Source organism: Tamandua tetradactyla, chromosome 2 (genome assembly GCF_023851605.1).
Source record: "Tamandua tetradactyla isolate mTamTet1 chromosome 2, mTamTet1.pri, whole genome shotgun sequence".
Classification (NCBI taxonomy): Eukaryota; Metazoa; Chordata; class Mammalia; order Pilosa; family Myrmecophagidae; genus Tamandua; species Tamandua tetradactyla.
Window position 1 is genome coordinate 19836248 of NC_135328.1, and position 72089 is coordinate 19908336.

Here is a 72089-nt window from a genome sequence, read left to right on the forward strand (position 1 = left end):
GAATACAAGGAACAAAAGTTGCTTAGGGTTCTGTGGGTATTTAGCAGCAGAGCTGGTTTTAAAGTGACTCTTGATACACAGCATTTTATTTTTTTTAATGATGGCAATCATTTTGTTAGATTAAATGAAAATACACAAAACTAAACAAAATAGACTGCTTTCTTGGCTGAGATAAAGAGGAGTAAGCCTATCCAGTGATACCTATAAAAAGCATTCATAGGTCAGTCATTATAAATTTAGCAATACTATCTGCATATTCATTCCCTAAATCACTATGCATAAACCCAAAGCAAAAAACAACATACTTTCTTATTCATAGGAAAGTATCTTTTCATGAGAGGAGCATCACTTAAGAAAATAGAAAACCAGAAACAAGCCAGATTTCTTAATACGAATTTGATAACTATTGTTGAAAAAGTACTTGGTGAACAAAATTGAGTTAATCTAAGCAGATTAAAAGGTATATGAAAAGGAAGTAAGTGATTACATTCACAGGAGATTGCATCCAAATGTACTTAATGTCTATACAACTTAAAAGAATATGAAAATCTGAAAATCATACAGAATCAGTGAGAATTTTAACCACCCAGTTTTCAGAGTTCTGCAATAAAGCAAGTAATAAAGTCCGAGTGTTAGGAAATGACTTCACAGCACTTATGAGGAATAAGGAATCTACTGGTATTAAGAAATGCAAGAAAGATTAAAGTTTTAACTTCAGCTGAAAAGTGGCTTCATATAAAAGATTCATGACCTTGATCTTGATTAATTCAATATGTTTTATTGCCTTTCACTTGGTTTAATTTAAGTTAAATTATCTGCTATAAAAAGTTTTACCCTAACAGCATCTTCCTTATCATCTAGAAGTCAATTTAGCACCAATAAAGACCCTTTATCTATAATTTCTCCTATTTAATCTTTGTTATTACAACTGCAATATTTGATGGTAACAAATACAACCAGTCACCACCCACATTTTCAGTGTTTGGTGCATATGCCACAATAAACTTTAAAAAAAATTATGGTGATCAATAATATTGAAAAATTTCCTTTTCTTTGATTCAATTCTCAATCATTTTATTGATTAGTCTTCCTAACAAACTGGTTTTATAAAAGCAGCTCCATAAATGATATTGGGGACATTACTAAAGCAAAAATTTTAAATAAGGACAACAGAACATGAAGAGAGCTGACTCTTCAATATGTCTCATATGAAAAAGGTTTTCATTGAGTCAAAGCTTAAAGTGCCACAATATCAAGAGACAATATTACAATCTGAGTAAAGTTTTGGAATGAAGTGGTTGTTAAAAATGGTGCTCTGGGAACTAACTGCATTAGTTCAAATCCTGGCTCTAATTCTTTTAAAATCTGTGACCCCAAGTACTTTACTTCAACTCAAGAAGTCCTCAAATTTCTCATCATGCCCACTAATCTTTTTTTTTTTTTTGCATGGGCAGTCTCCATGCCTCAAACCCATGTCTCTGACATCACAGGCAAGAATTCTTTCACTGAGCCACTCTTGTACTGCCCTGTCCACTACATTTTATAAGGTGTTTAGTAAAATGCCCCTTACAAACATAATCAGTAGGGAAAACTATTGTACAGCAATAGGAAAATATACTAATATAAATAGATTTAAAAGAAGTTTACATTTTGCAAAATAATCATGAATTTATGCAAGTTTTGGGAACATTTTGTTATTAAAATAGAATATTCTAAACTATTGAATTTAGAACAGAACTTGTTTATTAAGACATCAGGGGATACATACAACATAATTTCGGGGTATGGAGCTAAAGGCCCTATAATTATGAGATCACAAAATTGAATAGGTGAGGATGTTGCTGAAATCTGATCATATAGTGTGTGCTGGGTTAGAGCTCTGTTCCATCACTTAGGAGTTCCTTGGTGTGAATGGTTGAATTATGCCCTGCAAAAAGATATGGTCAGGTCCTAATCCTCTGTCTTGGAATGTGACCTTCTTTGGAAATAGGGTCTTTGAAGATGTGATTACTTAAGACGAGGCTAAACTGGATGAGTGTGGTCCTAGTCCAATGACTGGGTTCTTATAAAAGGGAAGTTTGCACAAAGAAAGATGGACACCAGGGAGGAGGCCATCTGAAGATGAATTAGGCACATGGTACTTGTATAAAACAAGGAATGCACAAGAGTTGCTAGCTGACATTAAAGCTAGATGAAGTAAGGAAGGATTGAATCTCGTCTATTTATTTCAGAATGACTGTGGCTCTGTCGATGACTTCATTTCAGACTCTTAGCCTCCAGAACAGTGAGACAATAAATTTCCATTGTTTTAAGCCCCTCACTTTTGGGAACTTTGTTACAGCAACTGCAGGAAAATGAGACACCTGGTATGGGACCTCTTCTTTGTGTAGTGGCATTTTCATGGGAGTATAAAAATTATGCAAGTTGTTTTGTAGAGAATAAGGAGAATTCCAATTTGTGCATTGTTTTAGTCACTACTGAAATGCTTTCTTGACTGATCTTCTTATCTTTCAAAACCTTCCTAATTCTCACCCAACCTTCCACATAGATTTCCCAAAATTCATGTCTCCACCTTCTGATACAGAAAAAATAATCATTATTTGCAAATAAAGTAATTAAAAATTTGGAAGAACAAGATCAATTATTGAGTTGCTTTTTTTTTGTTTTTGCTTTTTTCATGGACAGGTACGAGGAATCGAACCTGGGTCTCTGGCATGGCAGGCAAGAACTCTGCCTGCTGAGCCTCCATGGCCCACCTGATTATTGAGTTTTAATGTGTATTCATTCTCCCTATTTTTCTTTTTCCTTCACATTGCAAGTAAACAACTACTTTTTCCTTACCATTGCAGGGAAGAGGGCAGTTTGTAGCAGGGTTTAAAAGCATAATGGGATTTTGTAATGAGAGCTAGTTTTTTAACCTGCTCTGGCTCTCTGGTATGCTAAATTGAAACAAAATGACCATTTTCAGAGTTCAACATTATAATGGTTATTTTTGTTCCAATATTATAATGCACAACACTTTACGTGAACCCAACTCCTCTAAAAATTCACTGCACAACAACAAAAACAGTTCTAGACCCTTCTCCACTTCCTTCTAGGTTTTTTTTCCCCTGGGATTTAAAGGTTTTGCACACATATAAACCTATATTTCAAATCTGAACATGCCATGTACTATGAGATCTAATTATATAAAAATGATAGTTTGGTAGGACAAAAGTGGGGAAAAAGGTAATTTCATATGGCATAGTATAAAAAGATAGTGTTTTAGTCATGTTTCCTCTACTGTTAGAAGTAGGGTAAATAGATTTATTGCAAGTTATAAACAGAATAACGTATTTAAAACACTTATCTCACTTGGCAGAAAATCACTCAACTTAATATTAGCTGTTTGATTGTTATTATATTATATCCTATGCCTATATGAAGAAATATTTGAATTGAGAGAATATTATTAGAGGGAACTGTTATCTAATCTTTTCACAAATCAGTGCATAGGTAGAAATGGATGCTTGTCAGGTAAAGACCTTATGTTTCTTAATCACAAAATGTACAATGGCTTGGACATAAAAATATTGTTTTTTAAGAAGCTCTTATTTTGGAGTAAGCCCAGGGTATACCATGAATTTAAGCCTGATTATCTTTCAACTCCACTCCAGTTGGATGCTGATATTAGATTGTCTCTTCCTCTTAGTTTTATTAACTGTGGGCTCCCATATTTTTATATGACTCATTGATATTTTAATTTAAAAGTACAAAAGATTATATTTCAGACTACTAGCTGCAACATTTGAAATTCAAGATGACAATAATATCTTTAAAATCAACAGTTAAAATAAATGGAAGAATATCTACCAACATTTTAATCACTTCCTCACAATACATTTTATTCATGCATTGTTAATTTTTAAAATTCCATCAGAATGAAAACAATTGGTACAGGAATGTGTTGACTTTTAAATTGCACTCCTATTATATGGGGAAAGGAAATCATATTTATTGGCAAACTGTATGCCTGTACTAAGAACTTTTAATATGCTATTGCATTGTTTTCCTACCTATCAGGTGAAAGTAATCAACTAATTTACAATTGATGACACTTAATCTTAGAAGAGGTTGAGATGATGTGACCAAATATGCACAATTAATGTTTGAGAATTTAAACTTAGGTTTGTTGGACACTATGGTGTCAGCCAGTTGTTGTATGTCCCTTATAATCCATGATCATGGCATTTCTTTAATAAGACACGAGAGAAGAGCTTATAGCCTACATTGACTTAATCTGGTAATCATATCCAATTATCACAATGAAACAAATTCTGTTGTTTTTGTGCAAAGCACCCTGTGCATTGCAGTCAGCTGCTTGGAATCTTGGCTGAGATGGTTGTGAAGTCTTGGCTCTGGGTAAGGTGTCTCATCTTCCAGAAGATAATTGGGCTTATTCACATGGAGGCTGCAAAGTTCCAAGAGAACAGCCAGAATAGTACAGATGTTCTTGAGGTCTCTTTGAGGAGGGTCTTTGTAAAAGCTCATTGTGAGGGGGTGCATGGGTAGTTCAGTGGTAGAATGCTTGCCCTCCATGCAGGAGACCTAGGTTTGATTCCCGCCCTATGCATTTCCCAAAAACAGATGAACAAGCAGACAAAGTAATAAAAAACAAACAAAAATTCAACAAATGGTGCTGCAATAATGGGATACTCATATGGAAAAAGAATGAAATGTGACCCTAGGCATACAGAATAAAAAAATGTGAAGATTTTGGATAAAGAATGATATAAACAACAGTGTCCTTTTTTTGTTTGTTTGTTTTTGTAATTATGAAGCAGGTAATGAACCAGGTTCTAGTAAGGAAAGACAGTAGCAGCCTAATCTGAAATCTTTATCATATTAGTGGCTTTAGTAAACTGAAATTTAGTGTTATTATGGCCTAGAGGTGGTAACAGCAGCCATGGCCACAGAAAATTAGAGAGTTTATAGGGTCAAATTGATCTGCTGCATATAATGGATTAAAATATGTAATCAATGTGTTCTAAAATGTCTATAATTCCTTTTCTATTGGCTTGTAATTACTTGGGGGCTAGCACATATCACAATATAAAGCTTTTCTTGAAGATGTATTATTTGTCTTGAGTTCAGTACACACTAAGAAAGTTCCCTCATACAATGTTCAGTAAATTTTAATTGGTGTGGCTGATGTAAACTGAAAAAACACAAACGATATTTCACTGCTGATTTGAAACTAGGACAGTGTTGGAAAAAAAGGGTACTTGTCTCAAATTTATCTTTAAGAAACTAAAATACAACACATTCAAAATAGATAGCAAAATACAACAAAATACAACTACCTTGTGTTTTTGAGAAATGGGATTCATCATAGTCATTTGACTCATCCTTTGTGCAGCATACAATGCAAAAAAGAGATGAGGACATTCCTGCAGCCTTCTAACCCTACTAGAAAATCCAGGCATTGTTTAGGTCACCACAGTGACACACAAAATGGAGTTATTTCTGATGAAAATGGTCAGGTTTGATGAAAAGTTTGGGCAACAGCCCCTTTGAGATAAAGAAAATGAAACTTTGCTCCTTCAACCTAGAGGGAGAAAGAATGATTTGAGATTTACTAAGTAAAGGTTTGAGTATATGAAATGGCCCTGGACAACAGATGAGGAGAAGGTCTTTTCTCCTAGACACAGAGGAAAAGGTCTCTAATTAGATTATAAATCAAAGAGACAGTCTATCCTATAGCAATTGTGAGATCCTGGAAAGAATTATTTTAAGGGGAAGAATGGAATCTGCTTCTCTGAATGAAAAGAGTCAATATTAATGGTATTCCTAATGGCCCAGACTGAGGAATGACTCTGCTGCCCTCTCTGTGGACACTTTAACCCTGAAACTCTGTAACAGGAGACATCACTGCCGTATTTCAGGCACATTTAATATAGACCTCTACAATTCTGAATGGAAATGGAATTTTTTTTAGCAGACTCCAAATCAGTCTCTCCAAACCGTTGACTAAATTGTTTTTAAGGCAATGGAAATATATAAATAAATAATTAAATATACATATATATATTTCCATTGTCTGCCAAGTCATTAACAGATCCAATGCAAACATCTTAAAATAATTCAAATGCTAAATGTTACAGTAACTTTAAACACAAAGAACAGAAGGGCCCTGGGCTGTCAGCAGTTTCTTGCATTTTGGGAGACAATCTCAATGAGAATGTACTAGATTTAAGGACAGAGAAGAACCAACAGGAAGAGTAGTTTTTAGGGGACCTTGTTTAAAACATATCAGAAATGGGGAAGCAGAATGGATAATCACAATATAAATGTGTCTGTTAGAAGCAGGAAATAGAATTACTCAAATAATCTATATTCATATGCCTCAACCTACTCTACATTTCTATAATAGGATTCTGTCATTGTACAGGCAGAAAGAGAGTAGGCTCCCAGAGAACGCCAGCACTTTATAACAGAGAGCAATTCCGGACAGACCTTGTCCCATTCTGAGGATAAATAAAAACAAAAAACTAACCTGGGTCTGTGTGTGGCTTGGAGCACTGGCTGAACAGATGATGTGAAAGAGCAGCTGAAAAAAATCAAAGAAATTCCTTATGCCCGGATAGGACACTTCCACAGAATTGCTTGGAATCTCCATTACCCTACAAAAAGTTAGTATTTTTGGAAGATGGATTATAATGCCCTATGAAAAGTTGTTATTTTTGGAAGATGGATTATAATGCATAAGGAAGACAGGAAACTTAAATGCAAAAATAGGTGTGAATTAAAGATATTGATGAATTGAAGAAGTTGCATGCAAAAGAAAAAAAGTAAAATAATATATTTAAAACCCACACTATAAGCAATCTAACACATTTTGCAAATAGGAAAAATTTATTTAGGATAAAATCTATAGGAAAAGAAAACAAATACTGCCAAAATGTAGACAAAAAAGACAAAATAGTAAAGGCAATTGTCTAAAGAATAGAATAACAGTGAACAGAAAATCAATATCCAGTATGATCAGCTAGATCAGAAAAATATAATGGAAATAAAAGAAATTAAAATGGAAAGAAATATATATAGGACAAAGCTAAAAGAAATTAAAATGGTTCAGTCACAATCTTCAGGAAAAATCAAAGTAAAAAGAGCCCTAGGCTTCCTAGGGACAGAGCTTCTCTTTGAAGTAATGAAAAATTTGGGAAATGGGTGTTGATGGTAGCACAATATTGGAAATGTAATTAATAACACTGAATTGTACACCTGAAAGTGGTTAAAATGGGAAAGTTAGAGTTGTGTATATGTTACTAAAATAAAAAGTTTTTTAAAAGTGTGGCAGGGCACAACTAAATACATTCTGACTCTTAAACTATGTATTCACAGTTTTTCTTTTATTTTTTTCTGAACTGGAGGCAGAAAAGCAAATACATTTAGGGAGATAGTCTTTCAACCAAGGGACGCAAATTGTGCTACTTTCAGACTTCTGTCTGCAATAGTAAATACAGAGAGACTGTGATGGTTAAGAACAAAAATCATGTTCTTCGAAGTAATCCATTTCTGTGAGGGTAAACCTGTTATAAATAGGACATTTTGACTGGGTTGCTTCAGTTAAGGCATGGTCCAGGGTGGGTCTTAATCATTTCACCGGAATCCTCTATAAATGGAATTACACCCCAAAGAGCAGCACATTCAGCACCCAGATGCTAGTTTCTAAATACCAGAAATCAAAGGAGAAACTGGAATATCTTTTTCAACAGAATTTAAAGAATGGATTCTGAAACCACTGACAGATAGGAAGTTGAAGAACAGGTTTTTCACAGTCTCCTACACTCATCCTAAAAATTATTATTAATTGCGAAGAGAAAAAAGCTGCTTTACCATGAAGACATCTATTGGACACCACCTCAACACAGTGATCAAATTTATCACTAATAATATGGAGCTTGACACATCAGTTTGACTTCTTGTATTTTCTGGTGTGTTGCATGGAAAAGAGAAAAGCAACCCTATATAGTATCCTGGGGGCAGGGGTAGTTCAATGAATCTGCTAATGGGGAACAATTAAAAAACCCTAGTTGAGGGAAATTCTGAAATGCAACTGGCCTGAGCACATAAAATAATATAGTGGTATGAAAGACAAAGAAGGCTGGGAACTGTTTTAAATGAAGTAAGTCTAAAGAGCCATGAAAACTAAATGCCGTCCTTAGTCCTTAATTAGGTTCTGGATCAAGGCAAACAGAATAAAGAGTAATAAAGGGCATTATTGGAACAAGCAGAACCATTTTAACATGAACTATAATTTATTTATGGGTGTTATATTAATGTTGAATTATTTTAATTTTTTGGTGATTACATAAAAGAAATGAAGGCTCTTATTCTGAAGTCTTTAGAGGCGAAGTATCCCTTTGTAGCCAACTCATACACACACACACACACACACACACACACACACACACACACAGGTCTGTCTATCTATCTATCTATCTATCTATCTATCTATATCTATATCAGAGAGAGATAAAACATTAAGTAGATGTGTCAAAATGATAAGAGTTGGCACATGCGAGCACACTAAAATGTTCACTAAAAATGTTGTGGGGAGCACTAATTTAGGGGATTCACTTTCTGCCTCAAAAATTTAGATTAAGAAAAAATTTATATAACTGTGTAAGATATTGGAAAGCTTCTCCTTATGACTGATAAACAGGACATTTTTTGTGACCAAGTTTCCTAGAAAATGTAAAGGCCAAAACCGTTTTGGCATCGTATCTCTATCTCAGAAAATTTCTTTCCAATTGTTTAATTTTAAATTTTCCTGGTTTATTTGACAAATTATATTTTCCTTTAAATTGTCTATTGGGATTTCTCACAGAGTAATCGAGAGCTGAATATTCTATTCTCTTAAAATAATATTAATATACTGGTTTTTGCTAGTCTGTCCTACATTTTTTCATTCAAACTTTCTATTTGACTTTCTTGCATGGCTGACTATGAATTTAAGAATCAGAATGGATGTAAAAGGAGAAATATTAATGAAGGAAAGGGCCTGGCAAAATATTTCACTCCAGAAATTATCTGGAAATCTGAGGAGTGACTTAGTTAATACTCTGTTGCTAAATTCTCTGTGGCTCTTTATCTTATGAAGAAGTTGCATCATTTTCAGCTTCTTAATATATTCTTGACTGTAAATTTTATAAGTAGAGTATTTTTTGCCTAGAAGTCTGGTCATTGTTTATAGTCTCTGCTTTTAGTACTGTGACATTATCTGGATGCTGAGCTTTCATAGAAATGTTTAGTGAGAAGTTAAAACTATAATTTTAAAATAAACTTTAAATATTAGAATAGTTTTAGATTTATAGAAAAGTTGCAAAAATAATACATCTAGTTTCCCTTAATATTTACATCTTTCATAACCATGGTGTTTTCGTCACACCTAAAAACTAAACTCCAAATTTTATTCAGATATCATAGGGTTTTCCACTAATTTTTTTTCTGTTCCAGAATCCAACCCAGGATATCACTTTGTCTTTAGCCATCATGTTTCCTAAGTTTCCACTGATTTGTGACAAGTTTTCCATTTTTGTTCATGACCTTGTCAGTTTTGAAGAGTACTGGTTAACTATTTTGTAGGATGTCCCTCAACTTGGCTGTGTCTAATGAGTTTCTCATGTTTAGATTAAGCTTAGGGGTTTCATGGAAGAATACCCAGAAGTGAAGTGCTTTTTATTATCACATAATAGGGGCCACATGATATCCAAGTGACTTATCATTGATGATGTTAAACTTGATTTCTTGGTTAAGATAGTGTTTGCCAGGTTTCTACTCTGTGACTGTTTTTCCCTTCCCATGCTCTTATTCTTGGAAGTGAGTCTTAAGTGTCACCTCCTAAAAGGAACGGGCTATCTACATATATTATCGGAAATTCTCTAAGGAAGATTTGGATTTTCTCCTCCATTTACTTATTTATTCAATCATTTATTTGTATTGGGATGTACTCTTGTCTATTTATTTTATACTTTGGATTGAGCCTATGTTTCCTAGATCTTCCATAGCAAAGTACCATAAATCTGGTGGCTTAAAACAACAGGAAAATGTGGTCTCACAGTTCTGGAGGTTAGAAGTCTGAAATCAAGGGGTTGACAAGGCCAGGTTCCCTCTGAAATCTATAGGAAAAAATCTATCCCGTATCTGTCTCCTGACTTCTGAGGATGGCTTCTCGGTAATCCATGGCATTCTGTGCCTCAATGATCCCATGGTCCCTCTGTCTGTCTGTGTCCATGGCCCCTCTTCTTAGAAGGACACCAGTCATTTTGGATAACAGACCCACCTTACTCCAGTATGACTTCATTTTAACTTGCCTAATTCCATCTTTAAAAACCTATTTTCAAGTAAGTACATAGTTTGCGATACTGGGGATTAGGACTTAAATATCTATTTTTGGGGGGGTGGGGGAGGGGACACAATTTGCTCCGTAACACTTCATAATCCAATACTATGATATTTATTTTGTTGCTTAAGTTGTTTCAGCATTGGCCCTTGGGAATTCTTCCAGTTTGTCTCCTGTGCACTTTTGACATGCTCCCATCCTTTTGTTTTGTTTTGAATACTTAATATTCTGGCACTACAAAATACTTCGAGTTCATCTTGTATGTTTCCTGCCTCAATCCTAGAATCTGCTGTTTTTCCAAGGAGTCTTAGCTCCTGTTATTGGTAAAGGGCATAAATAATTTTATCATGGTTTAGAAACCAGGTGCTTTGCCTTCTTAAAACTGCACTAAATCTTTTATATTTTCTCAACTATAGGATTATAGAATTAGTGGGCCAGACTGGATGATCCCTGAACCCCCTTCCATCTTTAAGTAAGATTTTCAATTCATATTTTCTTATCCCTGTGTCTGAACTTTCAGAGTAGAACATTTTTGTTGTCATATTAACAAAGCACCATTGAGTCTTTAACTTTTCTAAAAGTCTTAGGTTGCACTGGACATTTGGATAACCTCTTATTCTCAAAATAAACGCAACTGCTTTTTCTTAGGGCAATGATTCCTTAAAGATGGAAGGCTGTATCTGTTAAATCTATAATCTGACCTTCTGCGAGGTAACATGAAATGTTTTGAAAGTTTTAATCCTACACTCTGATTATGAGCTTCAGACCTCTCTTTGTCTTCTATTTTTGGCACGTTCTAAACTCAGTATACATTCTTCTTTCTTCCTGGATGCATTATACCAAAAGTTTCAAACCAAAGTTCTAAGTTATGTGTTATTCTTTTCTTCTTAGTTCTCTTAAGGATATTCTCTTAGTAAAGTACCTCATGTCCTGCAGCTTCAGGACTGCAGTTGATAACTGCACAAATCAGCTCATCTCTGGGATAGACACAAAGTTTGTTAATAGACACAAAGTTTGCATAGTTTGCTCTGACTCTGAAGCAATGAGTTGATTTTCTTTCATGAGAGGAGCACTTATTTTGTAAGTAACAGTAAGATACAAGAAATAATGTCTAACTCCTAGCTATGTTTCAGAGCTAGTGCTTTTATCAAAGTTAGGCCTAGATAAATTAGACAGCTGGTACAAATGTAGATGATCAGAGTTCATCAACCATTCATTTATAAAATAATATTATCTTCTCACAACAATGTTCACAGGTACTACTATGGTTAGGATCATTATTAAAGAGAAGGTCTCTGAGAAGTTAAATAGCTCGTCCAAGGTCACACAGTTGGGATTTGACATAGGATCTTTTCTGTCTCAAAATTCTTCATGCTTTCCACTCTCCTTTATTATCTGTCTAATAGAAAAAAAAATAATGATCTCAGTTCTATAATGTTTTCCATGATTTCCTGCTACTTTGGATCTCCTCAAGATACCAGAAGTTAAATGCTTTTACTTTATTGAAGGGTCAACATAGTTTCTTTAAAGCAGATTACTGTAAAATTAACCAACATAACAGTTGTGAATTCTACTTACAAATGTTGCTTTATTAGAATTCAACTATGAGATCCCCCTTGACTATTTGCAATAAGAGGCTTCTTTGCAGACCTTAGAACCTAGTTGAGCCATGCAGACCTCTTTGTGATGTGAACTAAGTGCTACAATCCTTCTGTGTTTATTGGTGAACCCAGCAATGCTCTCCCTGATTTCTGTCTCACACTCCCATAGGTGAATTCTTCTTTCCCAGGCACCTCACTCCACCTCCCAGAATCGTGTCAAATATCAGCTATGGGTACTAACTGTTGTTTTTGTTATTTTACCAAAACTGCTTCCCTTCATCCATTTGCTATGCTGCTCTTTATTCTTGGCTTCCCTGACTACTCCAGCCCCTGGGCTTAGGATCTCAGCTCCTCATACATCTCCTTAGGCATCTTGCTTTGACAAACTTTTTTAGATGTTATTATTCATCATTCACCACAAGCCTTTTATAAGCATGAACACAATCTGGTATAAGTGCCATGTGCTCCAGTTTTTTCACTCAGCCCTGCTTAAACAGCACTGCCAGTGTGCTCCCTCTCCAACTAGACTGCAGAGGGAGGATGTTATAATCTCCTTTTCAATGTCCACATTTACCTATTTTCAGTAGTGTTCTCATGTAAATAAATACATTTTTTTAAAAAGTTAATAGGGTGAAAATTTCCTTAAGATGTTATTGTCACTCAAAGAGTATGAGCATTTTAAGCTCTTGCTCCTTATTGTTTCCCAGAGGCTTCTGACATATTTTTTTTTTCTTTTTTTGTGTGCATGGTCCAGGAATCAAACCTGGGCTCCTGCATGAAAAGCAAGCTTTCTACCACTGAACCACCTGTGCATCCTACCAACAATTTTCACAGTAGTATATGAGTGAATTCATTTTAATGCCCCCAGACAGGCATTGTAAATTAATTTTTAAACGTTTCATCATGTCAATTATGTTTCCCTTGTGAGTCAAAAATACTTGCACACCTTGATCCATCTAAGACTAGATCACAAATAAATAAAGTAACTTTCTGTGGACTCTCAGTCTTGACTGTTTAATATTTTCAAAGCTGTAAATGATTTTGTAAAATCCTTTCTGCAAAAGTATTATAATAAACAGAGTGGTGCAAAGGTGGCTCAATTGCAAAATTCTTGCCTGCCATGGCAGAGACCTGGGTTTCATTCCCAGAGCCTGCCCATGCCAAATATATATATTTGAAAAAATATATATATATATTATATATATTATTATATATATTATATATTATATATATATGAAATGAAAAATGGGCAGAAAACACATACATATCTCAACAGATACAGAAAAAATATATGAAAAAATCCAACAGTCTTTCTTTCATGATAAACTGACTCAACAAACTAGAAAATGAAGGGAACTTCCTCAATCTGAAAAAGCTCATCCTCAAAAACTCCACAGCTGGCAGATTTAGATCAAAATTAAAACCAAAACAAGATGAGGGTAAGAGCTCTCACTGCTCCTATTCAGCCATGCACTGGAGGTTCTAGACAGGGCAATAGAGTCAGGAAAAGATGTGAAAGGTATTCAGCTTGAGAGAAAAGGGGCTACATTCTCCTTCACTTCTCCCTCCTTCTGGATCCTAGGGCCACTGGTAGCGTGTCACACATCCCTATTGGCTCCTTACAGTTGAGCTATCCTGAGGACCCCACATTAAATTTCCCTCCTTCTTTTTTTGGTATCAAAACCTTTGAAATCTTCTTTGCTGACTGTTTCTCTATCTGGCTTTTTCAACCATACAACTTAGATATGAACAAAGATAATGACCCATCTGATGACTTTTGTGATTTATGGTTCATAGAGTTGAGTAGGGATCCAATAATTCCCCAAACCACTCTACCCTTTGGCAAGGTATATGGGGCACACCAGTGGTTAATGTAGAGGATGAACCTGAGGAGATTTAAATGTTTCCACCTAATATTGAAAGATCAAAAGGCAGCAAGTCAATCACACTGGGACAATAGTATAATGACAACAAGATCCTACTCATTGTCAACAAGTGGGGACAGAAGAAATCCAAGAAATCTCACCCCCCACACAACTCAGAAGGGTTATGCTATTGCTAGCACACATTTTCCTTGAGCTTATAGACAAAAACCATGTGAGCTCCACAGAGATGGCAACGAAGTGCTTCAGAGCATTGACCACAGGGGTCTTCACCATGAGTTGAGTCTTCTAGTGATGTGTGTGTGTGTGAGAGAGGGAGAGAATCAGTGCTTATTGGGGTGTCTGAATTCTTTCTCATCAGTTGGTCATTTTCCTCTCCCTCAATTTCTTTTCTTCATTCCACTCAAGGTACACTAAATCTTGTCTTAAATGCTTCATTTCTTTTAAGGTGTTCTATGCAATCACACAGGATATATTTTTACGAGTGATTGCTGATTGAACTTTCTGGCTATCATTAAGATCATCAATTCAGCCACTCTGAAGACATAGTTTGTGGCTTCAGCTTCTGACTGCAGTGACTTTTTCTCTATGTATCTGTGGGTCTTCTCTTAGTCTCTCTGGGGAAAACTCTGGATTTTATCTCTTCACTAAGCGTCTCCAAATATCTTCTCTTGGTTTCATCTCTCCGCCCTCTGTGATAGCTCTTAGTTCTCTGTTTTCAGCCTTTTATTCTTTTCATAGAAGTTTCCAGTAAAAGGATTAAGATGCATCTTGAATGGGTGGGGTTATATCTCCATGGAAACAAGATGTGGGGCCCCCCAAAAAAGCAACTGGGATGGCTCTCTTCCTCTCTCCCTTCTCCCTTCACATCCCCCTTCCTTCCTCCTTTGCTTTTCTCTCTTCTCTTGCTTCCTAAAGGGGAGTAGGATGCAAGCAGAGAGAGAGAGAGATAATGAGAAAGGGAAGGTTTTCCTTTCTTTAAGACTGTGCCTGAACTCTTTGGCCCTGAATATATGACCCCTGCCTCTCCTCTCTGTCCCAGACACCTTGCCTCTCAGTTGCATGAGTTTATTAGTATGCTCTGTCCAGGATAGCTCTACAGCTTCATGAACAGCTGTTTTTTATCTACCAAGAGGTTGCTTCCTCTTCTCTGCCTGGTGTACTTGGAGTTTTCAAATGTCACTTCCCATTGGAACCTTTCCCTGGCCCTGAATTGGTGTTCTTCCTTTGGCCCACATAAATGTGCAGCATTTATGATGTTCTAGGAGTAGGTTCTCCCACAGGCCTACTAGGTCATCGAAGGTGGGACTTTGCCTTGTTCATGTACTGACATGCTAGTAGCTTAGTAAATCGTCACTGAATGGAATGTGTTTAAAGAGCAAAATTGGGTGCTGGAGAAGATATTATGGGAGTGTGAATGGAACAACATCCTACCCAGGACTCTTGGAACAATCCATGTAAGCATTCCCCAGGCCAGCTTTCCCTTCCTCAAGTCCTAAGCTGGAGTCTGCAATCTTTAGCCCAGTCCCATGGATTCACACATGTAACAATGCCCCTCATGTGCAAAGGTCAATTATTGACCCTCAATGGAAGCCTCTATCATGCCAAGGAGGAAGCAGGGAAAATTCAGAGTCATTGTCAATTGAATTTCATCCCTTGATAAGAGTCTCCCTAGAACAGTAGTTTTCAAGATTGGGTCAAAATCAGAATCATCTGAGGGAACTTGGTAAAAGTACAGAGACCCAGGACCTACACTACTTCAGGGAATCTGGACCTCTGTGTTCTTCACCAGCTCCCCAGGTGGCTCTGACACACACTGAAGTTTGATACCTACTGGCTAAGAGGCAGTAAACAAAGTTCCCTCCCTGTCATTACAGCAGTCTTATTCCCTTACTGCAGTGGTAGCTAGTCAATCACACTGGGACAATAGTATAATGACCAGAAGATCCCCCATCATTGTCACCAAGTGGGGACAGAAGGAATGTGAGAAATCTCCCCCTTGCTTAGAAGAGTGATGCTATTGCTAGCACACATTTTCCTTGAGCTTAAAGACAAAAAGCATGTGAACACCATAGAGATGGCAACAAAGTGCTTCAAGCATCGGCTGCAAGGACAGGGATCTTCACCAGAAGGAGCTGAGTTCTTGAGTGGTGTGTGTGAGTGTGTGTGTGTGTGTGTATGAAAGAAGGAGAGAATCAGTGTTTATTGGGGTGTCTGAATTCCTTCTCTTCAGTTGGTCATTTTCCTGTTGCTCATTTTCTTTTCTTTCTTCCACTAAACTTTGTCTTAAATGCTTCATTTCTCTTAAGGTGTTCTGTGCAATCACACAGGAAATATTTTCATGAGTGATGGCTGACTGACTGGCAACCAGTAAGATCATCAACCCAGCCACCCTGAAGTCTCAGCATGGAGAAATGACTTCCTCAGGTGCCATTCAGTGGGAAGACTTTATAGTAGAGTTCACAGTCAAACTACAGACATGGTGGATACATATGCAGCATTTATCTTATTCCTAGACCCCAAAACACCCAACCCAGGATCCAAAAAGCCATATCCCCAAGGACACACCTATCTAATACTTACCCACCACTGTGTTCAGATGGCACTAGAACATGTTCCTGTTCCTGACTCCCACCCAGAGCTCTAATACTGTGTCCCTAGCTTGGAAGTAACGTGAATACTTGTGGATAGGGCAAGACATGTTTTTTTTTTTTTTTGTATGCTGTATGGTGGAGGTCACATTTCATTCTTTTTTTTCATGTGATTATCCCATTATTGCAGCACCATTTGTTGAAAAAAAATATTTTTTTTTAGAAGTACACATGTGGAAATCATCCCTGGGTCTCCCTCATGTCAGGCAAGAATTCCACCACTGAACTACTGTTGCAACCTTGAGACACCTCTTTTAAAGTTAAAATATCCTGTGCTCCTTCTCTTCCTGGTTTTGCTAATACTTGTTTTCCTGCTGTCCCTTCTCTTTAGACTCTTCTTGTTAGAAAGAGGAAGAGGAGTAAGGAATACTGCTTTACTCCATACTTCCCCACTCCACACACATCTCAAACCAAGTTTTATGGAGTAAAACAGCCAGTTAACCAAGGTAACTATATCTAGTCACAGGTATATACATAGTCATATACCTGTATCATTCACTCCAAGCTGTGTAGCCTCTCGTGGGATGGAAGAGAGAAAGCAGATCAGGAACATAACACAGACCACTGAGCAAGAGACATATTTCTGCTAAGCCAGGTAGGTAACGAGGAGCACCAGCAGCCTCCCTGCCTGTTCTGTGCCTACACACCACAGAGCTGAGAGTCTTTTGCTTCCTGTGATTCTCAGGTCTGTTAGATGGAGGAAGGAGCCTGCTGCAGGACTGTAGAATTCCACTGAGGCTGTGCTGTGAGGTAGGCAGCCATGCAAGTCTCCCTGTCTCCTGCAGGATGGGAAAGGGCTTTGGAGAAGCTAGTAACTATTCCTCCTTAGTGGAATCTGTTTTATCAATGACTTTGAATGAATGGTCCCATCACTCCCAAATTCCTTTTCAAAACTTTGTGAAATGTAAAGCTGCTTGAATCTTACCCATTCTAGAATCTGAGTGGGGTGTTTATCTCCTGTAATTCCAATACCACCCACACCTGCCTTTTCCCCCCTCCACAGATATATATAAAGTTAAAGAACAAGAGGGAGCAGGATAATGTCTGCTTCACATTGACCCTTTCTTACTGTGAGAAGCCTTTGAATGTCTTAAATTTTGTCATATGTCTTCTAAATATAAGTCATGAATGAAACGTCACTAGATCTGATCAGGTGTGTTGTAGAAACCCAGAAATGGCTGGGGGAGCCATCACCCTCCTTCCTTCTGCTTATTACCTTGAGAAGTCAAAGCAGGCAGGCAGGAAGAGCTAAGGATGTCTCCTTCCTTCCCCTATACCCCAAGTCCTGTGAGATCCTAAATATATAACTCCAAACAGGGCACAAGCAGAAGACAACATATTACTACTTGAATAAATAAATATATTAGGGAGTGGTAAAGATCTCTACTCGTGATTGAAAGTGATGATCTTCAGAGAATTTCTAATATCAAGGCTATTAGATAACATCTAAGTGTTTGATGAACATCTTGAGATTTTTCAAGATTTTCAATCTGCCTCAAAGCTCATTCACACTGCAGAATCCAGAGCATGGTTCTACAGCTCCCAGAGCTGGTCTGCATTCCTCCCTACCCAGACCCCTGTATCCTCATACCAGCAATGTCATGTGGAATCCTTACCCTTACAATCTGACATGCTCTTCTGCCATGAGTTGGAGCTTATTTTCTACTTTTTAATGGTTCTCTTATTAGATTCCCCCTGCCATAACCTTCCTTCTGGGTGGCACATGACCATTGGTTAATAACCTCAATTACATCTGCAAAATTTCCTTTTTCAAATTAATGATGTAATAATGTGTGTGATATCTCAATATTCACAGTCCTGGGGATAATGAGAGGACATCTTTTCACCTTCTCCTGCCAACATTTCCACAGAGTGCCACATCTTTTTGCACTGTTAATGTTTTACCCCTATTATTCAATGAAAGCAACAAATGTCATTGTTTTAACAATAAAGCATTGGTTTTGGCTATAGTAAACCGAAGAGTTAATTAGATAATGGTAAATGTACTGTGGATCTCTAAGGTGTGAAAGGGATTTCAATGAATTTGATTTCCATAAATATATTTGTGATTATCAACTGGTTTATTTTCATTTACTAAGGCCAAAATTATTAAAACCTGGGAGGAAGAGAGAAAGAGAGAAAGAAATACAGACCTTTACCAAATCAAGGATTTGAATGGAGGAAAATTTCTCAAGTCATTACCACTGTGCCAAGCAGTAGGAGAATTCAGGACACTTTCTGCATGTTTATAAAGCATTTGTTAATAAGTTAAGCAAGTAGCTGTGGTAAGGCTCATAATATCGAAGGGTCTACCAGGTTTAGAAAGGAATTTAGAGACAGTTTTGTTTATTTTTAATGTTTGATTGATTTTTCCACTAATCTAATCAATGTTTGCTTACAGTTAGGATAATATTGTTTTATGAAAGCCTAGTAACTTCAGAGTGAATGAAGAATGACTCTCTGGTAATGACTCAGAAAAAAATGTCCACCGGGCTGCACATTCTTAATCTAAGCAAAATAGTATAAGAACATTTGAAGACTCTCCTTGAAAAAAAAATGAACACAAAGACAAAGGGTTTATAGACATGGTATAAAAAAATTAGTAACCTGTCAATACTTTGAGAAATTGCTGCAAGTATGGAGCACATTGGACAAGAATTCAGTGAATGCCTGAGGCTTGACTTATCACTCACAAAGTAACATTTAAGAATTATAAATTGAAGGTAACTCTCAGGGGAACATGACAAAAATGTGAAGAATGAGTGTTGGTTTCTTGTGTTTTTTTCTTCTTTCATTGTTTGTTGAATTAGTTTGATAAATAACAAGTTATCACGAAAGACAGTAGCTTCAGAGAACATGTTTTATTAGTATTTTATTATACCCTATTGGAAAGAAGGAGCCTTTAGTCTGAATTGGCAGCCCAGCAGCACAGTTTTGAAAATTTGAAAAGCCTGCTGTGTGATGGCGAGGGTCTGGAATGCAGCTCACTGTAGAGGGCCACAGGCAAATAATCTATGTTTTGTACATTTTCTGAGAAATGCACTTGTTTCTGGGGTATTCTTTCAACTCTCTTAAAGCCCAGGTCTCTACTGGACCTGCTTCATGACTCAGAACAAAAGTCCCACATCCTGGTGACATGGACAAGGGAGCCCAGGGCACTGAGCTTGTTTGCATTTGCATGTGGGTGCATTCCAGGGCCTGGGGCCTCTTGTGGTGTTATCAGGGGCCTTCGTGCACCTTGCTGGGATTTTTGTGCCCACAGGGTCTCCTCTTCTCTTGAGTCCTTCTTTCAATTCCTGGGGGGATGGTGGAACAAAGGGTGTCAGGAAAATGTCTGGCTTGGGCAATGGTCCTCTTCCCTAGGTTGGGGAGTCCCTCAGTCCTTCTCCTGTGGACATGTTCTAGGGTGGAATTAGAAGTGCCCTCTACTCTCAGAAGTGTAGGCAATGTGGTCTTACTGTGGTGCTTCCTTACAAGGAGGAGCTTAGGGAGCTCCTGCTGCCAGAGACTGCTGCTTCTGGCCTCCCTAGGCTCCCTCTGGCTGAGCAGCTGCCAGGTCCCCATGGGTTCCCCCCTGTAGACATGGCAATGAGAGGGCCCAGAAACCACCTACCTGACTTCAGGTGTACTTTACCTGGGCAGGCCTGGAGCTGGGACTCTAGGTCCTCATGGATCCCTGGGAGACTCATCATAAGGTGGGTCACTATCAGCCCAGAGGGGTGGATGGTAGTCATCCTCCCAGTGGGGTGGAGTGCCACTGGCTGTGCAAGGGTGAGTGGAGGTGGAGGGCAATGGCCCTGTGCACCCCTGCAGGTGTCCTTTTCATCCCCACTGGGTGGGGTGGTTTTGGCTTGGCTAATGTTGGGGTCAGGCCAGGAGGTGGTTTTGAGAAGTTCAGGCCGGGGGAAGGGTACTGGGACAGGAGGGAACTCTGAGGGAAGGAAGGAAAGGACAAGTGGTTGGGGTGGAGGAATCCCTCTTGGGGGTTCTCAGGGCAGAGACGTGGGCAGAGGAGTGTCTAAAGGCAAGGAAAGGGAGGGAGTGGGCAGGGGCAGGGCCAATAAGTGCTCTGTTGGCAGAGGAAACTGGAAAGACAGGAAAATGGGAAAAGATGTGTGGGGCAAGTGGAAACCAGGAGGCAGAGATGAGGAGGTGCTCAGGGTTTGTAGAAAATATGGGGATGGAAAAGTGGGGCCCAATGTGAAGGGAGTTAGGGATAAGGTCAGGGATGAAGGTGAGAGGCGTGGTCAGGAGGGGTAAGAGGGGAAGAAGAGAAAGGGAGGGAATGAGGGAGGACAGGAGACAAGCCAGATGGTGCCGAATAGGGGACAATGGGCTTCCCCAGGTGCCGTCTGGATACAGATCATGGCATGCAGCCATGCTCCAGGAGCCCCCCCCCTCCCAGAGAGGCAGGTGGTTCAGCCCCAGGAGGAGATAGTGAGCCAGCAGAGACCCAGAGAGAGATCACAGTTCTTGTTGTTAACAGCTAGGGGTGTGGAGATGACCTGGAGGCCAGAAACCAAGCAGCAGGAATAGAGTCCCCCACAAGATACCCCTTCCACAGATGGTCATCCTGGATAGATGGAAAGACCCAGGGATGACAGGTGTCTCTGTGGTCTCCAGCTGGTCCAGAGTGCTTGAAAGTAGAAGCTTCAGAAGAAGAAGAAGGGGCACCATAAGCCCTGGCAAGCCTGGCCAGTGTCAGAAGTTCTGACCCACTGAGTCCCAACACATTCCTTGTAGAGAATCCCTGACTTTCTAGTAGACATTGTGCCTGCAACCATGGCTTTCTTATACACTCTTTCCCCATATTATCTCCCCTCTTATCCTCCCTAGACAGCTCTGGGACCCTTGGCTAGCACAGGTCAGAAGGGTGAGCATGAAAGAAGAGATAAATCACCTTTTCTGAGGAGGACTCAGTTCCAATGTCCTCATGGATCCTCCCTGGAAAGCTCTCCAAGCTGGGAAATCAGGACACTGGGTTACATGTACTGAAGGAGTCAGATCCCCTTTCCTGGGGCTGCATGTTACAGCCCTTTAGGAAAGACTGTTGGAGGAATGACTCTAAGAACTCCGAGCCTGAGGGCACAATGGCAAATGGTGAATGGAAACCATGGAATGTCTCACATGTTTAATGTTTTATCATTTATCACGGGCTTTTATAATAATTATATCATGTGAGCCCCACAAATATTTGAATTAACACTGAAAAAAAGTTATTTCACAGGAGGAATCTCAGGTTTAGTGCAGTTAAATGTTTTCCCACAGCAGGCACTATTTAAATTTGTAGTGTTAATTGGTAACATACCTGACCCTAAACAGCCTCTTTCAATGAAATTTATCCACAATACAGAGTAGCAATCCCAATTGATTGGTGGGTTCTAGCTGCTAGCACCCTACTGTTGTGGGGCGCGTGAAAAGAGAGACCACACAAGTCAAAGCAATTTGCAAGCCAATTAGGAGTCTTTATTAGCAGCGGGTGACTGCCTCAGAAACTCAAGAAGGAGGAATCAGAGAGCAGCCCTGAGGAATTCTCAAGGGGGGTTTATAAGGGTAAAAGCCACAAGAGTATCCACAGAAGCAGGAAAAAGGACATTATTTTCTTGAGCCACATCTTGGTTTGCAGCAGCTGTAAGCAAGCAATTTTATCTACAGAAGCAGAGAAATGCCATTTGCTCTTGCGCAATACATCCCATTCTTTTTGTTTCTTAACAATGATTATTGTTCAATTTTTAACTCTTGGGAACTTCCCACCCTGGATCTTGTGACTCCAGATACCTTCTTCTTGCTAGGGCCTGATTTATTGCTCCTGACCCCCCACACTACCAGGTAGTTTCAAGCAGAATCCAGTTTTCACATAAATTCTACATTTCCATAGCAACATTTTTAGGTGCTGAATAGGTATTTGTGAAATGACAAATAAATGAAATACAGAGATATTTTATTTAGGAAGCATTTGTGGGTTCCTATTTGGAGTAGGAGATGAGGTACTAAGAGAAACAGAAGACATGGTCCCTGGCCATGGGGAACTTTCAAACGTGTTGAAATATCCGTGGAGAGCAGCAAGCTGGGAGCCACATAACTGATCCAGCTTTTGGCCTGCATGTCATCCTGAGCTTCAGTTCCTTTGGCTCTGTCATGGTTAGGGACAGGTGTCAACTTGGCCAAGTTGTGGTACCTGTTCATCTGATTGGGCAAGCGCTGGTCTGTCTGTTGCAATGAGGACATTTCATAGGATTAGGTCATGATCACGTCAACTACATCCACAGCTGATCCCATTTGTAATCAGCCAAAGGGGAGTGTCTTCTGCAATTAGTGATGCTAAATGCAATCATGGTGGCGGGCCGCGGTGGCTCAGCGGGCAAAGTGCTTGCCTGCTGTGCCGGAGGACCTCGGTTCGATTCCCGGCCCCAGCCCATGTAACAAAAAACGGAAAAACAAAATACAATAAAACAAGAAAATGTTTAAAGATGTTTCCCTTTCTTCCTTCCTTCCTTCCTTCTATCCTTCCTTCCTTCTCTCTGTCTTTCCTTTAAAAAAAAAAAAAAAAAAAAAAATAAATGCAATCATGGGAAGCCTTTTAAGGAGGACTCAGAGGAGACAGGTTCCATTCCTGCTTTGGCTGGTGAGCCTCTCCTGTGGAGTTCATCCAGGCTATCCATCGGAGTCATCGGCTTCGCAGCCTGCCCTGTGGATTTTGGACTCTGCGTTCCTACGGTCACGTGAGATACTTTCATAAATTTTATATTTGCAAGTGTTCCCTGTTGATTCTGTTTCTCTAGAGAACCCTAACTAATACAGGCTCTTAAATGGGAATCATAACCACCATAGAACCCATCTCTATGGCTCACTAAACAAACCTATGGACATGAACATAAGACACAGTCACAAGACAAAAATAACCTGAAATAAAAAAGCCAAGTTTACTCCTTTTCTCCTTAGCCTATATATATATATATATTTGCAACTCCTGCCCTGCACAGGTATTAATGTTTAGTCAGAGGTGGTTCATTTTTAAGAGGTTTAATTTTCTTTCTTCACATAGCCTCCAAGCTCTTGCAGAGATATGGTGAGTCATTGGTGGTTTAATTTTGAACCACTTGAGAAGGAGTGGGTTACAAAAGACCTCTCTCCTGACCTTGTGACTAGCTCTGCTGGTCTCTGGCCCTTCAGGGCCATTTCAGAGACTGGTGGACTCCTTGTCTCAGAGTGACATTGAAAAAACTATCCTCAACTTCCCAGTGTGCTTGCCATTAACAAAGCCTCAGTTCCATTTTAAGAGAAGAAGTTATTCTCTATCAGGGAAAAAAATGATTGCTAACACTTCAGATGGTTTGCATAAATCATATAGAAGCAGGCCACAATTTTCTCAGAAATATGCAGAAATAAATGCCAGGTAAAATTTTTTGGCTTGTAAAATAATAACACTAACCTCCGACGATAGTGCTACTTAGTTGCTTTTCTTTTTTGTATGCTGTACAGTGGCAGGGTCACATTTCTTTATTTTTCATGTGAGTATCCCATTATTGCAGCACTATTTTTTGAATTTTTGTTTGTTTTGTTTTTTTTTTTTGGGATGTGCATGGACCAGGAATTGAACCAGGTCTCCCACATGGCAAGCTAGAATTCTACCTCTGAACTACCCTTGTACCTTCAGAGTTCCTTAGTTTGGTGAGAACTTTCGTGTCAATTATCTTCAATTCTCACAATCACACTTGGAATGGGTTCTAAGTGGGATTCCTAGGAAGATCTCACAGCTAAAAAGACATTAGGATCACATTTTAAATGGACAAGAGAAACTTTTGAGGATGCTTGTTGAACCCAGTTCACTCACTTGCCAACATCTATGTTGTTTCAAGAATAAATCTCACCTGTTTTTGCAAGTGAGCCCTGCAGTTGTCCCTCCAAAGATTCCTGAGAACATCCCTTCCCCTAATCATCATGGCTCCCCCTACAGTGCTGAGGAAGAGTTGTATTATTATTGGGTTGTTAGTAATGCACATTTTGCTCTTGGTCAGCTGTGTGAGAACCTCAGCCAAGAACCCAGCTTTCATCACAAATCTTTCAACTCCTATACCATATGGAAGGATTTTTTCCTTGGTTGGATTCTGTCTCTGTTCACAATACATGCCTTTGATATGACCTCTGAGCTCGTGCCATTTTCTTCTAGAAGGCCAATTCCTTGGCAATTCAGATCCCCCCAATATTTGGTTCTAGTTCTTTCAGTTTATATTCTCATCATTTCCTTTTTGCTCATGACTGGGCTTCTCTTCCTGCAGAATTTGAGCTCCTTTTGAGTCATTTCCTAAAAAATCTAATGAGCTGTCCCAGCCTCTTCAACTCCATATTCAAAGTCTTAGTCCATTTTCATCTGTCCCTAGACAAGGTGAAGAGAGCAGCCATGAGGGTGTCCTGGCCTCCATTCTCACCATTGGTTCATATTTATCTTTCTAGAACATGCCTGTCCATGTTACCTATCCCTCATAGATGTTCTAGGGTGACTCCATGACAAATCCATCCATCTCAAAGGGGTCACCAAGACCTTCATCATTTGACCTCCCCCCATTGTCCTTTTAGCACTGTATTTGACACTCCCCATTACACTCCAAGCACACCAATTGACTCACTATTCCCCAGGTCTGCCACATTTTTCTATTCTTCCTTACCTTTTCTCATGCAATCCCCTCTCCTGAGAGTGCCTCCCCCACTCTCCTTTATTAGGCACACTTCCAATAAATTCTCAAGGCCTGATTTTTGAGGCTTTTCTGATAGCCTTAATCAGAATGAATTCTCTCTTCTTTGTATCATTCATTCATTCTTATATTCATTGTTTTATCAATCATTTATTAAGCATCAAGTAAATATTAAGCAGTGCTTATTCTAAGGAGGAGTGAGGGCTGTTAAAGAAATGGGTGATGTATGCAAGATACCATCTGCGTCGGTTTAAACTGTCATGTACTCCAAAAAGCCATGCTGTTTAATCCTCATTCAATATTGCTGGGGGAATTTTTTATTGTTTCCATGGTGATGTGACCCACCCAATTGTAGATGGTGATGTTTTATTAGATGGTTTCCATGGAGATATGTCCCCACCCATTCAAGGTGGGGTTGCTTACTGGAGTCCTTTAAGAGCAAACCATTTTGTAAAACTTCAGAACCAACAGAGTCCACACAGCAGAGGCCTTTGGCCTTCTGCATCCAGAAGGAAAATGCTCCCAGTATAACCTTATGGAATGGAGAGAGAAAGCTAGCAGACATCTCCATGTGCCCTCCCAGCTGAGAGAAAAACCCCAAACTTCATCAGTCCTTTCTTTGGAGTTAAGGTATCTTTCTATGGATGCCTTAATTTGGACATTTTCATGGCCTTAGAACTGCAAACTTGCAACTTAATAAATTCTTCTTTTAAAAGCCATTCCATTTCAGGTATGTTGCATTCTGGCAGCTTACAAACTCAAATACCATCCTTACTTTTAAGAAACATCTGATGGTTGGGATATGAAACACACAAATTAATTTAACTAGAGTGTACTACATGCTTTGATGAAGATGTGAATGAAGGGCTATGAGATTATGGAGAAGGTAGAAGGCTAATTTTGCTTAAAGTCTTCACATAAGGGCAGGTAATTAAGTGGGGGGGCTTTCATTTTTTCTTTCATATTTATTAAAGGCCTGCTTGTTGCCAGGGACATTCACCTGTGAGTTAGATGCAGCTGATGCAGGATGAGCAAGAGAATATTTGACAGCTGGAGGAAAAGTTTGCAGGAAAGGTAATTCAAGCAGATGATAGAATATAGGTGAATGCACAAAATTGTGAAAGATCATGTTGGGGATAGACTTTTGGGTGGCTAGAGATCAGTACTGAAGAAATGAGGAGAAATGATACTAGAAAAGTAAGTGTCCATCAGCGAATATTTGTGTATGTTTTGATTCTGTCACATTATAGTGGGTCCCACAGATAGTTATGTATTTTGTTTGTTTCTTCCATTATACCATGAGCCTATTGTGGGCAGATATCATAGCTCTAAATCTTCAGGACCTGACACATTGCTTGGAATATAGTAGGTGCTCAAGTTATCATTGTTGAATTAGTAACTATAAATCTGTACATCTTTCTATTTAGTAGGAGCTTGATGTTGTATGTTTTGAGATTTATTTATGTGCTGCTACCATTCCTCTTTGGCTGGTATTTTGAATGGCACCTGTCTATTCCTAATTAGCAGACAGCAGCTGCAGGGACTGAGTGACCCAGAATACAAGTCACCTAAGGCAGCCTGAGGCAACCAACAGAGCCTATAGCATGTTTGAGGGGAACTAAGCTTGTGTCTTTGGGAACAGAAGGCTGAGTATTAATACTAAGCATTACAGCTGACTCTCAAATGGGAAGGTACATAGCAGAAAATGGAGCTGATGTGGGGAGGGTTATGAGCAGTGTAGAGGTTTGGGACCAACCTGGTAACAAAGGAAAAAGTGCTGAGGCCCCTGGCCTATGGCACCTGAAGAGTAGCACAGAAACTTTTGAAAAGGCTCACTGCTCAATCACTTAGAATAGGACCTAGTGAAGAGTGAACACTTAATAATGAAGATTTTTTTTATTTTTTATTTTTTTATTTTTATTGATAAAACTAAACATGCAAACATGAACACTGTTAACATACGAGCATCCCATACTTGGTGTACAATCAGTGGCTCACAATATCATCACACATCTGTATGTTCATCACCATGATCATTTCTTAGAACATTTGCATCACTTCAGAAAAGCAAAAAGAAGACACTCATACATACTATACCCCTTGCTCTCCCTCTTATTGATCACTAGTATTTCCTTCTACTCAATTTATTTTAACATTTGTTCCCCTGTTATTTATTTATTTGTTTTTTGCATGAGCAGGCACTGGGAACCCCTATCATTTATTTATTTTCAATCCATATAATAATGACAACTCTTAAGTGGTACTTTGAACGTATCAGGCACTGTTCTAAGTACTTTATATATGTTAACATTTTATTCTTGTAACATATTCCTAATGAAAGAACTTTTTTTCTCTCCATTTTAGAGATAAGGAAGTGAGGCATGATGAGACTAAATAACTCACTGAAGGTTACACAGCTCAAACAAGTGTTTGACAGTATTACTATCCCTTCTGCTTTAGTTTCCCGGATGCTATGGCAAATAACACATACACAATGGATTTATTTAAACAATGGGAATTTATTTTCTTATGGTTTTGGGGGCTGGAAGGCTGGCTTCCTCCTTGGGTTGGTAACATTTTGGTGGGCTGGCAATTCTTGAGGTTTCTCAGCCTTCTTGTCACATGGCGATGTCCTCACCTTTCTCTTCCTGGTTCCTGCTGACTTCCAGCTTCCACTCTTCCTTGGAGCATTCTCCATAAGGTGTCTAGTAATAGAATTAACACCATCCTGACTCAGTTGGGCCACACCTGAACTAAACAAGATCTCTTCAAAAGGTCCTATTTACAATGGGTTCACACTCAAAGGAATGTGTGTTAAAATTAAGAACATGTTTCGTATTTTTTTTCCTGGAGTACGTAACTCAGTCTGCCATACCATCCCTTTTTCCATCAGAGTCAGTGCTCTTTCTCCTGTTTATCCCCAAGTTCCAGTAGTCATTGCATTTCACTATGGTACATTTGTATTTAATTATTGCTTGCACAGGACTGACCAGGGATTACTTTCTTCTCCTTTGTACTCCTAGAACCACCTAATGCTCTTTGAAACTGATATGTAGTGCTGTTATGAAAAGAGCATTAGGTGTACTGGTGTCTGGGACTTCATAGATGCTAATACTCAACAAATGTTTTGTGAAGAAATAATTTAATGAACAAACTTATTTTGAGACCATAAGCTGAATTCATTTGGTCTTTACAATTGATATGCACAATAAGTATATGGGAGTCAATCCAGTGGACTCTTTACAATTGATATGCACAATAAGTATATGGGAGTCAATCCAGTGGACTCTTGAAACATTCCCTCAGCTGACATCTAAGATTTAGTAAGTTTTTTTCTTTTTTTTTTTGGTTCTAAAACTTTACCACTGTTTAACCCAAGACAGTAAAATCACTTGGATGGGTTGGAATTGGGGAAAAGGACTCAGGTCCCCTGGAAGGTTGATCATTGATTCTGAGAATCTCTCAGAAGCTTCCAGAGTATATGTATTAGTAGCACATGAACCCAGACCTGCTGCTTTTCAGGCATATTTCTCCCCACTCACCTTGTTTCCACACCCAAATGGCTTCTGGCTCTTTTAACAAAGCTTTTTTCTTCTTCCCCATGGATGACTACTCATAGCACGATGGATCTCAGACAAAGTTATAGGCCCTCATGACCCCTTCCAAGGAAGAGTGCAATGTACTTATAGTGGCTTCACACATGAGGCCCTCCTGAGGTGCCACTCAGCATTCCCACGCTACTGATTTGGTTAAGGAAGTTCTGTCCCTTAACCTACGATAAAGCATAGGATCATATCCTCAAAGCCAGATGACTGATTCACAGCCTCTTTACCACCTGGTATAAGGTCTTTTAAGTCCCTTCTCCAACTGGTGAGGTGGATATATAATTTCTTCTGGAAGGCATCTGGGTATGGTGCCAAGACACCTAAAAAGGGGGCAGGGGGCAAGTGAGAGGGGAAGACGTACTGGAATTGACCTCTAGGTTCTAAAACAGAATGGAAGCTCTCTTGGCCTTATTCTTCTGATGGACAAAAGCACTGCCCTAATAATCTGATCATATCTGGCAGTATTAACTTGGGCAAATGGCTTAAACTTCTCTGAGACTCAGCTTCACAATGTATAAAATAGCTTCCTAAAAAGGAATGGTGCAATAAGCAGAAATATGTAGTAAATGTTTGATTAAGGATGTTTTAAACTTTAGTGATTCAACTGCATGCATGCTAGTTATTAACATTTACATAGTAGACTCTCATATACCCATCCATCCACCCTTCCGTCCTTCCATCCTCCTCCCATCCATCCATCTGTCCATTCCTCCATCAATCCATCAGCACACCTATATATGTATGTATGTGTGTATTTATGTTTGTATGTTTTTATCTATCTATATCATCTACTCGCTATCAATCCATCCTGTGCCTCGGTTTCTTCTTTTGTGAAATGGGACAGTGCTTGTACTTACAACCTCACATTACAATAGGGTTGTTGTAAGTTTTAAATGTGTTATTATACATTTAGTTTTTAGAAAAATGCACGGTATATAATAACTACTCAATACTTATTGTCCAGGGAAGAGATATTTGTCTTATTTGCTTATTGCTTATCTTCAATGCTTATAACCACAACATAGTTGGTATGAAATGAATAAAATTTTAAAAAGCACAGCCATAACATAAAATATTGTGGACAATGCCTTCCTTTTCACCAGCAGACCCCAGGCGTGGGTCCCAGTGCCAATAAAGACGTGTTGGGGTAGTTCCCAGAGAATGTTTGGCCTGATGTTTTCTGACCCTGGGCACCTTGTGTCCCCAGAATTTCTAACTCCACATCATGAGGTGGCTAGCCCTTGGGACAGGAAATGCAGAGAAACTCAGAGGCACAGTTCCCAGAAAAACAGAGGCAAATTTTGGCAAGCACTAATGGATAGTTTAACTGCTATAGTAGCTGCGCTCCACATGAAAGATACCTATGATGACTGGGATCTTTCTGATCTTCCAGATGACTTGGGCAATCCCCCCAAGTTGAAGAGCTTTGTGGGAGGTGGTTGATTCTCTCATGGTTCTGAGTCTATAGCTCCAAGTCCCTTGTCTTTGAGGCTGGGAAGCATGTGCTGTGGACTTTGGTGATCCAGCTCTCTCTGTTAACTCCAAAGGACTTGAAGGGCCCAATTGTGATTCCTGCCTCATTGAAGGATGATTTATCTCCACTGAGGGCTACGATTTAGGAACAGCAGTTATGTTTGAATGCAGATTCCTTAAGCTAATAATCATGTCAAACACCTTCTAGATCACAGCAAGAATCATAGCTTCCCACTGAGCCAAACAGAAAGCATAAGGATCCACTCTGCATGCATTTAGTGAAGGGTGTACAGAAAAGCATGTGGGACCTGGAATCATACTAACCTAGGTTTGAATTACAGGCTCCTCCAATTACTAGTTGTAGCTTTGTGCAAATATTTGTAACTTCTTTAAGTCTTGGTTTTCTTTATCTGCAAGATGGAGATAATAACATTTCCCTTGTGGGTCTTTGTAACATTTAAAGACAATGCATATGGATTCCTAGTATAGAGCCTGGCACATAGGTGATGCATGATAAATGGCAGCTGCTATGGTTTATGCAAGCAAGTAAATAGATAATAGCCTAACTCCAGAGCAGGTTCAGAAAACATTTTCTATAAAGGGCTAAATAGAATATATTGTATTCTATATATTTTTTGCAAGAGTAAAAAAAGGGGGGGGGGTTGCAAGGGCATATGGTCTCTGTTATAACCGCTCAACTCTGCCACATGAAAGAAGCTTTGGAATATATGTAAATCAATGGGTGTATCTGTGTTTAAATAAAAATCCAAAACAGGCTTCTGGCTGAATTTAGTCCCTGGGCTGTAGTTTGCTCATACACAAAAACTGAGTTCTAATATCTTATTTGTTTTCTTTTTGATGGTGGTCATTGAATTTCCTAGAGCAATAGAGAGCCCCAGATTGGAAGACCAAATTCTATCTAGGGAACATTTGCAGGGGCCATTTTGCATATTGGACAAAGATCCATCTATGGGAAAAGAACTTGGAGATGCACTGACTTGATTCAAGGATGATGGTAGAGCATAGTAGGAAGAAGTGGTTTTGAGCACAATTGCTTGTGGAGGCCAGGGCTGTATCTGACCTATCTATATGGCCAGGTACAGTGTAGTTGACCTTTTGTAAGTGAATTCAATGAATGAATCATCATTGTAACAAGTAGATTCAGGAATGGTACCTGTGCCTTCTATGGTGGGCATTTCACCAGCTATTTCATGTGCGGCTACTGTGTTGAATCTTCTATATAGGATACTGGTCCAGGCTTGTGAATTTTGTACACTTTTGCACCAGTGTGCTTAGTTGGGCACTGCCAGAGCATGGCTTAGTAGCCAGCCATGTTGGTTATCCACCCTTGAATAGGGATGGCCATTTTCAGGGTGACTGGGCATCTTTGTGTCAGTCCCTCTACTTGCAATAAGGCATTAGATGTAGCATACAATTACTTTTCCAAGGGGCTGTTATCTCATTTCTGCCCCTTTTCATAATTGTGATCAAAAGACAAGGGACCCTCATTCAGAATGTTGCATCTGCTACAGCTACCACCCAAAGCTATATGAGTACTAGCCTCATCCATTTCACAACATGGGACTGGATCTACAGCTCCCAGTGCTTGAGATTGTGCTATTGCCCTTTTCTTTTTGAAAAGCAGGCTGCAGGAGGTCCTCCCATTTCCAAGTATGGCCTTTTCTAATTAGCATATAAAAAGGCTTTAATATTTGGGCTAAGTGAGGAAGGAAAGGTTTCTAATACCCCAATAACAACAAGAAAGCTATTACTTGTTTTGGCATATATAGCTTAGGAAATTATTGTACCTTATCAGTTACTGCAGAAGGAATAATTTTAGTTTTACCCAACCATGCAATACCCAAGAAAAAACCAAGACATTGTAGCTTGTTACTATTAATTGCCCATCCTTGACCCTCGAGGTGAGATAACAATGAATCTGAGGCTTCTTTTAGTTCTGAACAAGTTACTCGCTAACATGACATCATCACTATGTGAACTAGAGATACACTTGCAGGACTTTTCTACTTAGCCAAATGCTTTACCAAGAAACTGTGGCAGATGGTCAGCCTGTGTAAATAGCCTTGTGGGAGTGTGGTGAATACCCTTTGTTCTCCTTCCCAGTGAAGGTAAAAGCAAGGCCTTAGGAAAGGGATAACTAAAGAAAGCATTATTAAACGTAAAACAGAGTGATAGTGACATACTTGAGTTCTAATTCCTTGTAGTAAAGAGGCAAACTTTGGTACAGCTCCACACAAAGATGGCCTTATTTTAGCCTCTAAATGGCAGGCAGTAGCTTTCACCACAGGTTCTGCCTTAATAGCCATTCACAAAACTCATAACATGGGCCAGGCTATGGCTGCCACTATTTGGTGGCCTCCTTTATTCTTCTGAAATTTAGCTGTCCTGCTATCTGCTGCAAAATAGTCAGCAACTCTGCTAGAGTTTTCAGATTGAGCCCATAGGCTCACCATGCTGCCCATGCATCTAGGACTGCACCTACCTTTCCCCACATGGACAATACAGGCCAATTTGGGATTTCCTCTATGGATTATCCCTTCCCAGAGTCCTTGCTTGCTACAGACTGTGGCTCTTTGGTCTCCTGGTGGGCTTGCCCATTGTTTCAACCAAGTGTAACCCCAAGATCAAAGAGCATGCTAGTCAGTGAGTTAAACCTGGGTTTTGTTTGGGACTTTTGAACAGGGTAAAATTGTTCCAGATAGTAGCCAGTAGGGAAATGGCAGTCAACATTCCACAGAGACCGGGGAGTGTAAGGGACAGTTTATAAGAGTTTGACAGAGGTCAGACAACAGAATTTCAGCAAGGTCTTGTGACGTAGGGATCTGGAGCTATTATCAACAGTGATCACAGGAGAGGAGTTTTGATGCTTTGTTTAGGATACCATTTGTACATTCTCACAGCCAACCCCTAGGGCGTCTGGTGACCTTTAACTTCTGTCCTAGTCATTGTAGGTAGATACCTGCAGCAACTTCTTAGTATGGAGTAACATCTCAATATGGAGATAACATCTAGACCCTGGGTCTCCACTTAGTCCTAAAATATTATTACATCACTATTCTCCTTATGCATATATATATTTAAGTTATTGTGTTAATTTTAGGACAACTAATTTTGATCTCTTAAAATTTATGAAGTTCTCTGCAATTATGTGTTCATTGAAGATTTGAATATGTTTACTTGTGAAGCCACTGATTTTTTTTTCTTGTGGTGTAGATATTGGAAAACTTTTAAAGTCTTTTCTAGTGTATTTTATTCCCTTTAGCTCTGTCATATTTTTCAGAGAAAATATCGAAGTCAGCATTTTCATGGTCTATTTTATCCAAGTTTACAGTTTAGAAGCTGCATATATATATATATATATTTTTATATATATATATATAAAATATAAAAAATATATATATATTTTTTACTATGATGATTGGGTCATTTAGTTAATGGCTAATTCTTTTGTTACTCTGCCCCCTCCATCTGCCAACACCTCTTCTGCCAAGCAGCTCTTGAATTTGTTCAAGAATTATTTTGTTAATTTTAAAATAATTTTTCTGAGTGTATTTGGCAGCTGTTTTTATGAAAGTACTTCTTCTCTTCAAGTTTTGTTGTATCAACTGGGAAAAAAATAGATTGGTCTTCTTGCTTTCCTAAAAGTTTGGTACAATAAATCTGTGAAACAACTTGGGTCTGGTGCTTTGTTTTGGAAGATGTTATTAATTATTGATGAAATTTATTTAATAAGTATAGGATTATTCAAATGATCTATTTTTTCTTGTGTGAGTCAATAGTTTGTGTCTTCTAAGAAATTACTCCGTTCCATCCAAGTTATGATTTTGAGGGCAGAGTGCTTTCATAATATTCTTTCACTATCCTTTAAATGTCTACAATGAAGTAATGTTGACCCTCTTTCATTTCTGGTTTTAATGATTTGCATCTTTTCTCTTTTTTCTTTCTTAGTCTAGCTAAGGCTCATCTTTTATCCCCCCCCCCAAAAGAAAACAGCTTTCAGTTTCATTGATTTCCCTAAGAATGTTCTGTTTTTGCTTTCACTTGTTTCTGCTCTAATAGCTATTATTTATTTTATTTTGCTTGTTTGAAGTTTATTGTTTTTTTGTTCTCCAGTTCCCTAAGGTGAAACCTTAGATTACTGATTTTAGATATTTATTCTTTTCTACTTTCTGCACTTAATGCTATAGATTTCCCTCTAAGCAGTTTTTATCACATCCTGTAAATTGGATAAGATATATTTTCATTTTTATTTAATTCAAAATATTTTTAAGTCAAATATTTTGGCTTCTTTGACTTATCTGTTATTTAGAAGGCTGTTGTTCAATCCACAAATATTTTGAGATTTTCATAATGTCCTTCTGTTATTGATTTATATTTTAATTCCACCAAGATCTTTGATAGTTTACATTATTTTTAATCTGTTAAGGTGTGTTTTATGTCCCAGGATATGGCCTATGTTAGTGAATGTTCCCTATGACTGTGAGAAGAATGTGCATTCTGCTGCTATGTGATGAAGTACTTTGTACATGTTAACTATATCTAGTTACTCAATGGTAATGTACATTTCAACTCTGCCCTTACTGATTTTCTGCCTGCTGGATATGTCAATTACTGACTCTGGTATGTTGAAGTTTCCAACTCTAAGAATGCATTTGTCCATGTCTCATATTGAATTCTAATACCGTCCCTGCCACGTTCTAAATAAATATCTCCATGCAAGTTGTTCAACTTCTTGTGTATGTACTTCTGTTTTCTCATTTTTTTGTGAGCAAAGCAGGTGGCACAATAAGTGGTTTATAAGATTGTTAATTTTTTTTTCGAATGGTTATCCACATCCCAAAGAATGAAAGACCCCTACCTTATACAAAATTTTACTAAAAGTTGATCAAAGGCCTAAACATTAGAACTAAGACCATAAAATGACTGGAAAGGTTTACTGAATTTGATGGACCTATTTATGTTCCTACCAACAGGATGCTTCTGAGTTCCCATTGTTCAAAATGTTAGCCATTCAGTGTAACTTTACTTTTCTTTAACTTTAGTCAGTTGTATGGCTGTGTAGAGGTATCACATTTATAGATGTAATTTGCATTCAACTGAGGAATAATGGTTTTAAGCATTTTATCTTATGCTTATTGTCTGTTAGATACATATAAAACATGGAAATATTTTGTTCATTTTTTAAAGGTGTGTGAATCTTTATCTAATTGTGTGTGGAAGTGCCACATATGATCTGGAGATAGGATGTTGTTCAGATATTAGACTGTAAATAGCTTCGTCCAATATATCTCTTGCATACTTGCTTTCATAGCAATGTCTTTTGATGAACAGAATTTTTGTTTTACTGAAGTCCAACTTATCATTTTTTCTTTTTATTGTTAGAGAAGCTTGTATGTGTTTTCTTTTAGGATAGTGATTAATTTGGATTTCAGATTTAAGTCTGTCATTTATTTATTTTTTTTCTTTTACATGGGCAGACACCAGGAATCGAACCCGGGTCCTCGGGCTTGGCAGGCAAGCATTCTTACCTGCTGAGCCACGGTGGCCCGCCCAAGTCTATCATTTAGATCAACTTAACTACTCTGATATTTGAAGTCAGGATTTATGGATGTACTGTTTCATAAGGATATGCAATTGCTGCATTTATTGAAACAAAATTCATCCCCTACTCAATTGCAATGTTGTATTCATTATATATAACATATATGTTTGTGGATATATAGCTGGACAAGTTACTCAATTATATTGATTCACTTGAGTATCCTTAGAAATAGAAAAAAATGGAAATTAAAACCACAATGAGATACCACTATATACCTATTAAAAAGCCTAATTAAAAAAAAAAATACCCAACCATACAGAGTAATGGCGAAGACACAGTGGGACTAACACATCCAGACACCACTGATAGGAATGTCAAATGGTGTATCTTGAAAAACATTTTGGCAATACCTGAAAAAGTTGAACATGCACCAACAGAATGACCTAGCCACACAATTCTTAGCTCTTTACCCAAGAAAAATGAAAGCATACACACAAAAATTGAAGCATGCAAGTTCAGAATAGCTATATTTGTAATGGTCCCAAACTGGAAATGACACAAATATGCATCATCATGTGAACAGATAAAACACATTGTGGTATATCCATAGAATGGAATGCTACCAAGCAATAGAAAGAATGAAATATCGATTCCCACTACAATACAGATAAACCTTAAAACAATTACTTCAAGTGGAGTATTCCACACAAAAAAGTATGGACTATATAACACAATTTATGTAAAATTTTAGAAGATGCAGAAAAAGTTTCTGTGATAGAAAACAGATCAATGGTTTTTGTCTGAGAATGGGGCCATCTGAAGTGGTAGGAAGGAGGAATTATAAAGAGGTGTGAGGAATTTTGATGTGTGAAATATATAATTATTATATTTATTTCTTTTATTGGAAAAATCTATTCTAGAACCTACCCCCGAGATTTTCTCTAAAATACTTCTTAGTTTTCTTCCTGACATCAACAAACTATATACCTAATAACAAGCTCCAAAATATGTAAGGGTCATGGGGGTAGATGGAAAACTCATCCCAAAGAAATACTAACAAATTTAATATTAATATGAGAATTTTAAACACACTAGAACCTGTAGTTGAAAGATCAAAGAGAAGACAATGAAAAAGAACTGAAAATGTTAATGCTATTTCTATTACTGTTATTTTTCGATTCAAAATAGAATTAACTAACAAAATTCTGGGTTCCTAAATATGTGTGCACTGCACTTCACTAATTCTGTACAATATCCTTATGACAATCATCATTTTACAATATAGAACCTAGACTTTTGGCAAACTAATTTAACAGTCAGTGAGTTTTAAAAGAGGAACTTGTATTGTGTCTCCTAATTATGTGTTTTGAACATCTTCTAATATCCATCTTATTATTTCTGGAATAAATAACTCTGGCTTCCAAAGAATTCACTGCTTTTAGTATAGATCATTCAGCAAAAAAAGCTGACTAAACTTGCCCATAATGAATTGAAAGAAATGTAATTTCTAGAAGTGGAGCACCCAATGGAAATGGAGCCAGGCTCATAGTTTTTATTTTAAATACTATTTATACTATTTTTATAGTTTAAGTAAATTTGTACTTGTCCACTTTTGTAGATTCAATTAAATACTTCTCTAATATAGCATGGTAAAATAGTTTTGCCAAGGTCTGTTAGGTTTAATTATATATCTAGAGAATAATATCATAAACCAAAATTGGAGGAAAAACTAAGCATATCATGGCTTCAGAAATGGAAAACCCTGCATCAGCTTCCTGTCTGAAATGAGATACTCTCCATGGCTTTATGGCCCACTGTTGATAGCATGGCCTCTGACAAAGTAATTTATTTTTCCAATTTTCTGTTTTCATTGAGTGACTGATGCATGACATTAGATAAGTGATAAAGCAACAGCATTACTACCAAACAAGACAAGAATAGGTCAAAGAATAAAGGCATATTTGGTTTGCACAATCAGTCATTATCAGAACATTGGCTATTTGTATAGGGATTCTTATTTGAGTATAAAAGTCATTTGTAAAATGATTCATATTAATAAAGATCAAAATACTTATCAAATATTTAAGGTATAATTTATGACACTATATGTCTGCTTCTACCTTGCCTTACTGCATCCTGGCTCAATTACAGCAGCTCTGAATGCCCAACTGAATGTGTGCATTTATAAATTAACCTGTGAGGTCACCAGGCTTCTGCCTTGACCACAATAACTTGGCGATTCAAGTCTTCTCAGTAGGCATACGATATCTTCATCCTTGCAACTTCCTGCCATCTTCTTGGTTCTTGCCAGCCCCCAAGTTTATAGATTTTGGTCATTTCTTCATGTATTGATTTAAATTTTTGAGTGAAAACTGGGGCTCCTACTTTCTCTAAACTACTTCTCTGCATGTATCCAAACCAAGCTTTCTCACTTTATGGATTCCTTTATCCTCTAACTTTGGCCTAGAACTTTGACCAACTGGTGGAAATGAATCTTATTTGTAACAATACTTCTGCCTTTATCAATTTATTTTATTCATTTCTTAAATCATTTTAGAAAAGTATGAAGGTTTTAATAAAAGATATATATTAATGTACCTCTGCACTGCTAGGAGTAGAGAGAGGAAAGAGGAAGAGGAAAAGAAGAAAACTTCATGTCTTCACATATAAAATATTAGAAATGCTTTCTTTCCAAATATAAAACATCAGAGATGCCTTATGTTAAAAATCTTAATTCAAATTATAAACCTTAAACTTAGAAGATATTAAAATTACTCTTGGACCTAAAGTTGTAAAAAAACAAAATCATTTAAACAATTTTACTTATCTGTTTCCTTAATTTAGTTTCATTTAGATTGTAATTCATTTACTCTTCATTCATGTCTATTTTCTCTTCAGTCTATAAATAACCCTGCACAAGTAATAATTCTCTTGTTAGGAAAAGTTATTTGTTTATAATATAATGCTTCCTGATCATTCAAAAATATGCCACAGATTTCTCTACCTAGTATTAAATGAGATTTTTTTTTCATTCTTAAATTAGGCCTCCATTTTATCTGTACTATTCCTTCTGCTCATAGAAAACAGTAGGGTCTTCTATTTGATAGATCCTAAGAAGCTGCAACATAAACATGCTAAGTATATTTGAGATATTGGAGAGATTAGAGATAAGGACCTTTATTCAGATGTCAAAACCATGTTGGTATCAAACTTTCCTTTTTGGTTACCAAGTTAAGAATGAAAAGATTGACTGTACCCAACTTATTTCACTCAACATGAAGTCTTCAAGTTTCTTCCATCTTGTCTTATGTCTCAGAATTTTATTCCTTTTTATAGCTGAATAATACACCACTACATGTAAATATCTCACATTTTGTTTTTATCTGTTCACCTGCTGATAGACATTTGGGTTGTTTCCATCCTTTGGCAACTGTGCAGAATACCACTAGGAACATCAGAGCGCAAATAACTGTTTGAATCTCTGCTTACAATTCTTTGGAGGGTAAGCCAGAGAGGAGTTTTCTGGTCCCATTTTTCATGCTGCCCCTGGGTGGGCTGGAACTGGCATTCAAGCACCCCAGTTTCCCCATGGGGGTTACTCTGCTACCTCAGCCACATAACCAGGAACCTATAGTGGGAGCACATTGTGACTCCACATCACTCTAGGGCTGGGGGGAGGTGGAGGGAGCCTTGAGACTCCCCTACCAATTTTTAAAGCTATGTTTTCTTGATTTGGCACTCACCCAGTACTGCAACTCTTTAATTGTTGTTCAGAGTTTGGAGGATGATGGCCCCACCAGTTTTGGTTACCTGTTTAAAGAGTTTGGGGGAATGGCACCCTGGGGCACTGATGCCACCACCTTGCTCAAAGGGAGCATTGTGTTGGGGCTCTTGAGAACATATGAATGATAGTCTGCATGATGGAAGGTGGCAAGAAAAGTGAAGTTTAATGACTTACTTCATTTTTCAAAGCTATTATTCATAAGAATTACCACATAGTCTATTTTTAAAAACTTAATATATTTTCTTATGAGACATTTAAAGTGAAAACTGGAGCTCTTTCCAAAGAATAAAGCATAAGGCATAATACAGCAGGATAATTCACTCTTGGTAACCTCCACTCTTTTTCTTTTTAGTTGTTCTAAAGCCCAAAGGTTATAAGTTCATGTTTTAAGAGAAAGTAGTTACCTGGTTACATTTGAAAACCACATTCAGATTTCTCTAGTACTTTAAACTAAAAGTATATTAAAACCTGCTTTATTGAAAGTAAATTCTCTGTATTCTTTAAGAAAATATTGCAACGTGGCAGGCATCACAAATCTCAGAAAGTGAATCACAACAATATTAGAATATTTTGATTCAAAAATCAAAAGCATCCACATTTCCTGTAAAATTGCATTGTGAAAACTTCATGCTAATCTTTTCTTAAAATTATATACTAATAATACTTGAAAATTACGTGAGGTGCTCTAGTAATCTGGGAAGATATACACAAACATTTCCTCCTTTAGTGTTTTAAAAATATTTTTCTTCTTTTATATGTCCTTTATTTTCATTTTTTTTTCAGTGCACATGCAATCCAATTTTTGTTACATGTAATATTCAGAGTCCCAGAAGAAAACAGTAGGGTTTAAGAAAGAAATCATCTTCCAAGTTGTGATCAGGCAGAAGCCACATTGGATTGCATTGTACCTAAAAGCTGGTAACAACAGAACTTCATTTCTACCCTGTTCCTGAAGAGATGAGTCTAGGGATATTGGTGAATAGAAATGTTAAGACAAAACAAGTATTTAGATTATATGACATAAATGACTGAGGTCATCTAATAAAAGTTGAGACCTTTACTAAAGAAAGATACTGCAAGACTGAAGCAACCCTACAAAGAGAGAAGGAAAAAGGGAAGTCCATATCCTGAATTAACACTCCAACTTCTCTCTTATCTCCTTCCCTATTGTCCAAATTTATTGTGAATCTAAGGGAAAGGGTTGCTTTGGTATGGTCCATATAGTTACACAGGACAGGAGTAAAAATATACTGAGTGGATCAAGTCAGATAAACAGGAAATAAATGTCATATATAAATATGTTCGTGTCACATGATGTACTTCTATCTGAAGACTTGCAACTTTTTCTCTGAGAAGAGCACATGTCATATAACAATGTAAAAAGGAAAATAAGTGGGAGAGAAAAAGATTCTGGTTTTTACTCATGAATTATGGTCCAAGCACTGTGTTAAACACTTTGAAATGAGCTGAGTAATATTCACTTTGCACTTAAAAAAATAGGCCAGAGAAAATAAACAATCTGGTCAGCATCGTAAAGCTAGTTATGGATGGAGATTACATCCCCATCATATCTAATTCTAAAGCCATTGCTTTCAAATGCTATCTGATGATTCTCTGCTCCTTTGAGCCTTCCTGTCTCTTCTTTTCATTCTAGCATGTGACAAAGCCAGCAATATAACCCAGGCAATCTGGTTCAGAGACTACAGACTTACCATCATGCTATATTAGCTCTTTGAACAGAATACAGGCAAGGCTCCTCTGTCAGTTATCAGTGTAGCCACCCTCCTGGTAAGGGAGTCCTTGACCCAAGCAGGGAGGAATGATAAATTTGCTCAACCACATCTCCCAGAGGACTATCCCAGGGTGAGGAGAAGTAACTTGTTGCCTCTTCCTAGAAGGGCCCTTTCTAATAAAATCATTAATGTTTCACTGTGAAATGAGAATATGGTGAGGGGCTAAATCCCTCTGGCAGGGGTGGACTATGCCTAAGCCAGCATACAGTTGTTGAAGTGTGATCGTGGCTTCCTTCTTGTTATTCCAAGTCTCAGCTGAAATTCCGGTGTTGGGGGAAGTCACCCAGAACTGGATTTGCTTGTGTGACACCCTGAAGGATCCAGTCAAATAGAGGCTGGCACCATGGAGCACCTGTAGCTACACCATCAGCTGCACCCTCCCACCCCTGCCTCCTTCTCCCTCAACTCCAATTAACTAAAAGTTTGTTGGAACACATGGTTGGACAAAAGATGGCCAAGACTCTTCCATTAATCCTGGATAATCAGCATGGCAGTTGTGCCATCATCATAAAGTTAAGGTAGCCACAAGAAGAGCTGCTCTTCAGGCTCCTCCCCATACCCATCTTTCATATCTCATTTCTCCTTCTCCATAGAAGCTCGTACTTTTGTTTTCAGTCCTGGGTCCCAGCTTCAGTTCTGATAGCATCAAGAATAATGACTTCATGCTGACCTCCAGGTAGGTCAGCCTAGGTATCTTGAGTTTGGGTATGCCTGGTTCCATAAAGAGAACAGATATAAGAAACCATGAGCCAGGGAATATACACCATGATATGGAAACCCCAATATCATTGATCTCAGGGGAACTTGCTAGCCAACCTTTTGGTATTCATAAGGAGATATTCAATGTCCCACTTATCACCACCTTTCCCCCAGAAGATGGTGACAACATATCCTAGGTACTCCAGCCAAGAGTTGGTACCTCTACCCAGGCTGGTAGGGCAGAGGCAACCCCTCAGTTTAACCCAGAAAACCATGAGTCCTGTGTTGTCCAAGACACTTCTGTGCAAAAGGTATGCAAGGCAAAGAAAAGAATGTCTACAAAATTAAGCCACTCAATAGTCTCCCTTGTACCCTGCAAACTGCACCAAAATCTGTGGAACAAATTGCTATATGGTACATCATGGGAACACAGGCTCAGGCACCACAGAAACTTTAAAAAATATTGCTGTTTTATTACTTACAGAGCCAAAGGGTCCAAAAGAGCAGGGGAAGAGATGTCATTATGGCCAGTCTTCTTGAGAAATCAGCTGCTTGGGTCAGAGCTGGTGGATAGCAGGTCCACATGCCCTGCTTTGTGTTGGAGAGGGGAGACAATTTGTGTTGGCAGAGGGTAGGGTATTTATATACCCCAGTGGGAAGGGCCCCTGCCACTGAGAGTTCCCACCTTAAAAAGCAGCCTGGGCTGCTTGTTCCCAATTTGGGGTTTAAGGTGTGGTCAGGCCAATCCATTAGACCTAACATCTCCACCTGGTTGTGGAATGGAAACAGATTGGAACATCTCCATACAATAGAAAAGGTGGTGGGCATAGGTGAGAGCTGGGAGATGGACACAAGATGTGTCTATGACTTCCCAGAAAGCTGTCATGGAGTGAGGAAGACCACCACCAGGACTTATTCATTCTTTTTTAAGGTTGTCACTCCATCAACTAGCAATTTTTATTGAACAGGGGCAGTAGGCCATTCACTGGACTAGGTGATGGCAAGATAAATAAACATTACAGGAACGGAATGCAGCTTGGTATGGGTGGAAAATACATATGCAATGAAAGAAGGGGAGTTTGAAGGGTTAACAAATGGAAAGTTGATCATGGACTTTGAAAGTCGTGTCTGCTGGTGAGATTTTATTCTGTAAATAGGAGGACATATTATATATTTAAGCAATGAGCTAATATGGTTTGATTTGCCTTTTTTGAAATGTCATCCTGGCTGCAGTGAATTGAGGGGAGTGAAATTTGCAACTGTGGGACCAATTGGGAAATTTATAAAATAATCCAGGTATGAGATAACAATGAGGAGTGGGTAGCACTGGCCAAAAGTGAGGTATGTGATTGTAACATTGGAGTGAATCCGAGTGACATTAGAATATGAAGTCATTACTCTTGGAAAATTGACTCATGTCTTTCCTCAGCTTTTTCAGGCAGACTTTACCCAATCTTTATTACGTTATTTTGTTTGTCTCCTTGTTTCATCAAAGATAGTGCCTCTTACTATTTAACAATGCACAGACCTTGAATTATTTATTCTTTAGCTTATAGGCTGAGAAAAATGTTGGGTCTAATGTTCCTTTCACATTATTTAGTGGACTCTGTTTCCACACAGAGTCATTAGACCTTTCAAGCCCCACTGAAGGAAAGTTTAATGCCTCTGAATTCCAAGCTTCCAAAACACCTTATGCATACACCTTCTGATAATTCTCAGTGTAGTGTGCAATTATTTACTTTCCTCTTCTTTCTCAAGAGAAGAATGATCCTTTGAGGATTTCACTTTACTAAGTTTGGTCAAGATTAAGTCAGGCATATCCTTATTTAAATCTTGGCCTTGGAATCACACAGCCTTGGTTCAAATATTTGCACACACTACCTTTCCATTAAAGGAGGATAAGAATTTCTCTCACTTTGGTAGGGGTAAAATAGAATAATACATGTCATGATCTAAGCCAACTATCTAGTATATGAAATTAATTAATGGTTTAGGATTACTATAATCATTTTGGCATAGGGTATGAAGGAGTATAATAGGTACTCAATATTCAATAATTGAATTATCTAAAATGTTGTCACTTACTATGTTCTGGGCACAAATCTAAACACTTTCATACACTGGCTCATTTAAATCTTAAAGTGAGCCTATGAAGTAAGCGCTATTAATATGCCAATTTTACAGGTGAGGAAACTGAGGCAAAGAGTGATTTTTGCAAACTCTTACCCTAGGTTATGTAACCTATTAGCAACAAAATCAAGGATTAGAACCACAGTATTGCCTCTCCAGATGGTAGAATGAAGAAATTATTTCCCTTCTTTGTATAGTTATTAAAAATTTTCTGCAACCAAATATATGCCAATGTTCCTCAATGGAGCAAGCTCTCTGTCTCATACATTTTAAGTCTAAAAACTATTGAATGAATGAGCATCTGTTTATAATTCATTCATACAGCTAATTCCCTCTTAATTGTGTTGAACAGATCATTATCATCAATAGCAGCAGCAGCAACAAAATAAAATCATCTGTCAAAGGGATGTGCAGAAGTGTCATGAACTGAGACTTATATGAAGCTTGGGAAGACTGAAAATGCATTAACAGAGAGATTTCAACAAATACACATCTCCTGCCCTGTGTTTACTTGTCTTACTTTCAGGCCTGCCACTTGGATTCAGGTACAGTAAAATACCCATATCGCAGAATACACTTTGCTAAGCACTCAGGATCATGGGCCCCTTTGAACATGGTGGAAATATTCATCATAGTTTTACATCACTGGGACTTTTTAGTGAGTATAAGCAGATGAATTATCACTTAACACAGATCTTCAATTTTTTTGCATGTGTTTGTATTTTCCAGTTGTAGCAGTCTATTTGCACACTTTTCTATTTTTTTTAAACTTTTTTATTGTATAGTGTAACATATATACCAAGCAAAGAAATAAAAAAGTAATAGTTTTCAAAGCACTCTTCAAAAAGTGGTTACAGGATAGATCCCAGAGTTGGTCATGGGCTACCATATGATCCTCTCATATTTTTCCTTCTAGCTGTTCCAGAATATAGGAGACTAGCAGGCTTAAATACTTTTTTTATCATCACAATTGACTTTCTTCCTTCCTTCCTTCCTTCCTTTCTCTCTCTCTCTCTCTCTCTCTCTCTCTCTCTCTCTCTCTCTCTCTCTCTCTCTCTCTCTCTCTCTCTCTCTTTCTTTCTTTCTTTCTCTCTTTCTTTCTTTCTTTTTTTTTTTGTGAACAATAGCATATATGCAAAAAAAGCTATAAATTTCCAAACCCTGCACCAAGTTTAGTTGTAGAACATATTTCAGATTTTGACATGGGTTACAATTTCACAATTTTAGGTTTTTAGTTGTAGCTGCTCTAAAATACTGGAGACTAAAAGAGATATCAATTTAATGATTCAGCATTCATATTCATTTGTTAAGTCCTATCTTCTATGTATAATTCCACCATCACCTTTGATCTTTCCATACCTCTCATTGAGATTGTTTAGGCTATGGCAATTTTAAATTTTTGATATTGGAAGGGTCTGTCATTAACATGGGGTAGGAAGATGGAATTATCTGATGTTCTGGAGAGGCTGAGCTAGGTTTCAGGACTTATCTTGACCAGGGACCCATCTGGAGTTTGTAGGTTTCTGGCAAGTTACTCTAGCGCCTGGGACTATTATGGAATTTTATAAATTGCCCTAGGTGTTCTTTAGGATTGGCTGGAATGGTCCTGACTGGGAGTTGGCAGGTTATGATAGGTAGCAAGGGCTACCTAAAGCTTACATAAGAGCAACCTCCAAAGTAACCTCTCGAGTCTATTTGTACTCTCTCTGCCACTGATACTTTATTAATTATACTTCTTTTCTCCCATTTGGTCAGGATGGAATTATTGATCCCAAGGTGCCAGGCCTAGATTTATCCCTGGGAGTCCTCTCTCATGTCACCAGGGAGACTTTCAACACTGGATGTCATGTCCCATGTAGGTGGGAGAGCAATGATTTCACTTGCAGAGTTGGGCTTAGAGAGACTGATGCCACATCTGAGCAACAACAGAGGTCCTCCAGAAGGCAAGCCTATAGGTAGTCTTAGCTTCTATTCTACCTACATAAACTTCACAAGAGTAAGCCTCATGACTGAGGGCATGGCCTATTGATTTGGGTATCCCTAAAATTTGACACAGTATCAGGGGATTCCCTGATGGTAAGGTTTAATAGTTCCATAGTCTTTCTCCCTTCCCTCAGGGGACTTTGCCAATACTTTTTGATTATCTGGTTAATATACTCTAGGATGTTTCCAGGCATTACAATAATCTATAGAGGATTAAAGGGCCTCTTTCTCATTCTATGCTGTCTGTGTTTCAGTTGTTCAAATGAGCTATACAGATAGGTTGAATTAGATCATGCACTACAGAAAATTTCAGTTGCAGATCAAATAAACCTTTCTTCCATTGGTCTCAAGGAATATGTGTGGTTCTAAAATATAGACACTGTCTTCCTTACCTCTATATTCTATATTACTTTGACATCAACCTATTCAGCTTTGTTCTTATCTCTAAATATCAGGTTATATATATATAACAACCTCTCAAAATCCTGAAATAAAAATTACCACTCCAGACTTAATGTGTCTGCTCTAAAAGCTTACAATCTAGGCCCTTGTTTTCTTATGAGCATTTTCTGAAGGTAATCATACCATTGTTGTTTTTTGTTTCTGACTTATTTTGTCTCACCGAATATCCCACGTGTTCATTCACATTGTTGCATGCCTCACAATAATGTTCCTTTTTCTTGCAGCCCAACCTTCATTCATAAGAATACAACGTTTGCCATTCTACTTCTCCATCAGGGCATCCTTCAGCTGTCTGCATTCATCGGGCATCACGTAGCAAGCCCAAAGTCTACCATCCATCAACATTCTCAATTTTAGATACTTTCATTGTTACATAGAGGCAGAAAACCAATAAACACACCCTCACCAAATAGGAGATCTAAACCTCCTCTTAACTCTTGTCCCTCACCCCATTATTTACCTCTGCTGTTGCTGTGGTAGTACTGATGGTTTCCTTTTGAATATAGCTCATAGCATCCAATAGCAATTTCCTCCTGTACCCTGGACTTAAACACTCTTTAAGAAAGAATCATATTTTTGAAGTAATTCATTCATATTTCTAGTGTGAATCAGTGGAACATGAAGGTCTATACAACCTCTTTCATTCTTGTTCATCTTCAATATGGTAATATTACTTCTAGGCCCACTAGAGAATCACCTTCCCTCCTATCTATTCCCTTACATTGGAATTCAACCTCAGTAGCTAACGGTTCACCCATTCTCTAGCTTCTATGTATCTCTAAGTCCCCTGTATTCTACATTATAAGTCTCTGATTATACCTTTATGCTGGTCATAAAAGTAGAATCATACAGTATCTGTCCTTTTGTGTCTGGCTTATTTCATTCACATTATGCTCTTAAGGCTCATCCATCTTGTCATGTGCTTCAGGATGATATTTTGTCTCACTGCTGCATAATATTCCATCATAGGTATATACCACATTTTGTTATTCCATTTGTCTGTTGATGGGCATTTGGTTTGTTTCCATCTTTTGTCAATTGTGAATAATGCTGCTATGAACATCAGTGTGCATATGTCTGTTTCTCTCATTGCTTTCAGCTCTTCTGGGTATATACAAAGTAGTGCTATTGCTGGGTCATAAGGTAGCTCAATATTTAGTTTCCAAAGGAACTGCCAACCAGTCTTTCATAGTGGCTGCACCATTGTGCATTCCCACCAGCAATGCATAAATATCCCATTTTCTCCACATCCTCTCCAACATTTATAGTTTCCTGATTATTTAATAACAGCTATTCTTACAAGTGTGAGGTGGTATCTCATTGTAATCTTGATCTGCATTTCCCTTATAGCCAGTGAAAATGAGCATCTCTTCATGTACTTTTGAGCCATCTGTATTTGCTCTTCAGAAAAATGCCTATTCATATCTTTAGCTCATTTTATAATTGAATTCTTTGTCCTTTTGATGTTAAGTTGCATGATTTCTTTGTATATACAGGAACTCAAACCTTTCTCTGACATGTGATTTCCAAATATTTTCTCCCACTGAGTTGGCTGCTTCTTCACCTTTTTGACAAAGTCTTTTGAGGTAAAGAAACATTTGATTTTGGGAAGTTCCCATTTATCTATTTTTTTGTTGTTGCTTGTGCTTTGGGTGTAAAGTTTAGTAATCTACCTCCTATTACTAAGTCTTGAAGATATTTTCTTAAATTTTCTTCTAGAAGCTTTATGGTGCTAGTTCTTATATTTAGGTGTTTGATCCACTTTGAGTTAATTTTTGTGTAGGATGTAAGATAAGGGTCTTCTTTCATTCTCTTGGCTATTGATATTCAGTTCTTCCATGGCCAATTATGGAAAAAACTATTTTGTTCCAGTTCAGAGGATTTGGGGGTCTTATCAAAAATCAGTTGACCATAGATGGTGGTCTATTTCTGCACTCTTGATTAGATTCCATTGGTCAATGCTTCTGTCTTTATGCAACTACCATGCTGTTTTGACCACTGTGGTTTTATAATAGGTTTTAAAGTCAGGGAGTGTTAATCCTCCCACTTCATTGCTTTTTAGAATGCTTTAGCTATTCAGGGTCTCTTTCCCTTCCAGATGAATTTGGTAGTTAGCTTTTCCAAATCTTCAAAGTAGGTGGTTGGAATTTTGACTGGTACTGTGTTGAATCTGTAGATCAATTTGGGGAGAATTGATATCCTAACTATATTTAACCTTCTTATCCATGAGCAGGGAATGTCTTTTCACCTATTTACATCTCCTTTGATATCTTTTAGCAATGTTATGTAGTTTTCTGTGTACAAGTCCTTTATGTCCCTAGTTAAGTTCGTTCCTAGGTACTTGATTCTTTTAGTTGCTATTTTGAATGGGATTTTCCCCTTAACTGATTCCCTAGCTAGCTCATTGCTTGTGTATAGAAATGTTACTGATTTTTGCACATTAATTTTATATCCCACCACCTTGCTGAGTTTATTAGTTCAAGTAACTTTGCTGCAGATGTCTCAAGATCTTCCAGGTATAGTATATCATCTGCAAATAATGAGAGTTTTACTTCTTCCTTTCTAATTGGATGTCTTTTATTTCTTTGTCCTGCCTCATTGCTCTAGCTAGAACTTCTAGCACAATGTTAAATAATAGTGGTGATAGTGGGCATCCTTGTCTTATACCTGATCTTAATGGGAAGACTTTCAGTCTCTCTCCATTGAGCACGATGCTGGCTGTTGGTTTTTCATATATTCCCTTTATCATATTGAGGTAGTTACTTTTGATTCCAATATTTTGGAGTGTTTTTATCAGAAAAGGATGCTGAATTCTGTCAAATGCTTTTTCAGCATCAATCGAGATGTTCATGTGATTTTTCCCTTTTGATTTGTTAATATGCTGTATTACATTAATTGATTTTCTTGTGTCGAACCATCCTTGCATTCCTAGTATAAACCCCACTTGGTCATGATGTATAATTCTTTTAATGTGTTGTTGGATTTGATTTCATAATATTTTATTGAGAATTTTTGCATCTATTTTCATCAGGGAGATTGGCCTGTAGTTTTCCTTTCTTATAGCATCTTTACCTTGTTTTGGTATGAAAATGATATTAGCTTCATAAAATGAGTTAGGTAGAGTTCCTTTTCCCTCAATTTTTTGGAAAAGTTTGAGCAGAATAGGTGTTAGTCCTTTCTGGAATGTTTGATAAAATTCCCCTGCGAAGGCATCTGGCCCTAGGATTTTCTCTGTAGGAAGATTTTTGATTACTGATTGAATCTCTTTACTTGTGCTTGGTTTGCTGAGATCTTCTATTTCTTCCAGAATCAGTGCAGCTTGTTTGTGTGTCACCAGCAATTTGTCCATTTTATCTAAGTTGTCTAGTTTGTTGGCATATAATTGCTCATAGTATCCTCTTATGATTTCTTTTGTTTTTTCAGAGTCTGTGGTAACACAATCCTTCTCATTTCTGATTTTATTTGCATCCTCTCTCTTTTTTTTTGGTCAGTCTTGTCAGTGGTCCATCAATTGTATTGATTTTCTTAAAGAACCAACTTTTGATTTTATTGCTTCTTTCTATTGTTCTTTTGTTCTCCCATTCATTTATCTCTGCTTTAATCTTTGTTACTTCTCTTTTCCTATTTGCTTTGGGGTTAGTTCTTTCTCAAGTTCCTCTAGGTTTGCTGTTAATCCTCAAATTTTGCTCTTTCTTGTTTTTTAATATAGGCAATTAAGGCAATAAATTCCCTCTCAGCATGGCCTTTGCCAAATCCCGTAAGTTCTGATAAGTTATATTCTCATTTTCATTCATCTCCAGATAGCTGCTGATTTCTCTAGTAATTTCTTCTTTGACCCAGTGGTTGTTTAAAAGTGTGCTATTTAATCTCCATATATTTGTGAATGTTCTCATTCTTTGGTGGTTATTGAGATCCATCTTCATCCCATTGTGGCCAGAGAAAGTGCTTTGAATAATTTCAATATTTTTCAATTTATGAAGACCTGTTTTGTGTCCCAGCATATGGTCTATCCTGGAGAATGTTCCATGAGTACTAGAGAAAAATGTATACCTTGTGCTTTGGGTACAATTACCTATATATGTCTGTTAGGTCTAATTCATTTATCAAGTTATTTAACTTCTCTATTTCCTTGTTGATCTTCTCTCTGGTTGTTCTATTTATAGAGGAGAATGATGTATTGAAGTCTCATATTATTATTGTTGAAATATCTATCACTCCCTTCACTTTCATCAACGTCTGTGTCATATACTTTGGAGCTCCTTGATTGGGAGCATAAGCATTTATGATTGTTATATCTTCTTGGTGAATTGACCCTTTAACTAGTATATATTGTCCTTCTTTGTCTCTCATAATGTCTTTATATTTAAGTTTATTTTGTCCAATATTAATATAGCTGTCATGGTTAGGGACAGGTGTCAACTTGGCCAAGTTGTGGTACCTGTTCATCTGATTGGGCAAGCGCTGGCCTGTCTGTTGCAATGAGGACATTTCATAGGATTAGGTCATGATCACGTCAGCTACATCCACAGCTGATTCCATTTGTAATCAGCCAAAGGGGAGTGTCTTCTGCAATTAGTGATGCTAAATCCAGTCATGGGAAGCCTTTTACTGAGGACTCAGAGGAGACAGGTTCCATTCCTACTTTAGCTGGTGAGCCTCTCCTGTGGAGTTCATCCAGGCCATCCATTGGAGTCATCAGCGTCGCAGCCTGCCCTGTGGATTTTGGACTCTGCATTCCTACGGTCACGTGAGACACTTTCATAAATTTTATATTTGCAAGTGTTCCCTGTTGATTCTGTTTCTCTAGAGAACCCTAACTAATACATCTTGGTACCAGGAGTGGTTCTTAAGGAACAGAATCTTAAAAATGGGTTTTTATGAATGGTTTTCTACTCTGACTGGGCTCAGAGACACTAAGGACTCTGATTCCCATAATCAGAATGACACTCCCAATCCATGGACTGAGTTGGCAAAGGACATAGTCACAATATCATCATTCGATTCTCCTAATGCTTCGCTTGTACGAAGCCAGACTCTGGGGGATAATGTTTTTGACACCTTTACAGAGTTTTGTAGAAATAAGAGTTATAAAGATGTTGGTTGGTTGTTATTAGATACACTGTCTACATTAAAGGGTGAAAGGGATGGGCTTAAGGCTTCAAACAAGAAGCTTAAGTGCCGTCTGAAAGATGTAGAGGTTTCTATGAGTATCCTGAAGGAAAATTTTATTTCCTGTAGCCGTAGACTTGAGATCTCTGAAAATCAGACTCAGAATCTTATTGTTAGAGTAGCAACTTTACAACGTAAACTGAAATCTCAGTCTTGCATGGTGTCTGCCGCTAAAGTGAGGGCATTGATTGGAAAGAAGTGGGACCCTGAAAAATGGGATGGTGACATATGGATTGATAATGATGTTGGGGGTGAGGTTGAAACCCTAGACCATGCTGAGCCTTCTTTAGATAACCCTGTAATAGTCTGCCCTGAGGACATAGCCGCCCCACCTCCAGCCTGCCTTGAGGAATTGGCCACCCAACCTCCTCCTGAAGGGATTAGCCCTAGAGTTATTAATCCTGTTTCACCAGATGAAACTGCAAATGAAAGCCCTGAAGCAAATGGCTTGGAAGATATTTCTAATTCTTTTCATGACCCACCCCCACCACCCCTCATTTCTTCTAGACCTATAACTAGACTAAAGTCCCAACAGGCCCCTAAAGGTGAGGTACAAAGTATCACACATGAGGAGGTACGTTATACTCCAAAAAAACTGTGAGTTTTCCAATTTATATAGACAGAAATCAGAGGAATATGTGTGGCAATAGATTTTAAGAGTGTGGGATAATGGTGGACGGAATATAAGGCTGGATCAGGCTGAATTTATTGATATGGGCCCACTAAGCAGAGATTCTGCATTCAATGTTATAGCTAGAGCAGTTAGAAAAGGTGTTAACAGCTTGTTTGAGTGGTTGGTTGAAACATGGATCAAAAGGTGGCCAACATTACCTGAGGTTGAAATGCCAGAACTGCCCTGGTATAATATAGAAGAGGGGATCCAGAGGCTTAGAGAGATTGGGATGTTAGAGTGGATTTATCATGCAAAGCCTGCTCTTACACCCCAGGAATGTCCAGAGGATGCACCTTTTACCAGAACAGTGAGAAATAAATTTGTGAGACTAGCACCATCATCCCTCAAGAGCTCTGTGGTTGCACTTCTCTGTAGGTCAGATATTACTGTAGGAACTGCTGTCACTGAGCTGGAATCCTTAAACACAATGGGGATGACAGGATCCCGAGTTGACAGAAGCCAGGTGGCAGCACTTAATCACCAAAGACAGGGTAGACGAGGGTATTATAACAGACAACAAACTGAAAGGAGGCATCAAAATTATATGACACGCAGAGATTTGTGGCATTGGCTAGTAAATCATGGGGTGCCTAGAAATACAATAGAAGGGCAGTCTACTAAATTCTTGTTGGAGCTGTATAAACAAAAGAGTTCTAGGTCAAGGGAACAGAAGTCTAACCTGAATTGCAAAAACACAGAGTCACGGCCCCTTAACCAATTTCCAGACTTGAAACAGTTTACAGACCCTGAGCCCCTTGAATGAAGGGGAGGCCAGGTCCCTATGGGGAAGAAACCTGTTACACTGCCACAAATTTATACTGTTAACCTTCCTCTAAGTCTTCCCCAAGGAGACCAACAGCCTTTTACCAGGGTAACTGTGCATTGGGGAAAAGGAAATGATCAGATATTTCGGGGATTATTAGACACTGGTTCAGAAGTGACATTAATTCCAGGGGACCCAAAATGTCACTCTGGACCACCAGTCAGAGTGGGGGCTTATGGAGGCCAGGTGATCAATGGAGTTTTAGCTCAGGTCCGTCTCACAGTGGGTCCAGTGGGCCCCCGGACCCATCCTGTAGTTATTTCCCCAGTTCTGGAATGTATAATTGGCATAGACATACTGAGCAACTGGCAGAATCCCCACGTTGGTTCTCTGACTCGTGCATTGAGGGCTATTATGGTGGGAAAGGCCAAGTGGAAGCCACTAGAACTGCCCCTACCAAGCAAAATAGTAAATCAAAAGCAATACCGTATTCCTGGAGGGATTGCAGAGATTACTGCCACTCTTAAGGACTTGAAAGATGCAGGGGTGGTGATTCCCACCACATCCCCTTTCAACTCTCCTATTTGGCCTGTGCAGAAAACAGATGGGTCTTGGAGAATGACAGTGGATTATCGTAAACTCAACCAGGTGGTAACTCCAATTGCAGCTGCTGTTCCAGATGTAGTATCATTGCTTGAGCAAATCAATACATCCCCTGGTACCTGGTATGCAGCTATTGATCTGACAAATGCTTTTTTCTCAATAGCTATTAGTAAGGACCACCAGAAACAGTTTGCTTTCAGCTGGCAAGGTCACCAATATACTTTCACTGTTCTACCTCAGGGGTATATCAACTCTCCAGCCCTATGTTATAATCTTGTTCGCAGAGACCTTTATCATTTCTCCCTCCCACAAGACATCACACTGGTCCATTATATTGATGATATCATGTTGATTGGACCTAGTGAGCAAGAAGTAGCAGCTACTCTAGATTTACTGGTAAGGCATTTGCGTGTCAGAGGATGGAGATAAATCCAACAAAAATACAGGGGCCTTCCACCTCAGTAAAATTTTTAGGTGTCCAGTGGTGTGGGGCATGTCGAGATATCCCTTCTAAGGTGAAGGATAAATTGCTGCATCTGGCCCCTCTCACATCCAAAAAAGAGGCACAACGCCTAGTTGGTCTTTTTGGATTTTGGTGACAACATATTCCTCATTTGGGTGTGCTACTCTGGCCCATTTATCGAGTGACCAGAAAAGCTGCTAATTTTGAGTGGGGACCTGAACAAGAGGAGGCTCTGCGACAGGTCCAGGCTGCTGTGCAAGCTGCTCTGCCACTTGGGCCATACGATCCAGCAGATCCAATGGTGCTGGAAGTGTCAGTGGCAAATAGAGATGCTGTCTGGAGCCTTTGGCAGGCCCCTATAGGAGAATCACAATGCAGACCCTTAGGATTTTGGAGCAAAGCCTTACCATCTGCTGCAGATAACTACTCTCCTTTTGAGAAACAGCTTTTGGCCTGCTACTGGGCCTTAGTAGAGACTGAACGCTTAACCATGGGCCACCAAGTTACCATGAGACCTGAGTTGCCTATCATGAGTTGGGTGTTGTCTGACCCACCAAGCCATAAAGTTGGGCGTGCACAGCAGCACTCTATTGTAAAGTGGAAATGGTATATACGAGATAGAGCCAGAGCAGGTCCTGAAGGCACAAGTAAGTTACATGAAGAAGTGGCACAAATGCCCATGGTTTCCACTCCTGCTGCCACATTACCTTCTCTTTCCCAGACCAGAGCTATGGCCTCTTGGGGTGTTCCTTACAGTGAATTGACTGAGGAAGAGAAAACTCGGGCCTGGTTTACAGATGGTTCAGCATGATATGCAGGTACCACCCAAAAGTGGACAGCTGCAGCATTACAACCCCTTTCTGGGGTGTCCTTGAAGGACAGTGGTGAGGGGAAATCCTCCCAGTGGGCAGAACTTCGAGCAGTGCACCTGGTTGTTCATTTTGCTTGGAAGGAAAACTGGCCAGAGGTGCGTTTGTATACTGACTCATGGGCTGTTGCTAATGGTTTGGCTGGATGGTCAGGGACTTGGAAAGACCATAATTGGAAAATTGGTGACAAAGAGGTCTGGGGAAGAAGTATGTGGATAGACCTTTCTGAGTGGGCTAAAAACATGAAGATATTTGTGTCCCATGTGAATGCACACCAGAGGGTGACTTCAGCAGAGGAAGATTTTAATAATCAAGTGGATAAGATGACCCGTTCTATGGATACCAGTCAGCCTCTTTCCCCAACAACTCCTGTTATTGCCCAATGGGCTCATGAACAAAGTGGTCATGGTGGTAGGAATGGAGGTTATGCATGGGCTCAGCAACATGGACTTCCACTCACCAAGGCTGACCTGGCTACAGCCACTGCTGAGTGCCCAATCTGCCAGCAGCAGAGACCCACACTCAGCCCCCGATATGGCACCATTCCCCGAGGTGACCAGCCAGCTACATGGTGGCAGGTTGATTACATTGGACCACTCCCTTCATGGAAGGGGCAGCGATTTGTTCTAACTGGAATAGACACATACTCTGGATATGGGTTTGCTTTCCCTGCATGCAATGCTTCTGCCAAAACTACTATCCGTGGGCTTACAGAATGCCTTATCCATCATCATGGTATTCTACATAGCATTGCTTCGGATCAAGGAACACACTTCACAGCAAATGAAGTGCGGGAATGGGCACATGCTCATGGAATTCTCCGGTCTTACCATGTTCCCCATCATCCAGAAGCTGCTGGATTGATAGAACGGTGGAATGGCCTTTTGAAAACTCAATTACAGTGCCAACTAGGTGGCAAAAACTTGAAAGGCTGGGGTAATGTTCTCCAGGAAGCTGTGTATGCTCTGAATCAGTGTCCACTGTATGGTGCTGTTTCTCCCATAGCCAGGATCCATGGGTCCAGGAACCAAGGGGTGGAAATGGGTGTGGTGCCACTCACTATTACTCCTAGTGATCCACTAGGAAAATTTTTGCTTCCTGTCCCTGCTACCCTGAGTTCTGCTGGTCTACAGGTTTTAGTTCCAAAACGGGATGTGCTTTCTCCAGGAGAAACAACAGTGATACCACTGAACTGGAAGTTAAGATTGCCACCTGGCCACTTTGGGCTACTTATGCCTCTGGAGCAACACACCAAGAAGGGTATTACATTATTGTCTGGGGTAATTGACCCTGAGTATCAGAAGGAAGTAGGAGTGCAACTACATAATGGAGGTAAAGAAGAGTTTTCTTGGAATATTGGAGATCCCCTGGGGCATCTATTAGTACTACCATGCCCTGTGATTAAAATCAATGGAAAACTGCAACAACACAATCAAGGCAGGACCACTAATGGCTCTGAGACTTCAGGAATGAAGGTTTGGGTCACCCCACCAGGCAAAGAACCACGGCCAGCTGAAGTGCTTGCTGAGGGGAAAGAGAACATGGAATGGGTAGTGGAAGAAGGTAGTGATAAATATGAACTTCAACCACGTGATCAGTTACAGAAATGAGACTGTAATGCTGTTTTGTTTATGTTATACTATTTAAGTTGTAAGATATCAAGTTTAAGAATGAATGTTGCCCAAGGATTTGCACGCTATTCTGGAGAGATTTAATGTGTTTCCAGTTATATGCAGGACAGTTGAGTATTGTCAGGTAAAAGAAAAAATGTATGCTTATTTGTTTTCATTTGGAAATTAAGTATGGTCTAAGGTGATATATATATATATATATGTGCCAAGTTGACAAGGGGTGGACTGTCATGGTTAGGGACAGGTGTCAACTTGGCCAAGTTGTGGTACCTGTTCATCTGATTGGGCAAGCGCTGGCCTGTCTGTTGCAATGAGGACATTTCATAGGATTAGGTCATGATCACGTCAGCTACATCCACAGCTGATTCCATTTGTAATCAGCCAAAGGGGAGTGTCTTCTGCAATTAGTGATGCTAAATCCAATCATGGGAAGCCTTTTAAGGAGGACTCAGAGGAGACAGGTTCCATTCCTGCTTTGGCTGGTGAGCCTCTCCTGTGGAGTTCATCCAGGTCATCCAGGCCATCCATTGGAGTCATCAGCGTCACAGCCTGCCCTGTGGATTTTGGACTCTGCATTCCTACGGTCACGTGAGACACTTTCATAAATTTTATATTTGCAAGTGTTCCCTGTTGATTCTGTTTCTCTAGAGAACCCTAACTAATACAATAGCTATTCCTGCTTTCTTTTGGTTGCAGCTTACATGGAAGATCTTTTTCTATTCTTTCACTTTAAATCCATTTGTATCCTTGTGTCTAAGATGAGTCTCTTGTAAGCAGTGTATAGCTGGATTATGTTTCTTAATTCATTCTGCAGATCTGTATCTTTTAATTGGTAAGTTTAGTCCATTAACATACAAAGTTATTACTGAAAAGGCATTTCTTGATTCCACCATCTTATCATCTTTATTTTATTTGTCAGAGCTATATGTTATTTTCCTTCTTTCTCTTTGTGTTCTTTAAATTTCCTTTAGTGGTATTCTTCAATTATGTGCTCTCCTCAAGACCTCCCTCTCCTGTCTTTTTTATTTTTTCAGCTGACAGAACTCCTTTTAGTATTTCTCATAGGGCCAGTCTCTTATTGACACATTCTTTCAGGACTTCTTTGTCTGTGAAAGATTTAACCTCTCCCTCAATTTTAGAGGACAAGTTGGCTGGGTACAGAATTCTTGGCTGGAAGTCTTTCTCTTTCAGGATCTTGAATATATCATATCACTGCCTCTCACCTCCTGGGTGCTAGTTGAGTAGTCTGAACTCAGTCTTATTTGATTTTCCTTGTATGTAGGAGATTGTTTATCTTCTACCATTTTCAGGATTTTTTGCTTCTCTTCAACATTTGACAGACTGATTAGTATGTGCTTTGAGGAAGGCCTATTTGGATTCGTTCTGTTTGGAGTTCTTTGGGTTTCTTTGACTTGTATATGTATGTCCTTTATGAGGGTTGGAAAGTTTTCCACCATTTTATCCTCAACTACTCTTCCTAGTCCTTTACTCCTCTCTTCTCCTTCCGGGACACCAGTGATTCATCTATTTGCGTGCTTTATTTTGTCTATTGTTTCCCTGAGTTCCCATTTATTTTTTTATCTTTTTCATCTTTTGCTGTTTTGAGTGTTTGAAGTCAATTATCCTGTCCTCTATATCACTTATTCTTTCTTTTGCCTTCAAATCTCGTGTTGTGTGCCTCTAGTATGTTTTTTATTTGGTCAACAGAGTGTTTAATCTCTGTGATTTCTGCTAATTTTTCTATTTATTCTTTCAAATTCCTCTTTGTGCTCTTCTACTGTCTTCCTGATCTCCTTTATGCCATTTGCTATCCTGCTTATTTTATTAAGTAGCATTGTATGAACATCTTTGATTAGCTCTCCCAATGTCTGTGTCTCCTCAGGTGTTTTAATTTGGTCACTAGGCAGGACTATATCTGTCTGCATTGTGATATGCTTAGTGATCTGCTGCTGTCTTCATCACATGTAGATATCTTGATTGATTTACTTTGGGAGTTTATTTCTTTCAGTAGTCTAAGGCTTTTATTTGCAGGATGGTTGTACAGCAGTGAGCAGGGCACAGGGTGGAGCAGTCAGTCTGGTGATTTGTTTCAGGACAGGCATGGGCTCAGGTTGGGGATGTTATGTTGGTGCCTGTGAATGTGAGCACCCAGCAGCCAGGAGGATGTAGCTGTACAGGTGCATCAGTCTGGGGGACATAACCCTGTTGTGCACTGGTCTAAGGTAAGGGGCTCTTTGTGTGCATGTGTAAAGCTGTGGCAGCAGGTCAGCATTACGCCTTCATGGATTGGGGGCAGATGTGATCTGGCTGTGCAGGTTGGCACTTTCTCAGGACTGGAAGTGAGGCTGAGGTCTATACACATGTTCGGTTCTAGGACTGCTGTATTATATGGTTCCCAAAGCTGAATGACATGACTGGGGACCTGTGCACATGTGTGAGCCTGGGAGTGCCATAAATGGATGCACTGAGCTCAGGAAGTGAGGGATCAGGCTGTGTGACACTATGGGTGTGGGACAGGGGTAGCCTAGCTATGGAGGTTAATGCCTGCAGCCTTAATGTGCTGGTAACAGCCAGGAGGAAAAGGGAGGGGGCAATAGTGCTTGAGAGAGGTGTAGGAGAGGTGAGTTGGGCTGCACTTGGAGTGGGGATGGGGGTCAGGTATGCGCACTGGGGGCTGGTGGGGTGGGGTGCCTGGAGTGCGGGGAATGGGAGTGGGTGACTAGGTTCAGTTGCATGGGGGGGTGTGGGGTGAGCCGCCGATCCCTGGGCTGCACCAGTGGGTAGCACAGACAAGGAATGTGGCCTGGCTTACTTCCTAGTCCCATGTAGCCCTCCATGGAATTCCACAGGCTTCGCTGCTCCACACCTCCACACCAGGATCCAGCCCTCTGCCTCTCAGTTCCTTGGCCTCTGCAACTGTGGCTGCCATATGTGGTGCAGAAGGCTCTCCCAGGTCAGCTGACCTCCTGAACCGCTGCCTCAGTCACTCTTCTGTCCCTTCCCTAATTTTCCTGTGGGGCAGGGCTAATCTCAAGCTGCTCTAGTTGGCCATCTTCTCAGAAGTCTTTTCTATTTTTTTGAGTCAAGAAAACAAGAGTGATGAATTCTATGCATTCTGCTGTCCTTTTTTTTCTCTCTCTTCTTTTGATGAGTTTAATTAATATTATTAACAGACTATAGATCTGAGCACATATTCAAACCTTGTGAGCAGAAGCACTGGCAGGCCCCAGATGACCAACTTGTTAGAAATCAGTATTCAGGGCAGGAATATTTGAATCCTCTGCAAGAGACACTGATGGAAAACAACGTTTACTTTATGCTACTTAGACATAAAGGGGATATTTTCAGGATCCAGAGAGAATTTGTTTTTCAGCTAGTTTTTTTTACTAAAACAACCATAATACTCTTTACTTCAGATTCAAGAAACTCTATTTATTTGGAATCTAAGCAAATAGCTCAATCTTCATTGTCAGTTAATACTCATTGTCCGATTCCCTCAAATTAAAATTTGAGAAAGCAATTTTCCGTTTTAGTTATTGGCAGTTTCCTTCTTTGATGAACACAGCAGAAAAATTTCCACTCATCTTTGGCCCATACCATTCACCATACCAAATGTAATCAGAGGGGAGTTCTAATTCACAATCAGTCTCACCTGAACCAACTTTAGTCTGATGTTCTGTGGGTAGAATTGTAAATAGTAGTGATTTCTGATTTGAGACAAAACTGACAGAGAAACAGCAAGTGACAAATCTTTTTCAAAGACTGCTAGGTGTGAGAACTTGGCCAGATTTCAAAGCTACGTTCATATTTTTTACTTACTATCAAATGGACAAAAATGTTAGAACCATAACTGTATGAAAGGAGTGAGTAGAAGGGAGAGAACATAGCTACTTATTGCTTCTCTTTCCTCACGGAGTAAGCCGCAGTTTTGATGGTCAGTGCAGCCCTCACAATATGGGCAACTTGACAGGTCAAAGATGCTCAGAGATGTGGGCATACTGCCTTTAATGATAGTAGAATGGAAGAGATTCTGTATAAGCCCTCAAGTCTAAACACTGTCATATAAGGCCATTTCTTATAGCATTGTGGGAATATTTTGCATCCTATTCCTTGCTATACCATAGGACCTACGGCAAGCCTGCACCTGGCCAACAGGGTGCCACTGGCTATAACCTTTCAACTGAATGAACTGAGATACTATCCTAACAAATCTTACTTAGGGGATTCTGGGATTTATTTTCTTCCAGAGCATTGAAAAGGAAGGTGTGATCTCACTATGTGGTATGGAGGAGAGAGTGCGGAAAGAATATCAGAATATTGTTCTACTCTTTGTTAAGGATGCAACTTTGGAGGAGCCAATTAAGTTGTCAAAGCCTTGTTTTTCTTCTAAAATGAGAATAACCATGAAGATTACACTTTATTCCCCATGAGATTGCAGGGAAAGATGTATATTATCACTAGCATAAGTGAAGTATTTGTTAATTCCAAAATATTGTATTTATGTTAGCTTTGTTATTATTGCCTCAGTGGAAAAAATATAGTTTCACTCCATATATAAGTATAATTTCTTTCTCTATGAAATTAGCAAAGAAGTTTAACATGACTCTTAGATTTAGATTTATCAGCCATTGACAGTGGCCTTCATAATATCTTTTCTTCCCTTCTTTCTCACCTTTACTTATATAATCTTCAATTTGGTTAGGGAGGCAATGAGTACAGTTAAAAATATCTGCCTCCTCTGGTTGTCTTCACAGGGATGGTTATGGACACTGATTCTGGCCACAGGAACATAAGAAAAGCCAAAAAGCAAGGCTTTAGGGAAAGCCATTGATCTCATAATTTTTTTTAAGTCATCTATCTTTAGCTATTTAACCTCCTGCTTCTTCCTTTCTTTAACTTAGATACAAAGCTATGAATGAAACAGTCTTTTTGGAAAATGACAATGTAAGAAACAGATTAAAGATTGAGACTTGGAAAGTGAGGAGTTGTCTGGATTTCTGAAAGCATCATGGTGCTTCTATACCGGCTTCAGGCAGCCAAATCTATATTTCTTGATTTTTGTGATAAATAAACTGTAATCATGCTAAGACAACGAGGTTGGGTTACTAATACCTGCAGCAGATTGCTATTCCAACTGGCCTAATGTCTGCCCTGTCCTCAGCCCAGAAGCAACTGAAATGGGGAATATACACTGGACAAACCCTTTTCTTTGAGAGTAGACTTGTCATCAGAATCTGCCCCTTTCTCTTCACTCTTAATCTTTACTTAGCTCTTTCTGTACTATGTCCAGATTTTAGTTATTTCAGCAGAGATATTGGTGTAGTATCTTATTTAGCAATTATTGGGAAAAGTATTTCCCAATAGAGTTTAAAATTTTATCTATCATCTATCCATCTATCTATGTATGTATGCATGTATGTATGTATCTATCTATCTATGTGTCTGTCTGTCTATCTATCTATCTATCTATCTATCTATCTATCTATCTATCTATCTATCTATCTATCTATCCATCCATCCATCCATCCATCCATCCATCCATCTATCCATGTATCCATGTATTTATCTATCTATGTACCTATGTATCTATCTATGTATCTGTTAACTATCTATCTATGTATCTATCTATTTATCTATGTATCTAGCATCTATCTATCATTATCCATCCACCTGTCGACTTCCTATGCCCTATATATCTAACTTTCTATCAACTGTCTACAGTGTGCTCTACTCTAATGCTTGTTTTGAAAACACATGTTCCAAACAATTGACATGTTAGGGATTGATCTGAAAAGAATGGATATCTCACATTATTTTCTGAGTCATTTCATAAGCAAGAAATAGTAGGTGAACCTATAAAACTGCACCCAGCTGCAGTGAGTCAGTGCACATGTGCACACACACACACACACACACACACACAAACACATCTCTCAAAATTGTACTTGCTACTTCATTTAATTCACATATCTTATGAGTCACACACTTTAACATCTGCTGTTAAAATTTCCTGTATGATTTCAGAGAACCTTACTTCCACCACTTCCTAATAACTGCAGCTACTCTAAGGCCCACCTCCCCAAACAAACTACAAGTTTTATCAAGATAAAATTCCATATTTATTGTAGTCCCTGTGTATTTTTTAATCATTTGCATGTAAAATTTTTGACATTGTTTGGACTTGAAAACTTACCTCTTGTCAGATAAAAGTTACTATAGATGAATCTATATCCTTTTACTTATCCCATTATTTTAAAAAGACCAGATTTCTAAAAGACAAAATTGTAATACTAAAAAAATTGTCTCTAATATCCCATGCTTTAGGTCCTTAGAATTGCATTTTACTATGAACATGCCAAGTTATACTTCCTTGAAAATCTCCTTTCATTATAAGCTATAGTTTCTCAATTACCTTTCTCCAGACTAGTGAGATGAATTTAAGTTTCTCATGCTATTTTCCCCCATTTTTTCTCTCCTCAATTAAACTAACTTGTAACACATCAGTTTAATTGCTTCTTTCTACTTGCCCTACCTCCTTGATTCTCTTTCTCATTCCTGAGACTTGTGGAAGAGAATATAGGACCCCTGCTTTCAAAATCACTTAATTTGTACATTTCTCAGAGTTAAATAGATTAATTTTGTTAACATTGCAAATTTCATAGAGTAGAAGTTAATTATAGATAGCATTAATAGAAACATTTGCATTATATATCACGGTATGCAAGACACTTGAGCATGCTATTTCTTGAACCTCACATTAAGATAGGGAAATATCTAGGTCAGGCATTATGATTACACCCATTTAAGAAGAAAGGGAATTTCAAAAATACCTATAGGCTTCATAAAGATTATTAAGAGAGTAAATGTTAAAACTAGGCTTTTAAAAATAACATCTATGTCGTGCACCCAACAGAGTTGCTTCTGAGACTTCTAAATAATGATCCTTAATATTCCCCTTATATAAGGGTTTACAATCAAAAGACTATTGAGTTTTAGAAAACTATTTTAATTATCAAAAACTATGTGGAAAAAGAATAAGAAACAAAAAGCCAAACCTGATGATACCATCTAGAAAAAGATTGTAGGAGATAGTGAGATCTTTCTGTGAAGCATCTACTTATTCTTACTTGAACTCTGTCCTTAACTAGTTATAAATCTTTAAAAATACACTTTTTTTTTTTGCAAGCTGTATGAAGGAGTCACATTTCATTCTCTTTCCATGTGAGTATTCTGTTATTTTGGTACCATTTGTTGATTTTTTTTTCCTGCTTGTTTGTTTTTTGCTGTTTTTGTTTGTTTGTTTGTCTGTTGGGACAATTGAACCCAGGTCTCCTGCATGGCGGGTAAGAATTCTCCCACTGAACTGACCCTCACAACCCCACAATCTGAACAGTAGGAAGGTGCCCTACCCTAGGTTGGGCTTGCAAGAATAACTTTGAGTAGCTGGAGGAATGATGTGGTGGTTTGTCCAGGTATCTTCTGCAGGTAATAAACTTTGAGGGAAATGTAATAGGGTAAACTTGAAGTTAGAGGAGCTGAGGAGAGGAAGGGAGGGGAGGGGAGGAGAGAAGCTTTGGAAGTGATAAAGACAGTATCTTTAGGTAAGACTCTGTCTCCTTTCATAGGGGTTACCATAGCCTGGTGCCGGTATTAGAAAGGGTGCATTACAGAGGCCAGAAGAGTCACTCTAATGGATTTCCTTCCACATGGAAACATGTCAACAGGGCCAAAGGACGTTCTTCCCATTTTCTATGTTAACAATACCAGAAGAGCTTTATGATATTACATTTTTCCATCTAAACTTGCACACAAGCATAGGTTTCCCTATATTGGAAGCAATCTATGAAGAACTTTAATAATTTATACTTTATTCATAGAACCTAAAAAGAATGTTTTGACACAACCTTCATTATTTTGATTCTCAATATCCATATTCATTTATTCATATTAGAAATCTTCCAGCTTGTGGTTCTTATAGTTTATTCTAAGATGAATATCTATACAAGTAACCCTTTTACTTCAGGTTGAATTATTTTCATATGTTAAATTCTTAGGGGAAGCATAAAATAGGTCAATAGGGTTGAATATTTGTATAGCTCCTAATATTTCCCAATGGCTTTCTAAAAAGTTATTTAGTTTATAGTTGTTTATTTGAAATATCTCCACAATTGCTGTTAGGTTTTTCAATATTTGTGGATTTAGTTACATTATTTCATGTGGCTTATAATAATATTAAAGACTGTACTAAAAAAAAATTGAGGTGACTTCATTGATATTTTTAAATGGTTGGCTGAGTTGTGCAATTAGGTGCTCTTCATTTTCTTTATCTATTGTTTGTTTTTTCTGTTTGTCTACAATATACATGTATTTCAGGTTTATATTCAAAGAGTAAAACAACCCTGCAAAATTGTTCCTATTTATTTTTACTAATATTACATTATTTTCCTATTTGCTATTCATTAATTTAATCTATTGATGCCAACACACTGCATACTACCAGGTAGTGAAATAAAACTAGTTTTCTAAAACCACAGAAAAAAGTAAAGAGAATAACCTGGAAAAAATAACCTTTTGCAACATATATTTCTAATTTCCAGGGGATAATTCTTTTGTTCAGGTATCTGAGGCAGATGGCTCCTTCAGTTTTATTTTTACAGAAAATTCCTTTTGTCAGCAGATGTGCTTGTTTACTGCCAAGCTTACAATACAAAGCAGCTTATCTTCTTGTAGAAATAAGCACATTTGGTTTACCACACCTTATAGAAAAAGCCACTTCCAAATGTTTATCCCTAGAAGAACAAGTTGAAGTAGATAATATTTTAAATTCAACAGAAACAAGAGAAATAATCACAGTCAGCATGCTCTTTTTTTCTAAGCCATATGCATAACACCGAATCAAAGCTTTAAATATATGATTGGAAGTCTCCAATCCTCATTTGTGTAATTTCAGTCCAGAACACTTTTAGTGAAAGTTCATGTTCTTAATTACTCATCTTTTTAATGTACCTATTGATTTTTTTTTAGAATCACTGCAAGAAAAATTAAAGGAGAATCTGGTCTCAAAGTCACTGATTTATTTGGTGACTTTTGCTGATTTGCTTGCTATGCAATTTGTATGTGAAGGAGAATGCTAAAATAGCAATCACTGCATTATACTGCACTTAGCTCATATAGTCTATGTGCTAGTTTGAAAGGATGTGTGTTCCCTAGAAAAGCCATGTTTTAATCCTAATCCCATTTTGTAAAGGCAGCCGTTTCTTCTAACCCCTATTCAGTATTTATGTTTGAAACTGTAATTAGATCATCTCCCTGAGATGTTACACAATCAAGGGTGGCTGCTAAACTGGATTAGGGGGGATGTGTGTCCACCCATTTGGGTGCGTCTTGATTAATTTACTGGAATCCTATAAAAGAGGAAACATTTTGGAGATTATGAGAGAGCAGAACAATGCAGCCATGAGAAGCAGAGTCTGCCAGCCAGTGACTTTTGGAGATGAAGAAGGAAAATGCCCCCCGGGGAACTTCGGGAAACAGGAAGCCAGAAGAGAAAGCTAGCAGATGATAACTACATTTGCCATGTGCCTTTCCAGATGAGAGAGAAACCCTGACTGTGTTTGCCATGTGCCTTCTCACTTGAGAGAGAAACCCTGAAATCATCGGCCTTCTTAAACCAAGTATCTTTCCCTGGATGCCTTAGATTGAATATTTCTAAAGACTTGCTTTAATTGGCACACTTTCTTGGCCTTAGAATTGTAAACTAGCAATTTATTAAATTCCCTATTTTAAAAGCCATTCCATTTCTGGTATATTGCATTCTGGCAGCTAGCAAACTAGAATAGTCTACTGAACCATAGAATTTTGAGAGCAACAACCATGGCTTTTTAATTATGTAACCCACCACTTAGCACAGGGCCTGTCACTGCATGTGCTCCACAAATGATTATTGAATCATTGAAAGAATGATGAGTGGAAGACAAATCCCTTTGTGCAAAACATTTCACCAGAATATCTCCTCTGAGGGATTAGGAACCATGCTTTTATGGAAATCTATGCACCAGTTTGTACTTTTGAAAGACTTGTTGAGTCTTTAGATTCTATCACAATCCTATTCCCTGTTACTGAGGTTTTTTACAAATATTGTGATGCTAGAGCATTATATATATGATGGAAATTGCCTTATTTTTTTTCACTTATTCTCATGTCATTATTTTTTAAATCAATATAGGTCCTAAGTGAGAGAGAGGTTACCTTATTCTGCACAAGGGCAAACAGAATTGGTGTTTTGCCAGGTGATAGTGAAAGCCAAAACCACGTGCTCTAAGGCCAGCTTTTTTTTCTTCAGTGGTTTTTATTGAGATACAATCATCCAAAGTGTACTGGTTCACAGCATCATTATGAAGTCGTGCATTCATCATTATAATAGAGTTTTGAACATTTTCATTACTACAAAACCAGTGAAAATAAGAATAAAAATAAAAGTTAAAAAGAACACCCAATACATCTGATACCCCTATTCCCCACTATTTCTTGTGGTGGTGGTTGTTTCGGCTTTTTTCTTACTCATGTGTCCATACAGTGGATAAAAAGAGTGTCAGTTACAAGGCTTTCTCACTCAAGTTCACACCTTAAAATCTCTATAGTTATTCAATCATCTTCAAGCATCAAGGCTTTTGGAGGTTATTCTCAGTGTTTGGTTGATTAGAGTAGCTGAGGCCAGCTTGTGATAGCAATTCCCAGCACCTCCAAGGGCCCAGCTGCTGGGCACCCTTAGCGGTGACTCTGGGATGACCAGGGCAGAAAGGAGACAAGATCAAAAGGGAAAAATGCATATCTGAGAGAAACCCAAGGAAGATCTGTAAATTACATCTTATGGGAAATGGAAAATTATCAACATTTTAAGGAATGTATCAGTAATTCACAAAGAATGCTTAAGCCATAATGAAAACTGGTCAGACATCACTGGGACCTCTTCCATTTGAGTTAAGTTGCTGCTGGCAGCTGCACAACTATGCCTCTGAGGGGCAGGCTGATGAGAGGCACCTGCCCCGCCCAGTTTGGAACATCTGGCCTGACACAACTGAAATTTCTCAGCATAATTGTATTAATAGATGTGCAAATAATTTTTATAAACATTGGCAAATTAATTATGCAAAGCTTAAAGTCTAGCAGAGGGGGATGTTCATGTCCACTCAAATCAGATGAGGCTGAGCAGATTTATCAACTGACTATAAAGATAGATCCCTTATTATAATATTTATCTATATAAATTTTATAATATTTATAATATAAATTTATATTATTTAATATAATAAATATTGTAAGTGGTAACTTCAGAAACCACTGTTACTGCCCCTCAGCCTTACTGCAGTTAGAAACAAGCTAGATTCTCTTGAATTATTTGTCGTCAGCAAGGTTTTTTCTTGCTGTCAATCATACTGATTGTATAGACTGTACAGTTGAATAAATGTCTGTAATAGATACAGTACTATCCATTTAGTTTCTCTTTACTTTTGCTTTCTTAGTTGTTTTAAGGTTTAGTATGACTTTCAGGATTGATGTGAGCTTTCAGTCTAAAGTTATAGAAACAGGAGAGGAGATATGAGGTAATGGCAGACAAAAGTTACTTTGAAGTTTCACACATATTTGGCAAACAAATGCTAGCTTATAAAACAATAATAGTAAAATCTGTATTTTTCTATTAAATAATATTTAATAGTCCCATTTATTTTATAAAAAGAAAAACATGTAAAGTACTTAATGGCACATATTTGGGTCTCGTTTTTTAGATGCGTAGCTTCAAAAAAGTACAAGTCTACCAAATAACAGTTGGTGAAGTCTGAAATTTAGATTCTAGTTTTTCTAACTTTTGAATCAATTTTGCTCCATAATATATATCTTTCTAAAACATGATTAAAATCTCAAAATACTTTCCCGTTTCTTTTGCAACATTGTTTTGGGATAGCCTCTGCTGTATAGCACATATATTTTGTTTCTTTCACTCACTTTTATAACCTCTGAACATGCAACATTGTAGACCACAGTAGAGGATACAATGACATCGACTGAATAAATGAATGAATTTCACATCTTTGGCTGTTGATTTCTAAATTATTGTTGGTGTCTATGAATAGTGATTTCAAGAGATGTTTTGGAGGATAGATTTGACTGTACAGGTAAGCTTTTTTTTTTTGTAAACAATACCTCTGAATGATTTAGTTATTAGAGATCTTAAATGTACCCAAGCAAAAGAAATTTTCTGTTTTGTTTTCAATAAGAAAATTGTAAGAATTTTCAAAAAATAAGATAGAATAAGATATGAAGGTGAAGAATAGCAAACTTAATTTGGCTCACCAATGAATTTCTTGTTAGTTCCTCATCTACTACAGGAACAGAAAGTCTTATTTTTTTATTAAAAAAATTGTTTACAAAGAAAGAAATAATTGAAAATGCACTTTTTAAAGTTATCAATAAGCCCTAAAACAGAATTATCCAAATATTTAGCTGAATTTAGCTAAATATATTTTCTATGACTTAATACTAAGTGTCTTAGAATTTTAGATTATATTAAATCTTTGTGAAATATAATGCTATTGATGTGTTGAATGTCTTTTAGAGAAACAGTACAATGTCATCAGAAATTTCTGACCCAAGTTTTATTTCCTTCAGAAATATGTATGTACTCATTTTTTCACCCTTACAACTATTTGGATACTATTGTTAATCAAATCGGTAGAGAGAAGTGTCATCCCATTTTGCTTAAGTAAAGTTTCCTTGATTTATAATGGTCCTAAGCAGCTTTTTCTTGGGTTTATTGAATTATCTTATTTCTTTTTATTCTACAATAATGGATTCTATTTTTGCTTTTTCGGAGGTGGTAGGGGATGCTGCTGGTGGTGATTATTAAGACCCAATATTTGGCATTATTTTTACTGATGTTTAGCTTGATTTGCATGTTTATTTTTACAATAATTATACATAAATATACAAAGAAATACAGAGATAAATATGGACACAATTATACCCACACTATTGCCTCACTCTAGGCCATTTTGTTTAGTTGTATTGACAAATGGTTCATTTATTATGAATTTATAATATATATTTAACATATTTTGAAGCAAATCCTCTTCATTTATTTATTTATTTATTCATCTTTTTCAAGGCTCTTTTCATACATTTGAATTTCCAAGTGAAAAAGAGCAGTTTTAAACATTTCAAAGTCACATTTTTATATTAATCTATGCATATGATTAATTTTGCAGATTAAGTTATGGATGGTTTTATTTTTAAATTAGTTGTTCTAGCTCTTTGTTCATGGAATGAGAACTACAATGAAATTTTTGTATAGATTTTATTTGAAGTGACTTTTCTCTTCAGTACTTTATTTGTGGATTCTGAGGGATTTCTTCTGGAAGTATTTTTGAAGAACGAGAGTTTTGTTTTCCAATCCACTCTTCATGCCATTTTTCTTTCCTTTTACTTTTCTTTTTAGATTAACAAGGACCTCCAGTAAATTTTTTAATAAAAACGGTGACTGCAGATATTTTATTTTCTTCCTTATTTTTAAAGATTTTTTTTTATTTCACCTTAGTTATGTTTTTAGGTAACTTTTGTCATTATAAGGAAGGATACTTTTAGCACTGTCAATTAAAAGTTTTTATTTTGAATAACAATTACTTATTTATAATGCTTGAAAAATCAATTAGGACAATAATACACTATTGATCTTTCTGTTAATATGATAAACTGCTAACTATTCTTTTGAAAAATCTAATTTGGTCAAAAGTAAAAATCTTTTTAGACATTTCTCACCCTATGCTAAAATTTTACATGCAATTTCTGTAGGTCTTCAATACCTGATTTGCAATCTTTCTTATTTTTTTTATCAAAGGCTACTACGTTTACATACGGTTTGGGGAATATCTCTCTTTTCTGTTTTACAGAACAAAAAATAATTCCGTGAATTTCTGTTTGGTGAAAGTTTGGTTAAAATCCACTGTGAAACCATTTTAGTTTGTTTATTTCTCTGTTAAGATGTTTCAACAGCTAATTCAATGCTTTTGGCTGTGTCTAACTACTATGCTTTCTGTTATGTGTAGTTTGGATAATTCTTTTATTTCTGTGAATGTTTTATTATCAGGTAACTTTACCAACTACTGAACAAGGCTTTCCTGAGATCCTTATATTACTTTGATATGCTTTGATGCTATTGAGGCATTCTTTCTTTATATCTTTCCTCTCTTGATCTTTTTATATTATCTTGATCAGTTTTGCTAGTGTTTTGTCAATGTTGTTTTATGGGTCCAAATAAGAAGCTTTTGGGTTTGTGCCAAATCATTTCCCTTTTTAAAAAATTCCACTTAAGCAATTCAGGCAGTAGACAACTCAGAAAAGAAAATTATTTGACATATTTTTCCAAGAGTCAAATACTTTTTAGTACATATTGAATGGAATCAAGTGCTGTATAGAAATTAATATACAAAAGAAAGAATTTGCCCTTCTTAGCCCTATATTATTATTTTTGGTTGTATTAATTTAATTTCTGTGTTTATTATTTTTCAGTTCTGTCATTTAAAATTTTTATGTATTCTGTTCTTCCTTTTCAAAAGTTCTTAAGTTGAATGCTTTGCTCATTGATCTTTATCATTGTTTTGATTATCACTTTAAATCTATGTTAAAATTTAGCGTTTGACTGCATATGGAATAACTCAAAAATATTATAAAATTTGATTAATTTATTCAACTTTTTGAGTTCAAGTTTTTTGAGTTCTATTTTTTTTTTTTTTTTTTTGCACGGGCAGGATTTGGGAATTGAACCCAGGTCTTTGGCATGGCAGGTGAGAATTCTGCCACTGAGCCACTGTTGCACTGCCCTCTATTTATTTTTAATGGTTTTCTTGTTAAAACTCTCTCTTTCTTCCCTCCTTTTTCTTCTTACTGAATTATTGAAGTGATTTTTTTTTTTTTTTTGCTTGTTGGTTTTTTATTCCATTTGGCCCTCCTTCTGCCAATGTGGAAACTAGGAACTTTATTATTTCAAGACTTTTAGGGCTATATTTGGCAATTATTCTAACAAGTTACACTTTGTAATTTCTGCTAGCATTTTACACCCTCTTAGATAATTTCCTTCATAAGTCTTTCTGGTTGAAATCTGTTTGTTTGGGTGTGAAATTCACTTAATTTTATAATAGTTTTATAAATATATACTGCA